A 72,089-nucleotide genomic window follows, 5' to 3' on the forward strand; every position below is an offset into this window, starting at 1 on the left:
GACCTTGCATTGATCTAAGCCACACAGTAGAGTTTGCCAATCAACTGACCTTGACTGAAAATTGTTTTAAGGTAAATTTCTTAAAAATAAATAAAATACACCCCTCTCCTTTTAAGAGAATCTGAATAAACAATTTCCAGTCCTTCTGAATCCAAAAAGGCTCAGAGAAAATTTAATGGTTTGCCCATTCCTTCTAGAATGGGCTCTACCCATTAGTCCTTGTTAGTCCTTGTTTGTATGAACTACACTGGGAACAAAGTAAGATTAACTCTGACCAGAACACTGTACTGTAAGCAGTATCTCCACACCCCAGAAACCACATTTCTATTAAATGTTAAGGGCACATATTTTGATATAATAAAACTGAAGCAAGATTAAACAGATAGCATGCTATTTGGAGGCAACGAACCTGTGTTCCAATCAAGACTCTGATGCATAGCTATATATGACCTTGACAAAAATTTAGCATTCTGAACCGTAATTCACTTTCGACTGAGTAAGGCCACTGTACCTCCCATTGAGGCTGAGGGGTGGGGGTGTGCGGATTGAGAATAAAATAAAATCTGTGAAAAGGGTTTTGAAAATTATGCTCCTATACTTCATTCCTTTAATGCTTGATAACAGCACAGAAATCCTATGTACCCCAAGAGCTTTACAAGCACTCACTTGTTAGCACTCGATTGGCTTAGCTATTTTGTCTCATCAAATCTCATTTTTAAATACTCTTACAACATTATGCTAACAAGTAAACAAGCATTTAATAGGTGAATTCTCAAGAATTTACTTTGACCAACGGCTAATTTTAATTTGCCACACGTGAACTGTCATTCTTACCTCTCCTTTCTCTCTGCATTCTGCCTCCTCCTCCAAAAAACATATCAAAGATGTCCATGGGGGAGCCAAAACCGCCACCTGCTCCACCTTCTTTAATTGCCTGCTCTCCTCCTTTGTCATATAATTCCCTCTTCTTTGCATCAGAGAGCACTTCGTAAGCTTGAGAAATCTGTTTAAACTGTTTCAGAAAAGGGGGGATAAATTTCACTCAAAAAACTCAACTGTTACAAAGCACAGCCACTACATTAGACATACTCAATTTCATGTTGTAATAAAAATACCGTACACCTGGCAAGAACTATTCAGCTACGTTATGAGTGTACTACTTGCCTTCTCTCCTTCATTTGGATTCTTATCAGGGTGGTACTTCAAGGCCAGTTTCCTGTAAGCCTTTTTCAATTCCTCTTGGGTGGCATTGGGTTTGACCCCCAAAACATCATAATAAGTGGTTTCTTTCACCATTTCCTACAGCCTAAAATAAGAAAGTTTAATTTTAGCCGACTTTCAACTGGTAGTTTTAATGAATAAAATTTAGGCATAGAAATCTGTTCTCTGAGAAACCTGATTGTAAAAACGCCGCCTTCCCTAAATTTCACAGAGAAGGTAACAATTCCTTTGGTAATTTAGCCATAAATTCTAAGACTAAATATAAGTTAATAATTATCGGGATAATTCAAAAGCCTCCTATAGCAGCTGGTTCCCACTCTCCCACCTGAAAGCTCCCATACTAACGCGACTATTGTCTGGATTTTTCCTGTTTCCCTTCCCAACCAGCGACAGAGGGCAGTAAAGGAGAGGAGCACTAAGAGGTTCAATCCACTATCATTATTCTTGATAAATCATACACTTCCTAGAAAAGACATCTGGGCACAAGGCGGGGAGGCAGTGTTTTATGAAACTAAGAAACCAGCCCCAGAAAGCAAGCTCCCCTCCCCCTCAATCCTGAGGCTGTTTCTCAATCACAGGACGTATAGCTCCTCTGCTTCGACCGCCGAACCTCTCTCGCCCCCACAAGCCAGCATAGTTTACACGTTGTTAGGTTTTCCCCTGCACTCAATGCCGACCGTTAGGGGTTCCTTCCTTTCCCCTCCCACCCAGGATGAAAGGGGTGGGAAAAGCCCAGCACTCAACAAAGCGAAGGAGGAGAGACCGGAGAAGCGAACGCCGCAGCCTCCGCCCGGCTCCTCCCGCAGCCCCTCGCCCCCTACCTCCTTCTGCGCGTGCGCACAGGGTCGCCCACCACCACCCCCACCCCCACCCCAGCCCGCCCGCCAGCGAGCGCGGGCGGAGGGAAAGACGGAGGCGACAGGTCCTTGGAGACCCCTGGCTAGATAGATAGGGCGTGGAGAAAGCTCCAGAAAGGGTCTCGGGCCCACTCGCTGCGCGCCGGCGAGGGTTGCCGGGGTACTCCCACCAGCCCTCTAGAAGAATCGTGGGTACAGGAATCGACAACCCTCCCGCCCACGCGGAGCCAACCGCCTCCCGACCGCGACTCCATCCGGCTTCCCGGCGCAGCCAACGGCACCGGCCTTGGTACGAGGTGAAGCCCGAAGGCTGAAGCTCACCGGTGAGGGGGCCGATGCCGGTGTGGGGGAGCGGGAAGGAGCGCGTTGCCGTGCGCAGCTCGGGCAGCCGTCGCTCCTCAGCCTTTCCACCGAGCGTTCTGGAAAGTTCCGCCTGAAGCGCCGCAGCCGTCGTCTTTTGTAGCCGAGCGCAGGCGCGTCACCCGCCGGAAGTCCCGCCCTTCCCCCCGCTGTCACCGCCCCGCGGTTGCCTGGGCAACGGCGCGGGGGCGCTCGGGCTGGGAGGGGCTGTGCGCAAGCCTGGGTCTCCGGCGTTTGTGGAACTTTCTGGAGCCCTTTCCTCCACCCAGCGAGTGCGGGAGTGTGGAAGTCTCGAGCGGGAGCGGGGATTACCTAAGAGCGCTGCAGTTTTGGGTCAGCAAGGGATTCCCAAATCTGTGGGGCCGCCGCCGCTTGCGAGAGCGCGGAAGATTCGGGAACTGGGCCCCAGGCAGGGGCTGTGCGCTGAACAGGAACCTCTCAGAACAAAGCCTTTTGCCGCACCTCTTCCCCGCCGGCGCCTCGTTCACCTCTTTCGGCGTCTCTAACCGGCTTAGTTTTTTAGCCTTGAGATTCTGGGAAGCCGCCGAGCACGAAATGCTGAGCAAGACGGGCCGGGGCCCCAGAGCAATCACCCACGCAGTCCAAGGCCTCGTAATTCACCAAACTGCGAAGTTGGAAGAGCTCTTAGTGCAAGTCCAGACCCGTATACACACGTTATTTGCTTTGGGCCTTGCCATACATCGGGCTCAGGCAGCGCTCAATGGGGAAGCGTTTGCATTACCTTGGTGCAAACCGTGGGCCTTGGAGTCTCTCTGGCCAGGCGTTCACCGGGTTTGGCTAGCGGGGGACACAGTAACACCAAGAGTGGCTAACTGGCAAATAGTTTTAATTATTTGACCTAACGTTTAAGTCCTACTAGTCTGTGAATCTGGATCTAGAGTCTGCAGAGTGAGTCCTTCAGGCTTTCAAATGTTGAGTTCGGGACATAATGGAAGATGGGGTCTGTCTTCCTTGTTCAATAACGAAACAAACACAGGAGGACCTAGCACCAAGGAAGATGGAGATGCAAAGCTGAAAAAGTCCGGTTCACTCAGACTTTAGTAGGGAGACAGACAAGTCCAAGAACTGTAGGGGAACCCTGTTAATCTGATGGAACAGGGAAAGCTTCTCTGGGAAAGTGGCAGTTGAGCTGAGTTGTGAAGAAAGAAGAGTATTCCCAGCAAGGACAAAGTGCAAGGGAAGGCTAAGATTAAGGTGTGAAAGAATATGATGTTTTTAGGAAATTGCAGGTACTTGAATATAGCCAGAGCTGAGGGCTGGAGTGATGGAAGGTGAGGCTTCAGAGCTAGTTGGCAAACACCTGTTGGTGTATGTTACTGAACTAAGAATTTTGAACTTTACCCTGGAGGCATCCCCATACTTATCAGTTCAGCCTTATCTCTTTAAATTGTAGCTTTGTGCATTTTCCCAAATGCACTTTTTCACCTGTTTGTGCTTGTGGTACGGCTGAGAAACACCTAACGTTTTTTTTTTTTTTTAATTTTATTTATGTATTTTTGCTGCGTCGGGTCTTCGTTGCTGCACGCAGGCTTTCTCTAGTTGTGGCTAGCAGGGGCTGCTCACTGCGGTGGTTTTTCTTGTTGTGGAGCCCGGGCTCTAGGCGTGCAGGCTTCAGTAGTTGTGGCTTGTGGGCTTCAGTAGTTGTGGCTCGTGGGCTCTAGAGCGCAGGCTTAGTAGTTGTGGTGCATGGGCTTAGTTGATCCGTGGCATGTGGGGTCTTCCCGGACTCGGGGCTCGAAACTGTGTCTCCTGAGTTGGCAGGTGAATTCTTAACCACTGCGCCACTAGGGAAGTCCACACCTAACGTTTCTAATCTTAGATGTTACCTTCTCAATTATCACCTCAGGTATAAAGGGTTTTGTTTTGTTTTCTTAATCTTCAGTCACTAAAACTCCAGTGCTGCCAGGCAGCGAGCTAGGGCTTGATAATATAAAAATCACGTTAAGTCATTTTCCCTGCCCTCAAGGATAAATGTTGACAAAAGAAGAGTATTGGGGTGCCAAGTAGGGGGAACCTTGCACCATCCAGATGAGTATCCCAGGCGGAGAGACCAACAGTTGTGAAAACATGAACAATTAATAGAGAACAGTAAACAAACAGCTAATAAATATCGTCCATGTGTTATGTAGGCTTTGAAGTCCTCAAGTCCCTACTTTAGTGTAACGTGAACTGTGCGTTTGTGAGTCTAACATTGGTTAAGCATATGAAGTAAGCATCAGTATGGTGTATATCAAATCACTTCAACGGAGAGTTTCCAGAATAAATATTACCATGGCTAGTGTTTCTCAAGTATTACCATGTTTAGTGTTTCTTTTTGCCTGAGGAACCCAACTGAAATTCCCACACGTTTTAGAAAGATGAAAGTGTGATACAAACATGATACCGTCTTGAGACTGAAACATTAAGACTATGAAATATGATATTGAAAATACTTTTAAAATCTGCAAGCTCTTTAAGCTTAATTCCTTTTTTCCAGTTATATATATATATTTCAGATTATTTTCGAGTATAGATTATTACAAGTTAATTCTTTATTAAGAATAAAATAAAGGGCATAAAATTTGGTTAAAAAAGAAAACTATGTACTCATTTGCTTGTATGTGCGTAGAATATTTCAGAAAGATACCCCAAAACTAGTAATATGGTTGCCTGTGGAGAGAGCTAGCTGCTGGGGGGAGGCAGATGGGAGGAAGAAATTTCACAATATACCTGTTTGTAATTTTGGAGTATTTAATCCATTTGAATGCAGTACTTATTTAAAAAATTAAACTTAAAAATGTATAAAATTCCCTCCTCCCAATTCAAGCTTTGAACTAGTAACTCATCACTCCAGAAGCAAGTTAGGTGATTTTTAGTTGCCTTAAAAAACATCATTACGTATGTTCTGTTTGACGGTTTTTCCTTCGTAGAAGGTTATGTCAGTGGTGCTGAAAATATGTGCTGCTAAATATCCTGGTTTTTCAGTAATAGAAGTTAACACTTTTAAGAAGCATTATTTACATAAAATACAAAAAGATAAGCAGTAATTTAGAATGTGATCTTTTTTGGTGCAGAAATAAGATCATATTATACATGCTGTTTGCAATTTGCCCTTTTGGCTTAATTTATTGTCATCTTACCATGTTAGGATAAATAGTCTAGCTTGTTATTTTTAACGAATTTATAGTGTATGGCATGCAGGCACGATATTTAACCATTCCCCTATTGAGCATTTTGGTAGTTTCCACTGTTTCATGAACACTGCTGCTGAGATATTCTCAAATAACAGCTTTGGGCACTCATGAAAGTATTTCTGTAAGACAGACATCTGGAACTGAAATTGCTGTGTCAATGTGAATGCAAATTTAAAATTGAATAAATAACTTTCCATATCAGTTTGTACCCCTGTCAGCAGTGTATGAGTGGACCTTGCCAATGTGAGTTCTGTCTTTTTTTTTTGTCTTACCTTAAAGGTTAAAAAGTGATATCTGTTGTTTTAATTTGACTTTCTTGAATTGTGTGGTTAGCATCTTTTAAATGTTTACTGACTCTTCTTCTGTCACCCTGTCTATTCCTCTCATTTGACCATTTTTCTGTGGTGTCCCTCCACTGTTTTAATGCTATATAATAGCACCTTTATCTGTGATAGATAGTAGGTGTTAATGTGTCGTGTGTTGCAGTTATTTTCTCTAGTGTTTTGTAGCTTTTGACTATATATGTGTATATACTTGGACCATATAAAGTTTTAAATTTTTATGTAGATAAGTTTCAACTTTTTCTTTTTGGCTTCTTATTTCTTTTCTTCTCTCTTCTTTTCCCCTCCTACTTCTCCTTCATTTGCTATGTTTAAAAGACTTCGCCAATCCAACATTATAAATATATTCTCCCAGGTGTTCTTCTAGCACTTTCATCGTTTCATTTTTCATATTTAAATCTTTGTTCCACCTAGAAGTTCTTTTGGTGAAAGGACTGAGGGTTATTTGTAATTAACTGAGCTTTATCTTTCTCCAGATGGTGAGCTAGTTTGTCTAAATATTTTAATACTCTTTCTCCTAACTCATGTGAGATGCCACTTTTATTGTGTACTGAATTTACTTAAATTTAATGTCTGGTAGGCCTCTTTCTCCTCATTGCTCCTTCTTTTTACAATTTTCCTGGCATTTTCTAGTATTTTTCTTCTTTTAGATGAGCTTAAGAATGTTTCTGGCAGATTACCCAAAATCCCAACGTGATTTTGATTGTCATTACAGTGCTTTTATATATCAGTTTGGAAAGAACTAGCATGTTTATAATGTTGAATCTTCCTCTCTGTAAACAAGTTATATTGTGCATATAACTGTATATTCATTTTCTTTCTTGTGTTTTATGCTTTTTTTAAAATTGAAGTACAGTTGATTTACAATGCTGTGCCAATTGCTGCTGTACAGCAAAGTGCCTCAGTTATACACATACAGACATTCTTTTTATAATCTTCTTTTCTATTACAGTTTATCGCAGGAGATTGGATATAGTTCCCTGTGCTATACAGTAGGACCTTGTTGTTTACCCGTTCTACACATAATATTTTGCATTTACCAACCCAAATTCGCCGTCCATCACCCTCCCTCCCCCCTCTTGGCAACCACAAGTCTGATCTCTATGTCTGTGAGTCTGTTTCTGTTTTGTAGATAAGTTTGTGTCATATTTTAGATGCCACATATAAGTGATATCATATGCTATTTGTCTTTCTCTTTCTAACTTCACTTAGTATGATAATCTCTAGTTGTGTCCATGTTGCTGCAAATGGCATTATTTTGTTCTTTTTTAAGGCTGATTAGTATTCCATTGTATATTATGTACCACGTCTTCTTTATCCATTCATGTGTTGATGGACATTTAGGTTGTTTCCATGTTTTGGCTATTGTGAATAGTGCTGCTATGAACATAGGGGTGCATGTATCTTTTTTAATTATAGCTTTGTCTGGGTATATGCCCAGGAGTGGGATTGCTGGATCATATGGTAATTCTATTTTGAGTTTTCTAAGGAACCTCCATAATGTTTTCCATAGTGACTGCACCAACTTACATTCCCACCAACAGTGTAAGAGTGTTCCCTTTTCTCCTCACCCTCTCCAGCATTTGTTATTTGTAGACTTTTTAATGATGGCCGTTCTGACCGATGTTGAGCATCTTTTCATGTGCCTACGAGCCATATGTATGTCTTCTTTGGAGAAATGTCTATTAAGGTCTTCTGCCCATTTTTCAATTGGGTTGTTTGTTTTTTGGCTGTTGAGTTGTATGAGCTGTTTGTATATTTTGGAGATTAAGCCCTTGTCTGTCTCATCATTTACAAACAGTTTCTCCCATTCTGTAGGTCGTCTTTTTTTTTTTTTATGGTTTCCTTTGCTGTGCAAAAGCTAGTAAGTTTGATTAGGTCCCATTTGTTTATTTTTGTTTTTATTTCTATTGCCTTGGGAGACTGACCTAAGAAAACGTTTGTAAGATTTATGTCGGAGGATGTTTTACCTATGCTCTCTTCTAGGAGTTTTATGGTGTCATGTCTTATGTTTAAGTCTTTAAGCCATTTTGAGTTTATTTTTTGTGCATGGTGTGAGGGTGCGTTCTAACTTCATTGATTTGCATGCAGCTGTCCAACTTTCCCAGCACCACTTGCTGAAGAGACTTTTTCCCACTTTATATTCTTGCCTCCTTTGTTGAAGATTAATTGACTGTAGGTGTGTGGATTTATTTCTGGGCTCCCTATTCTGTTCCATTGATCCATATGTGTGTTTTTGTACCAATACCACAGTGTTTTGATTACTGTATGTTTTTTGTTTTAAACCAGGTCCTGATCATTTCTTCTTAAAGATGTTATTAGACATTGTCTTCTTGTTTCTATCACGAATGGTCTCTTTTCTTACCATTATATTTTATTTCAGTGGTGTGCTTTGTAACTCTTACCAGATCACAAGTATCCATGGAGATAGCTGGAGATGACTGTAGGCATGGTAGGAGCCAGTTTCTTAAGGGCTTGAGAATTATGCCAGAAGCTTGAATTTTATCTTGAAAGCTCTTGAGAGATCCTGGAAGATTTTAGGGATGGGGTGATATAACCTCTAACAGCTGACTTTTTTTGGGGGAGTGCCTGTCAGGCACTCTCTGTAAATGTTGTCATATTTTAACCATATCAACCTTGTTTTACAGATGATTTGATCATATTTACATTTTAGAACAACCATTTGGGTGCTAATGTGGAGGATGGATTCATAGGAGGCTTTTATGATGAGAGATTAGATTAGAATTGGTAAGGCCAGGACTTCCCTGGCGGTCCAGTGGTTAGGACTCCATGCTTCCATTGCAGGGGGCACAGGTTTGATCCCTGGTCGGGGAACTAGGATCCTGCAAGCCGCACAGCGTGGCCAAAAACACAAAAACAAAAACAGAAACAAAAAAACCCCAAAACAAAACAAAAAAATTGGTAAGGCCTACATAGTAGAAGTGGAGAGGGAGGGAAATATAAATATAGAGGTAGAATCTGAAGGTCGCGTTGACTGGATGCAGAGTTGATGGAGAAGGAGTCATGGCTGACTTCCAGCTTTCTGTCCTGAGCAAGAGGTTGGAGATGCCCTCCCGGAGATGGGGAGACCTGAAAGAAGAGGAAGAGGAAGCTGTGGTGGGGGCAGAGTTGGAGGGGAAGAAAGATGAGTTGAGTTTTGGGTGTGTAGAATTACTGCTATGCTTTTTTTCTTTAAAAAGGAAAGAAAAATTTTATTAGAAAGTACAAAATGGAAAGTAAATTCTAGTTAAAATGCTAGTTTAAATGCTTGTATGAATTAATTTAAATTTCTTGCAACATTTAGTTTTTAATTGACTGTGGGGCCTAGTGGGGCTGGAATTTTTTTTTTTTTTTGAGTGTCAGCAGTTTGTTCTGGTTCTCCTCTTATCTCTGTGACTACACATTGTCTCAGTCTTCTTTATGAGCTATTCTCCCTTTCAACCCCCAACCCTCAGTTATTTTTTATTTTATTTTATTTTTAAAAATTTATTTATTTATTTATTTTTGGCTGCGTTGGGTCTTTGTTGCTGCGTGCGGGCTTTCTCTAGTTGCGGTGAGCAGGGGCTACCCTTCGCTGCGGTGTGCGGGCTTCCCATTGTGGTGGCTTCTTTTCTTGCGGAGCACGGGCTCTAGGTGCCCCCGGGCTTCAGTAGTTGTGGCTTGTGGGCTCAGTAGTTGTGGCTCATGGGCTCTGGAGCACGGGGTCAGTAGTTGTGGTGCACAGGCTTAGTTGCTCCGCGGCATGTGGGATTTTCCTGGACCAGGGCTCGAACCTGTGTCCCCTGCATTGGCAGGTGGATTCTTAACCACTGTGCCACCAGGGAAGCCCTGTTATTTTTTAAATAAACTTTTAATTTTAGAATAGTTTTACATTTATGGAAATGTTGCAAGGATAGTACAGAGAGTTCCTGTATACCTGGCACCCCGTTTTCCCTGTTGTCAGCTTCTTAATTAAAATGGTACAGTTGTCACAACTAGTGAACTAGAATTGTTACATTATTATTAACAAAAGCCCATTCTTTTTTTAAATTGAGTATAGTTGACATATTATATTAGTTTCAGGTGTACAACAGAATGATTTGATATTTGTATACGCTGAAAAATGATCACCACAGTAAATATAGTTACCATTCATCACCATACAAAGTTACAATTTTTTTTCCTTTTTAAAGTCCATTCTTTATTCTGATTTCCTTAGTTTTTACGTAATGTCCCTTTTCTGTTCCAGGACCCCATCCAGAATACCACATTACTTTTAGTCATCATGTCTCTTTAGGCTTCTCTTGACTGTGACAGCTTCTCAGATTTTCCTTATTTTGGATAATCTTGACAGTTTTAAGGAGTACTGGCCAGGTGTTTTGTAGACTGTCCTTCAATATGGGTTTGTCTCATGTTTTTTTCATGGATAGGCTGGGTTTATGGGTTTGGGGGAGAAAGACCGCAGAGGTAAAGTGCTAGTTTCATCATATATCCAAGGTACATACTGTGAACATGACTCATCACCGTTGATGTTGACCTTGATCACCTGGCTGAGGTAGCATTTGCCAGATTTCTCCATATTGTGAAGTTACTCTCCCCCCACCCCCGCCACCTTTTTCCATCCTGTACGCTTCAGAAGGAAGTCGTATTCATCTTGATATCGTCAGCATGAAGGCATGGTCTGGCACAGAGTAGTGTTTGTTGAACTTAATTGGTTCCCTGTTATTTTGTGAGTCTCACTAAAGTCCTGACAGATAATTTTCTCTGTTTTATCAATATGAAATAAAAATGAGTGAATTTGAGTAACTTCCCGAAAGTCACACAGTAAGTGGTCAAATTGGAATTTGAACCCAGTCTTTCTGAATGCAAAGCCTGTGGTCTTTACCATTCTGGCTTCACAGAGACTTGTATTTACTTTGGCCATCTTCCCTAAGTACTTGTAATACAAAAGTGTCTATAGATAATGTGGTTAGATCCTTGGTTATATGGAAATTTCATTCTTCTATAATTCATCTTTTCAATTTAAAGTTGTACTTTAGACTTCTTAGCCTCGAAAAGGGGAGACGTCTGTGCCCTGTATTGCTTGATCCAATTCCAATGGAATGTCTTCTTTTTAATTCCCTACAGAATTGTGGAGGGTGGGTTGCAGCAGGGCCATACTGGGAAAATGGATACCAGTTAAGATGCTATTACAGTAGTATAGGACTGGCTATATAATTTGTAAGACTCAGTGCAAAATGAAAACATAGGGTCCCTTGTCAAAAATTACTGAGATGGGAATTCCCTGGCAGTCCAGTGGTTAGGTCTTGGTGCTCTCACTGCCAGGGCCCGGGTTCAGTCCCTGGTTGGGGAACTAAGATCCTGGAAGCCGTGTGGCACAGCCAAAAAAAAGATTATTGAGAATTTCGAGACAGTGACAGCAGAGCATTAAACCTAGCATGGGGCTCTTCTAAGCATGAGACCCTGTGTGACTGCACATCACACAGCCATGAATCTGGCCTTGCAGTAGAAGCAGTAGGCAAAGAGGGCCAATATTAAAGCTGTGGGAGTAGGATTGGAGAAGAGTGGTAACGCAAGATATTAAAGAGGTAAACCTACAGGGATTGATTGATGATTAGATGTGATAGGTGAGTGGGCGGATAATATATGGAATGTAAAGTTTCTGATGGTTTAATACTATTCACTGACACAGGAAATCAGTGAACCAGGTTAGCTTTGAGGGGAAAATAATGAGTTCAGTTTTAAACATATTAACAACGGAGTGTGGATATTCAGTCAACACTTGGATATACAAGTATTCATAGAAAAAGAGCAGGAGGATACAATCAGAACTGAAAGTACTTACTTATCTCTGATGTTGAGGACCAGGGTGGAGGGTGGCCATTGGGTGGGGACTTTAACCTTTTAAAGAAAGTATCCATGTATTTCTTGTATAATTGAGAAATAATATTTTTATTCATGAAAATCAAGTCACAAAGTATTGTGTTTGTAAGAGAAATGGATTGAATCTGAAAGCAAAAGTTCGCAAAAGTTTATACTAGTAAAAAGAGAGGCATTTATGAAAGAAATAGATTTGCAGCTGCATATTTTCTGTTGCCAGTAATACCATACACATGATTCAAAATAGGCTGTTAGTTTACTATTCTTTAATTTTTTTGTTGAGCACTTACAATCTATTGGTTGCTCTACAGGGTGTATAATTTTAAAAACTTACATAAAATTTTACTCTTAAGTTGTATCTCTGTGTGATCTTGGGAAAATTACCAAGCTTCTCTGAGTATAGTTTCTTTATTGGTAAAGTAGAGACGAAACTAACTTTACTGGGAATGTGAGAATTAAATAGGATTATAAGTGAAAGTTCTTTGTAAACTCTAAATTTTGTAAATTCATACCCTTTAGCTCTGCACCCTTCTTAGTGAGCCTCCCATCTCCTTCCCAGTTTCATCTCCAACAACCTACCTTCTCAACTCGTTTTCTCACCACCTCCTGAACATCCCTTGTACTTTTCTGCTTCCTTAACTTTGGTCTCATTCATTTGTTTAATCAACAAGTGTGTATTGAGCATCTCACCCCCCTCGAGGCTTTGTTTAAATATCACCTTCTCAATGAAGCCTACAATGTCTACCCTATTCAAAATCACAATCTGCTCTTCCTCTTTAGCACTCCCAATCCCCCTTAACTTTTTTATATAACTTCACACTCATGACATAACAAATTACTTACCTATTGTCTCTTCCCGCTATACCGTCTTCCCAATAGAAGTAAAATTTCATTTAGATAGAGATCTTTGTCTATTTTGTTTTATGATGTATCCCAGGCATATAGAACACTGCCTGGTACAGAGTAGGTACTCAATACAAGTTTATGGAATGAATGAATGAATAAATATGCATTGTGCCAGACTTTAAGCCAGGCACCAGGTAGATAGTTGTGAAGAAGCAGAGATGGTTCCTGCCCTCATGGACCATCCAGCCTAGCACTATAGTGGTTTTTCTGCCTGCTTGGGCTGCCCTCCTGCAGGAAATGTCAGTGACTAATTGCTGAGTTCAGAGTAGGCTTTCTGCTCAGCAGTGAGCAGTTTTCAGATAATTTTGCTTTTAAGTTTTAAAAAAAAATTCTGATAGAAAGGAAGAGGGGGGAAAATAGCAATGCATTCTCTCTAGTCATTCTAAGTTAAAAGTCAACAATTTTCCCCAATGCAAGGCAGAACAGTATCCTCTTTAAAGCGCCGGGCCTTATAGATTGTTGAAAGAGGTCATGGAGTATAGCTAGTTTACTTTTTCGTTCTTTCTTTTTAACCTGAAGAAAGATGGTTGTAATTTTTCATGCCATTGACGAATGAAAAGATGTGCAGTAAACATGTTTATTGCTGTCTTTTTGTAAATTGTAAAATGCTTCATCCATGAGATCTTGACCTATTTCTTCAGGTCCTCTATATGCAGTTGGTCAATATGAGTTTTTATATTGCTAGAACTCTTTTTTAAGAAAAGAGGGGAAAAAAGAGCTCAAATTGAGTGTATTTAAAAATTAGCTGCTGACCCAGCACACTTAAAACAATGTGTCAGCAGCTATTCTTTCTCTCACTCTGTTCTCATACAGGCAACCGCACAATCCGTGGACCGTCCAAGGCTGGGGGCCTACCTGCAAGATGGAATAAAGAATTAAGGAAGAACACTGCTGCACAGGTATGCAACTGAACTAAATGATTTTTAATATCCCTTCCAAATGGAGACTATTGATCTTGATAATTTAAACTCCCAAATCCTGTTTGTCCTCATTTATTTGAATAATCCAGTTGATAACATTTTGTGTATATATGTCTTCTAAATAACTATTTTAATTCTTCACCTCACTTTGCTATCAAATATCTTCTAACTTAAGTTTGATATTCCACCTTAATTTCTTTCTCTGCATGTAAATTCTTATGTAAATATGGATTATTTTTGCCCATGATCTTTTTGTCAGAAAAAAATTGATGAAATGAAACTCTTGTGGAAGTAGCCTCAATCTGTTGTAAAAAATTTCTGTGGTGTCCCATGAACCCATGATATGATGTAAAAAAATTTACTCTGCAAGATTTTTATTATTATCTTGCACTAGGTAACAACTTAACTTTGTTTAACAATTGTTGTATTGTGAATAAACTCTACAAGATCCTCAACAAAACAAAGAACAATACAAAATAATAATTCAACTCAAGCAATGACCCCTATGCAAGGTCTCCTCTAATGCTTTTGACTGATTTATAAGCCCTCTTGTGTGCTAACATCACCCTGTAGATACACTTCTATCATAGCATTTATGTAAATGTATATAATGTATTATAAACATTGATGCCAATGTCTTCTTTTAGAAAGTGTTCATAGACATTTCCAAGGATACAAGAAAAATCTCCGAAACAAAAAAATCACACACACATACACACAGGATGCCATAAATTAAAAGTGCAGAGAATGAAGAAATAAAAACATGGCTAGAGACAAAATAGAGCCAGGGACAAAGCTAAAAATGCAGATAGGAATGACCTTCACATTTGCTACAGCTGGACCATGAATTTGTCTGTAAGCTGACAGCCTCATTGGTCCTACAATTCGTGGTGTCCATAGGTAAAAAACAAACCTGTTACTCTGGAGAAGTAGAACTATTCCCAGAATTGAGATCAGATTGGACTGTCTCCCAGAGATGCTCATGAAGAGAACATTGTGTTATATGAGGAGCAGTGTCCTTGACAGCATCCCTGACAGGGTGTCTAGTTCACAAGGATGCCTCTTACAGCCTGATGGCAGCACACCAAAAAGGGATTCAATGGGTTAAAGCACTGTTTCTGAGGTGGAGCACTCTCAGTGATCATGGCTTCACAGCATTTTATTTCTCACACCCACTACAGTTATTGGCATATAGCAGGTGTCAAAAAGTATTTGTTGAGTGAATGTCAAATGGAGAAGACATAGTTCAAAGGCTCCTTCTAAAAGGCCCCACTGATTACCAAGACCTAACATCCTGCTCCCCAACTCTGCACCCCTTTTTAGCTATCAAGCGATACAGTTATGAAATATTTCTTCTACTGTTGGGGTAAATTGCCATTTCAGTTTTAATATTAAACTTATGTCTTCTCCAAATATGGGAGTGAGGCTGGGCCATTTGTGTGTGAGTGTACACACTTGCTGGTGGTGGTAGTGGTAGTTTTGGGTCAAGAAAGTACTCATCAAACTGGGAGGTCAGTTTGCTGGTGACCTTCACAGTGCTACTGGCTTAGATCCAGACTCCCACATCCAGGCTGTTCTTCAGAGCAGAGGCAGAGTTGGTGATGGTGCCACATTGGGCCTTCGTCATTGGTCTGTGTGCTGAGCATAAGGAAGACCCAGTAACAAGTCACAGTGGCACTGGCATTAAAAGAGACTCAGCGCTGAGCTAGCAGCTCCTGACTCAGGGCTCATTATAGTCCTGTAGGGTGACTGGGGTTGAGCTGAGTTCACGGGTTGGGGTTCAGTCATTTTAGCTGGTAGAGTTAGAGGCTTGGGTTAGGGCCTGGTATAAGGGTTTTTCTTCCTGGTGTGTGTCACCATCTCTCATTCCTGTCTGTCATCTTCTTGTTGTCATTGACGTTGTGAAGGTGTTTTAGAGCAGGAACGTGGTCCCTCTGTGCAGCTTTCCACCTGCATAATCACAGGGGTGTCTTCATCATGATGAGGGGACTCTTCATCTTCTGGTGTGAAACCTTTCCTTGTTCTTGCTTCAACAGCAATGGCACTGCCAGGCCTAGAACAGGAAACTGGGGGGGGGGCAGTGTAGTGGCAAAGAATATGGACTCTAGAAGCTGACTCCCTGGGTTTGAATCCTGGCCCCTTGACAAACAAGTTACTTATTCTTTCTGTGCCTCAGTTTCCTCATCTGTAAAAAAGGATAATAATGGTACCAAGCTCATAGGGTTATTGTGAGGACTAAATTTGTTGATGCCTGTAAATTGCTTAGAACAGTATCTACATGTAGTAAACATTATATAATAGTGTTTGCTCATAATAATAATAAAATAACAAGTATTACTGTCCTATTCGAACAGAAGAACTAATATAGCTAGTAAATCAACATAATATTGACTTACTAAAATATTGATTGAGTGCCTACTATGTGCTAGGGTCTTTTCTAGGTCACTGAAACAATGTTGACGATGATAGACATAACCCTCATGGAGCTTACAGATGAATGGGGCCACAGATGTTAAACTAACAATTACACCAGTATAATTGTACACTGGCATCTCTCTTATTAGGGAAGTTGAACCTTGACCCAGGGTTCAGGCATTTTAGTCTTAAGAATTCCAACATATAGTAGAAACAGCACCTCTTTTTTTTTAAAAAAGAGTGTTCTTGTTATCTTATGCTGTATGACAAAATGCCCCCAACATGGGTGGCTTAAAATAACAGTAATTTATTTGCTCAAAATTCTGCAATTAGAGCAAGGTTTATCAGAGATAGCTGATGTTTGTTCTGTGTGGTGACTACTGAGATTGCTCAACTAGGGCTGGAGGGTCCATCCAAGCTGGATCACTCACATACTGTCTGTTGGCTGGGCGCTTATCTGGGACTGTTGACCAGGACCCCAGTACTCCTTCATAGTATCTCTTCATGTGGCTAATTTGGGCTTCTCACAGCCTGGCAGCTGGGTTCTGAAGAGAAGCACCCCGAAAAGATAGGCCACAATGTGCAAGCACTTATCAAGGCTCTGCTCACATCCTACTTCTTAATGTCCCTTTGGCCAAAGCCAGTTCCTTGGCCAAGAACAGAGTCAGTGTGGGAGGGGACTATACAAGGGCAAGAATTCTGAGAGGGGAGAATAAATAGGGTCTAGAAAAGTAATAGACTGCCATAGAGAGAAAGACTAAATCTATATTTTCTAAAAAAATTTTTTGTGCTTTTTTCTCCTTAATCACATATGCCATATCCCCTATTTCTGAGACATCAGGGAGAAGTCACATATGTGGGAAGTGAGGTCTCTTCTGTATCGAAAGTCCTTTGGAGAGTGGTTAAAAACTTCTGTTACAGGCCATATACTTTAGGCCAATATTATTCTATGTTAAGTAGATGTTTTACTCTCATTGAAAGTATGGTGAAGAAAGAAAGAGTAAATTTAATTAAACTGTGATATTTTGATATGCAGAGCTGGATCTTTGCTAGTGAAAAGAGTGACAAAGTAGGAGGGTCCCAGGGTTGTCTGAATAGTGTAAAAGTATAGACATACAAATTTGTTGTCAAGAGGAGCCAAACCATGGTCAGGAAAATGCCTCTGGGCATCCAGTTTGAAGTATAGTGAGAAAGACAAATGGGAGAAATCGCAGGTAGGTCAATATCTGAAGGACACTGACAAGTTCAGGAGAGTAGAAGAGCTCAAAAGTGAGTCTGTGAAAGCTGAGTGTGTGCTGGAACTGAGCTCCCTGCACTGAAAGTTCCTTAAAGGGAGGGGCTGGGTCTTGCTTGTTGCCTTCTCTGTCCTCAACACCTAGCTCACTGCCAAATACAGAGGAGGCACTCCATGCGGTTGTTGAATGGATATAGACATCGAGGTTTGAAGAAACTGCAGGTTGTAAACCATTCCCTCTTTTTAAGATCCTGGTGCCATAAAATAATTAGAATGACTCTTTAAAAAATATGTACCCTTTAAAAAATATGTCACTCTGTGGTGGTTGGAGGTGGCGGGGCTCAGAAAGTCACTCCTCTGATTAAAATCCTTTGATGGCTTCCCTTCCCACTTAGATATCTACATGGCTTCCTTCCTTCTTTTAGGTCTGTACTCAAAAAAAGGCCTTCCACAATAAACAAAATATCCTCATCACTTTCTATCCTGCTTTTTCTTTATAACATTTATCCCCACATGACCCGTATATTTCTTCTTTTTTAAAAAAATTTATTTAATTTATTTATTTTTGGCTGCGTTGGGTCTTCGTTGCTGCACGTGGGCTTTCTCTAGTTGCGGCAAGCGGGGGCTACTCTTCGTTGCGGTGCACGGGCTTCTCATTGCGGTGGCTTCTCTTGTTGCGGAACACAGGCTCTAGGTGTGCGGGCTTCAGTAATTGTGGCACGTGGGCTCAGTAGTTGTGGCTTATGGGTTCTAGAGGGCAGGCTCAGTAGTTGTGCCACATGGGCTTAGTTACTCTGTGCATTTGGGATCTTCCCGGACCAGGGATTGAACCGTGTCCCCTGCATTGGCAGGCGGATTCTTAACTACTGTGCTACCAGGGAAGTCCCTATCCATATATTTCTTTTTTATGGTCTGCCTCTCCCCACTAGATTGTAAGCTCCTTGAAAGCAGGAGCTTTGTTTTGTTCACTGTGGTATAGGCCCTGGCTCCTAAAACAATACCTGACATGTAGAAGCTACTCAAAAATACTTGTTGAATGAATGAATAAATGTACCAAGCAATGGAAAGCTAGAGCTAATCTGATTTCATCTGGCTAGAGGCCAAGACCCTGGAGAATGTGGGATGCAAGTGTCCATGTGGGCTCCTAAATCCATGTCCCTCCTACTTGACCAGAGGGAAGAACTGATCTTGACAATACCAGGAGCCCAGGCCCTCCTGTTCTGGAGTTACTGTTAACTCTCTGTAATTGTGAGGTTGAGGGCCTGGATAGTACAGGATTCATATGGTTTGGGAATGTTACCAAGGGCAGCCTCATCAATCTTTAAGTTAGCTAGAGTACTTTTCCAGCTTCCAACCAGAGAACCTTGACTGAATGGGTTCAAAAAATTGAAAGAAACTCCCTGTGTTGGGTATGTGGATAGGCAAGGAAAAAGTGGTAGATAGGATTATGAGAGATAGATAACATCTCGTTTAAAAGTAAGACTAAAAGTTACTGAGTTTAGTCAGATTTGTGTTTTGAAATATTTTCTCTAGTTGCATGTAAATGGATTGGAGGGGGCTGGAGTGAATTAGGGAGAAAATAAGGAAGAACATTCCAGAGGAAATAGCATGAACATCAAGGAATGCAATAGAGTATTACAGCTGGGCCAGGGCTTAGCAGGGATAGCTCATCTCTCTCTCTAGAGTACTGAGGAGGAGGGGGTGGAGGGGTAAGAAGTTCAGCATTGCTCGTACAAGGCTGGCAATGAAGAGATGGTAGAAGGTAAGCAGGATAAGTTAGAATTAGTATGTTTATAAGAAATTTCAGAAGAGACCACCACAACATCTGCAATTTACACAAATAAGAATTGATGAATTGAAATGGAAGTTCTAACAGGAACCATCAATGGTATGAATGTTAGTACTTGGGATTACAGTGACGATCCCCTAAACTCTTGCAAAGTTAGATTCTTGAGAGAGTTAAGCTATGAAATCAACACATAGTGGGAGAGGTTAACTAGTATTGAAAGTAGGAGTTGAAAACAATGAAGTGTAAATTATAGGTGGAAAATTTTAAAGTAAATTGCAGGGTATAGTTTATGGATACATTAGCATGTTTACTCTGTGATGTATAGAACAGGACTTCTCTACTGGTGTGCCAATTATAGGTGTGACTCTAAGAATTTAAAACGATTATCATTAAAAACTTAATCAGAAATGACATAGCTATTTCACCATGAAACCTAATGTCAAAAAGGTAATATTCACAGAAACATGGTCAAGTTTCTCATGAAAAATTTAAAAATATTTTATTTGGATATTTAGCCAGAATCAATGTTATTTTCTCAAATGGTCTATTTTAAATTTTTATCACATATAATTATAAAGAAAATATAATGATTTTTTTTCACCAAGTTCCTCATAGACCTTAAGGTGACCCCAGTATGATCTGCATATATAATTTTATCTTTGTGCCATGACATCAAAAAGTTGGGAAGCAGTAGGAGTTACTAACTTACCTAAAAAAGAGAAATAAAATATCATTAGAAAATATTCAGGGACTTCCCTGGTGGCACAGTGGTTAAGAATCCACCTGCCAATGCAGGGGACACGGGTTCGAGCCCTGGTCTGGGAAGATTCCACATGCCGCGGAGCAACTAAGCCCGTGCACCACAACTACTGAGCCTGCACTCTAGAGCCTGTGAGTCACAACTACTGAACCCGTGTGCCACAACTACTGAAGCCCGCGCGCCTAGAGCCTGTGCTCCGCAACAAGAGAAGCCACCGCAATGAGAAGCCCACGCACCGCAACAACGAGTAGCCCCTGCTCGCTGCAACTAGAGAAAAGCCCGCACGCAGCAACGAAGACCCAATGTGGCCAAAAATAAATAAATAAATAAATAAATTAATTAATTAAAAAAAAAAAGAAAATATTCAGCAGTAGTGTGTAGGTTGTATTCCCCCAGAAGCATACACAAGGCAAGGATTTGAGTGCAATTAGTTTGTTTAGGAGATGATAGCAGGAAACATCAGTAGGGGAGTGGAGAAGTGAGACAGGGATGGGAGGGAAGCAGTACCGGTGGGTTAATGCACAGGTTACCCCTCTAGACAACTGGGGCTGGAGAGCCTCCGGGAGACAGAGTAGTTTATGCTTCAAAGTTGTTTCACCCCAGGGGTGTGGAAACAAGTTTACCCATCCACTTCTTTACATCATTTTCACTACTGCTCCCAGGAGTGTAAATCCCATCCCTTCTGGCCTGTATGCAGTCAGAGAAGGCTCTTGGGGCCAGAGGAAGCCTTCAGGCAGAGTCGTAGGTACTTGCAGTGAGAAGTTTTTGGATATGTGAAAGATGCAACTACATGTATAGCTCACTAGGTTTTGGTCCTATCCCCACTAAGTGACTTATATTATTTGCCATCTGACCTAGGTTGGCCTACAGAGAAGAATATGTGTTGTCTCATCCAGTTGCTGCTGCCTCCAAAATAGCTCTTAAATCAGTCTACTTCTGTATTCTTGTCCAGGCTGCCAACATCCTTTGTGCTACATCAGTAAACTACTAACTGCTCTCAGTCTTTCTGTTCTCATCCTCCCCTCCAATCCATTCTTCACAGCAGCCACAGTGATCTTCATAAAATGAGAATCAAATAATGTCACTCCCTGGCTAACTCTTTAGGGTTTTTTCATTGACTATAGGATGAGCCTACATACAGTTCCTGAATGGTTTACTATCTGACCCTTGCTCATATATCACCATTTTCCTCTTACAATCTACTCTTGAGCTCCATTGGATTTCTGTCATACCTGAAAGAATATGTTAAAAGCCCTACTGTAGGGCTTTTGTACATGCACTTTCCTCAGTCTAGATCATAGATTCTTCTACCAAGTCTTGTCTGTTTCATTTTCATCTTTCTGGACTCAGTTTAATTGTCCTTTCCTTAGATAGGTCTTTCCTGACACCCCTCCCCAACCCCTCCCACTCTACCCTCTGTCCTGCAACAAACAAACAAACAAAATTTCCTAGTTATATTTTCTCTCAGAACTCTGTATTTTTCCTTTTTTTTTTTTTTTTTTGTATTTTTCCTTTTGAGAAAATCTCTGAACCAGACCACTGCAGCCTCCCCAGGCTGGTCCTCTGGCTCCAACTGCCTTTCCCTTAGACCAGGAGTCTCAAAGTATCAAAGAAAGAAGGGCCTTTAAGGGACGGGACAGGTTACATAAATGAGTGGGTGGAGACAATGGCAACTAGAGAGCACTTGGCAGCCACTCCAATTCCAGCTATTTGTTGCCAGAATTTGCTGGATTTCTTGATTTTTTTCCCAAGAGACCAAGAATCCTGCAAGATTTTCTAAATTCTAACTGTTGTAATTAAAAAAAAAATTACACCCCCTGAGCAAAATAGCCAAAACAATCTTGGAAAAAGGGAAAAAAAACCCAAACAACAAAGTTGGAGGTCTCACACCTCCTGATTTAAAAAGTTATTACAAAGCTACAGTAATCAAAACAGGGTGGTACTGGACCAATGGAATAGAATAGAAAGCCCAGAAATAAACCCTTGCATATGTAGTCAAATGATTTTTAACAAGTATTCCAAGACCATTCAATGGAGAAAAGACAGTGTTTTCAATAAATTGTGTTGGGAAAACTGGATATCCACATGCAAAAAGGATGATGTTGGATGCTTACTTTATACCATATATAAAAAAAAAAAACTCAAAGTGGATCAAAGACCTAAATGTGAGACCTAAAACTGTAACACATAGGGGAAAAGCGTCCAATGATTTCTTGGATATGATACCAAAAGCATAGGCAGCAAGAGTAAAAATAGATAAATTGGACTACATCAAAATTAAAAACTTCTGGGGCTTCCCTGGTGGTGCAGTGGTTAAGAATCCACCTGCCAATGCAGGGGACATGGGTTCGAGCCCTGGTCCGGGAAGATCCCACATGCCGTGGAGCAACTAAGCCTGTGCGCCAGAACTACTGAGCCTGCCCTCTAGAGCCCGTGCTGCACAACAAGAGAAGCCACCGCAATGAGAAGCCTGCACACCACAACGAAGAGTAGCTCCCGCTCACCGCAACTAGAGAAAGCCCATGCGTAACAACAAAGACCCAACGCAGCCAAAAAAAAAAAAAAAAAAAAATTCTGTACAGGGCACAGTTGACAGAGTGGAAAGGCAACCTATGAAATGGGAAAAAATATTTGCAAGTCATATATCTGATAAGGGGTTAATATCCAGAAGATTAAAATAACTTCTACAATGCAACAACAATAAAATAACATGATTAAAAAATGGGTAAAGGACTTGAATAGATACTTCTCTGAAGAAGATATACAAATGGCCAAAAAACATATGGAAAGATGCTCAACATCGCTAATCGTTAGAGAAATGCAAATCAAAGCCACAATGAGATATCACCTTACCTCACACCCATTAGGATGACTGCTATTAAAAGAAAAAAAACCCAAATCAGAAAATAACAAGTGTTGGCAAGAATGTGGAGAAATTGGAACCCTTGTGCACTGCTGGTGGGAATGTAAAATGGTGCAGCCGCTATGGAAAACAGTAGGTGGTCCCTTAAAATATTAAAAACAGAATTATGAATCAGCAATCCCAATTTTGGGTATATATACAAAATAATTGAAGGCAGGATCTCAAAGAGATACTTGTACAACGATGTTCACAGCAGCATTAGTCATAATAGCCAAAAGGTGGAAGCAGAGGAATAGTGTGGTGTATACATGCAATGGAATGTTTTTGTTTTTTTTTTTTAATTATTTATTTATTTTTGGCTGCGTTGGGTCTTCATTGCTAGGCGCGGGCTTTCTCTAGCTGCGGAGTAGGGGCTGCTATTCCTCATTGCGGTGGCTTCTTTTGTTGCGGGAGCATGGGCTCCAGGCGCGCGGGCTTCAGAAGTTTTTGCACCCGGGCTCACAGGCTCTAGAGCACAGGCTCAGTAGTTGTGGCACACAGGCTTAGTTGCTCCGCGGCATGTGGGATCTTCCCGGACCAAGGCTCGAACCCGTGTCCCCTGCATTGCCAGGTGGATTCTTAACCACTGTGCCACCAGGGAAGTCCCAATGGAATGTTTTTTAGCCTTGAAAAGGAGAGAGGTTTTGACACTTACAAGTGAATTAACCTTGAGGACATTATGCTAAGTGAAATAAGCCAGTCACAAAAAGACAAATACTGTATGATTTCACTTACATGAGGTATCTGGAGTGGTTAAACTCACTGTAACTTGAAGTAGAATGGTGACTGCCAGGGGCTGGGGTCGGAGGAAATGGGGAGTTGTTTGAATTTTGGTTTTGCATGATTAAAAAGTTCTGGGGGGCTTTCCTGGTGGTGCAGTGGTTAAGAATCTGCCTGCCAGTGCAGGGGACACGGGTTCGAGCCCTGGTCTGGGAAGATCCCACATGCCGCGGAGCAGCTAAGCCCGTGCGCCACAACTACTGAAGCCTGCGTGCCTAGAGCCCATGCTCCGCAACAAGAGAAGCCACCGCAATGAGAAGCCCGCGCACCGCAACGAAGAGTAGCCCCCACTCGCGGCAACTAGAGAAAGCTCACGCGCAGCAACGAAGACCCAACGCAGCCAAAAAAAAAAAAAAAAAAGGGTTCTGGAGATAGATTTCACTACAGTCTGAATATTCTTAACACTACTGAACGGTACACTTAAAAACAGTTAAGAGGGTAAGTTTTATGTTATTAGTATTTTGCCACAATTAAAAATTGAAAAAAAAAGTTTTTATTTGAAAAAAAGAAAAAACCAAACCAAACAAAAACCCCCAAAACTCTGAGTATACTAACAAAACACATTTATCACGGTGTGTGGTTTGAAGCCTTTGCCTTCCATCAGTGAATTTCAAATCTAAGCATGTACAATATTAGGATAACCTGGTAGGCTTGTTAAACATATTGCTGGGCCCCACCCCCCAGAGTTTCTGAATCAGTAAGCCTGGGGTGAGGACTGAGAATTTGCATTTCTAACAAGTTCCCAAGTGTTCTGAGGCTACTGCTACTGATCCAAGGATTATACTTTGAGGGCTACTGCATTAGATAATACCACAGGCTTATTCTCTATTAATCTCTATGTATGTGTTTGTGATAAATCTTTGGTTTTGGAGTCCTTGAAAATTTTGTGCCTGCCTGAAGCCGTGCATTATGCCATGTGACCCTGCTTCTTGGGCCGGTAGTATGCTATAGAGAAAGGGCTAGACCTAATAGGCTGGGCATTTTTGCACAGTATATGTTGAATAATCCAATTAGAATAATCCAATCTAGTTTTGAATGCAAGACACAACATAGGCAGGTCAGGTTGAAGAAGAGGCTAAGAGAAGCTTAATTCTGAGGGAATAACTGGTCAGGTCACCAGAATAGCCTCTCTTTACCTCGAGCAATGTTAACCACATTCCACTGCCATGAGGCCTGTGTGGCCGCTGAGAAGCTTCCTGTGCTCCTCCACTTAACTGGTGTGACCCTAATATAAACCTGCATCTTCTCTGCTAACAACTGCAAGTCTCCCTTCCTTGTTTCCTGGAAGATCCTCCCACTCTGTTTTGATAGCTCTGATATCGCCATCATACCATTGAGTCTCTGCTTTCCTTTGGAAGGAAACAGTATTCCAAATGAGAGAGGAATTTTTCCATCTGCCAGAATGCCTTCGAATAGTTGCAATATATGACTCTTAGGGAACATCCTGGAATTGCCGTAAAAATCGGTAAACACATCTTATTCCAACATCCTGCTTCTCTCCTCCCTGACTGTCCCTCAGCCAGTTCATTTAGTGAAGACAGCATTAAAAAATCTTAGCAGGTTTCTCCGCTAAGGTTTCTCCCCTCCAGTCCTTTCTCCCCCAGAATAGGAGAAAGTAGATTGTAGCTTTGAAAGGGGGCGGCCACAAGCAGCTACTGTCTACAGCGCAAAAGGTGGCCTTAAAAGTAGTGAGCTTTTCCTTATGAAGGGAATGTCAGAGGCTGGACGGCTGCCTAGAAACGGCCACCGAGAGGAGAGCTGCCTGAAGTCTCTCCCATTTCAGAAACTAAGAGGTGGTGACGGGGTAGCAGCTCTCGCATAGAGAGATGCTGAGAAAGCTCGTCCTCTTTGGGATAACTGCCAAGATCCAAACTTGGACCGTGGCCCAATACGGGTCCAAGTGGAGCTGGCACTTCCCGATCCGGGCATCGGGCGAGACCCTGTCAGCAGGTAATCACTGGTTGCTCTCCAGTCTGTCTCGCGACGTCATCCCACAGCGCCGGAAGTGGAGGAGTAACGTGAGCTTGTCAGCCTCCGCCGTCTCTAGGTAAGGCGGTTATCGGCCTGCCTCTTCTGCCTGCCGGGTTGAGAGCCGTGGGAGTGGGCCTCAGGCCGGGTCTGCTACTGCCTCTGAGTGATGTGCCCTGAATAACGCTCTCACGGCTTCTTTCCTGGCAGGCGTTGCAGCATCCTCGGGCTCTAGGGCTCTAGGGCTCTGGGCTTCCCATTTCCCGCCTGCCGTGTTTTGGCGGCGCCCACGTTGGCCTCCGTCCCACTTCGCGTTCGTTCACCTGTGCCCCTGACACCTGACCTAGCTTGGTCGGAACACAGGCAGAGGAAAGATTAGAGAATGGGCACTGTCCAACCCAAGGAGGCGGCGCAGCCTGTCAGGAAGGACATTGTTTTCTCCAGAAACGCTCCATGAGAGGAACTTGAGGGCACTTGACAGCGTCCTCAGCAGGCCTTACAGGAAGGCCAGAAGAAGCAAGCCTTTTCTCTTGCAGACCAGTGACAGCGGTTCAACAAAGCAAGGATATAATTTCTCTGTGGAATTAATGTGGTTCAGGTTTGGAGCCTTTTGAGAATTTGATTTATATTGGGCGTCATTAGAACACTTGAGACAGGGCTCTTCAGGTGGGGAGACACAACAGATTTGTGCCCTTTCACCTTAGTTGCACAGTCAGTGCTGTCGGATGATCTTTTTACATTTCCTTAGCTCCTGCTTTCATCCTATCTTTACTACTAACAAGAGTGATAGTAGTGTTGAATGCTTGTTTTTTGCCAGATACTGAACTTTTTACTTCTTAATTTAGCCCTTGTGACAACGCTGTGGTGTAGAGCAGTAATTAATATCGTTTTACAGCTGAAGAAATAAAGACTTAGCTTAAATAACTGGCCACAAGTCGCACAGTCTGTAGGTGGTGGAGGCAAGATTTGAACTTGAGCAGTTGGATTTCAGAGGCTTGGATGTTATCCACTATTTTATATTGATTTTCCTCAACTGTTTATCAAGCTCCCAAACATCTTACTCTGTTGTTATCTACTATTTTAGGGAGAAAATTGAGGTCATCAGATGTGCTCTCCCTCAGATTTCTGCCCCTGCCTTCCCTTCATACAGTCATCTAGATTTACACTTATCTTTACCTTTCCTTCAGTATCAGAGGATGAGCTGTCTCCTGATCAAAGCAATTTCCTTTATCTTTGCTTCTGACCTTTCTTTTATACTTTCACCTATGACACCTTGTTTTCATTTGTCTTTTCTGCCCTTGTCTACGTCCCAGTCATGTATAAACAAGGTCAGGTTTCTCATATCCATGTGTGTGCCCCCCCCCCCCGCTCCCAAGCCAGAAAGAAAGAAAAAGTTCCTGGTGATCCATCTTCCTTTGACTCTCATCCAGTAACTCTCTTCCCCTCTCATCCAAACTTTTAAAAGAGTATTCTAAATTCTGTCTCCAACTCCTCACCTCCCGTTCTTTTCTGCAGTCTAGCTTTCAGATCTGTCATTCCCCTGAAATTTTACCCTGTAGTCACTAGTGATTGATTATCAAACCAGATTGACATTCTGCAGTCATTACTGGATTCCTTTGCTGCTTTTGAAACTTGATGATACCTTTCTCTCCCTACTTCTTTGCTTCTCAGGACAATACACTCAGCTGATTTATTCAGCAAACATGTACTGTGATATAGAGATGAACAAGTCAAAGTGCCCCCTTCCTTTAAAGAGCTTACATTCTAGCTGTTTTTCCATGTGCCTCGCTCACCAGTCATTTCTCCTGTGGATAGTCTTCTTCCTCCTCTCCTAAAATGTTGGGTGTTTCCAAGGCTTGTGACTTTGGCCCATTGTTCTTTTCATTCTGTACACACTGCCTAGGTGAGCACATCAACTAGCTTGGTTTTAACTCCCTCCTGCATGCTCCCAAATTGAAGTGTCACCTTAGATCTCCTCTGAGTTTCGTGCCCACCTCTGACTACCCTGCTGGACAGCTCTGCCTGCGAGTCCCACAGACTGTTCAAATTCTATCTTCTCTGAACTTACTCTTAGCACATCCATCACTAAGTCTTGTTGATTTTGCCCCCTAAATATTTCTCAAATCTGTGCTCTTTTTTCCATCTCTATTATTGTCTTACTTTGGACCTCATCTTCTTTGATCTGAAATATGATGGCCTTCTAACTGGTATCCCCTCCTCTAGTCCTATATCCCACGTTATCTGTTCTCCACACTACCTACCCTCCTCCCCCAAATGATCTTTGAAAACAAATCTGACTGAGTCAAAGTCCTGCTAATAATATTTAAGGGGATCTGTCCGTTCATTCATCCAATCTTTTCTCTCATTTATTCAGCAAATATTTATTGTTTACTAAACTGCAAAATCCATTAGAGCTTCTAACGTTTGAGCTTTGCAGCTGGTCACCCAGGGCTCTGCTTCATCTGGACCAGCCTGCATCTCCATCCTCTTTTTTTGCCTCATACTTTAGGTTGCAGCAGCCCTGAACTGCTTCTTCATGTGCACTGTGCTGTTTCTTTGTGCACTGCCCTTGCTGTTCCCTTTGACTGGAATCTTCTCTCTGATTCCTTTTTCCACTTCCTGCTCCTCACCTAATTAGGCTGCCCACTTTCACCTAACTAACCCAGTTAATGTATAGGTCTCATTTTAGGCCCACCTCTTATCGGAAACCTTCCTTGACACCTCCTTTCTCCAAGTCTAGGTTGGATACTCCAGCTTTGTTAAATTTAAAAAAAGCTAAGTAAGAAATTTAGTTCCTCTGTTGCACCAGCTACATTTCAGGTGCTTGATTGTCACATGGTGGCTACGTTAGTGTTTAGAACACTTCTATCATTGCAGAATATTCTTCTGGACAGCGTGTTCCAGGTTACCAGATTTCTGGCCTTGTGCGGACCATCAGATCACTTGGGTCCCTTAAGAAATAATCAGAATTTCTTTCTGACCAGTCCCTACAACTCTGGAATGAAAAGTGTGGGGCTGAAAAATAGAGAATTAGGATTTACCCACATAGATGTGGAGATGGGGTTGCTCAGAGAGAGTAGCAAAGCACCCCACATAAGAGGAGCTAGAGGAGGGGAGAGAGAAGGAAGGGAGGAGAACCTGGATAGGATTATTATCTGGTCATTCACTTGCAAATATTTATTATATTCTTGCTGTATGCTAGGTATTAAGTGCTAGGGGTATAGTGGAAGGAAAAATGGCCTTGACTTCTGCTGTCATAGAGCTTGCAGTTGATGGAGTTTTACTGGATGAGTTATATTGAAGATCCAGGAACATCCATCCTTTTGTGCTCCCCATATTCTAAAATGCTTCATTCCTAGAAGTTGGAATTGGAGGCTGAAATGGGCGAAGATATTGCTTAAGTTTAGTTACATAAGCATCGTGTAGTCACTGCTTCAGTTTCTCAAGGTGTAGTAAATAAGAACATTATAACTTCAGAACTTTAGAGGGAATGAAGCACGTGAATGTGTGTTTGTGTGGGGCGGGAGGGGTAGGTGCTGTTATCCTGCAAAAGTCAGCCATGCTCCCAGCTGTCCACTGGATTCCCTCCTGTCCCTGCTATCCAGCTGTCCTCTCTTCAGGCTTCTTTTATTATTACTGTGAGTAGTCAGTCACCAGATGACTTATTTCCCAATGCTTAATGAAGACATACTTCACTTCTCAGTCCATTACCTGCTCATTCATCAGTTTCCAGCAAGAGCAAACAGATGCCCCTCTGAACACGTAGCATTTAGAAGTGGGACTTGCCTGTAGCACCATCATCATTTGAGGCTCTGGGTTTAGGATTTTAGATTTACAGCTGACTCTTCATGCTCTTGCATCAGCTCCCTCACAAAGGAGCTGCCTTTTAGACCTAACTCTGGCCCACATTTAAGTTATTAAATGACTCATCTCTGACTCTAGATTTCTCCACTCCAGCCTGCCTACACACAGCGTCATTTCACCTCACTCTGCAGCTCAGGCCCTGGCAGTTGTCTCCTATGGATTGTTAAATCTCAACTTTTCGGCCTAGTGTTCTTTCAACACCTTTGCCTTCTTTGGGTGACTCTCTGGGGCAGCTCCTCTGGGTTGGCCAACTAAAGTCTGCTTCTCACCCCTCACCCATGGCTTGTCATTGCTGAAATCTGTACCATCACTTGTGCTTTTTGAAGTGGAATGTCCACTCCCACTCCTTTTCTTTCTTATCAGTCCCCTTGGCTCTTGGCTTTTTCTACTGGGCAGTTTCCAAAGCCTTTCCTGACTGATCCTATTTCTGTGACTGCACGTCTTCAGCACTCATTTGCTCACTCTGCTTTGCATTATTCTGTCTTTGCAGATGGTAGTGAAACTCTGATTTTGAAAAATCTGGTTTCTTTTCTCTTGCCTTTGGATACAAAGCTTGTGCAGAGCGGCTGATTGAGTGTTGCCTTGCCTGCAAGGGGCGTTTCTCAAAGAGAGGGTATTAGAGGCTTGAGCATTAGTAGGCTTCTGGAGTCTAGGGAGGTGTCCCAAAGATCTAGTCTGTCCCTCCCACAGTTCCCTGTTCTGCCCCTAGGTGATCTCATCCTCTCTTTTTACCCTGACTTCTATGACATGTTGATGCCTCTCATATATATACATTCAGTTAAGGACAAATATTTCCTTTTTGTGTCAGAGCTGGTCATAATTCTTACAACTTTAACAACCTTGTGGCATTTACCTTTATAAGCCCCTGATTCTTTCTCTTCCCTGAAACACTTTCAGTTTTACTCGAAACTGTGTCTTCTGAATTGCAATTCCCAAGACTCCAAATAAAGCACTTTATAGTCTCAAAAAATACACACACACACACACACACACACACATACATATATATATACACACCTTCAGTCCCTTCCCCTCCCTGAGCTTCATACCCGTATATCCTAGTGTGACTCTAGGATCTTCTGCAGGCAACTTAATCTAATTGTGTTTCAATCTGAAATCATCCCTTCTTCACTTATCATTTATCCCTAAATTATGTCTCCAGTGTATTCCTCATTTTGGGTAATGAGTATTTCCAAATTAGAAATCTTGGTTGGTGTCTCCCTTCACTCCCTTGTCATTCCCCAAATGCAGTCAGCAATAAGTCTACCTTCGCAATTTCTCCTGGCTCTTTTTCCTCTCCATCCTCTTTGTTCAGGCCTTATCCCTCTCCCGAATTTCTGCTCTTTCTCTTCTACTGATATCCTACATGACCATAAAAGTTGTTTTACAAAAGAATATCAGACCCTCCAGTAGTGTTGTGCAGGTTGTGTATTGCACAAAGGTGCTGCATTCACGCTTTAGAAATTGTAGGTTTGTGTATTTATTATGACTATCTTCTGGCAGATGGCAGTAAAATATATTGTTCTAACATCAGTATGTTTTGACAGTTAAGGAATGGAAACCTTGATGCCTATGGAGAACATCCTCTGTTCTTATGTCCTTAGTTCTTTGCCAGGCAAGCTTCTCACCCTTTAAAACTGAGCATGAATATCCCTTCCTCGTGAAGCCTTTTATGATGCTCCCTACAAGAGTCAGTCATTCCTTTCCCTGGGCTAAGGCCATATTTGGCTACTCCCTTCTTATAGTAGATATTACATTATGTTGTAATAATTGGTATATGAATCTGCCCCATTGTACTCCAGACCCCTGAAGGCTAGGGACAATGTTTCATCATTCTTTGATCCTCAGCAGGTAGCTTAATGTCCAGCACATAGAGTGTATCAATAAACATAACAAATATTTGATTGCATAGCATGACTGAGGCACAGAAGTAAATACTTTACCCATATTGTTTTATTTAATCCTCACAACACCTTCATGAGTCCTGTCATTATCACATTTTACAGGTGAGGAAATTGAGACTAGGGAGGTGAAGTCACTTGCCTCAAGATGAACAGCTGGTAAATGGCATGTGTGGTGGTGCTGGGGTGTGGCCCTGGAGGACCTGTGCTAGTTTTTCCAGCGATTCTCTTGTGTTTTGTCTCTCAGAGTAATGATGCGGGTGTGCTGGTTGGTGAGACAGGACAATCAGCACCAGCGAATTAAACTTCCACATTTGGAAGCAGTCATGGTTGGGCGCAGCCCCGAGACCAAGATCACTGACAAGAAATGTTCTCGACAGCAAGGTAACTGGTCATAGGATTGTGGAGATTACCATGTTTGGTTCCCTCAGATAGTGATAATCAAAGATGTACATTTCCTGGATGTTACTGATGGAAAACCTTTTGTGTGCCATAAACAAAACTCAGGAACTGAGCTCTTCTAGCCAGTGCTAGGGCCCCATGCACTCCTGACTCCACCCTCTGAAAGTGGTTAATATTCAGTGTTGGGAGCAGGCAGGTTCTATCCTGTACTGTGGGGTGGTGGAACTGAGTTCTGCACTCTGCTTTGCCCAGGGAGATTCCTCTTTGGGCAGTGAGACAATTGAATTCTGGGATTTCCAGGTTGCAACCATGTCTGAGAAGTGATGGGATGGTTTCATCCTTTACATTTTGCCACACACAGAGGGTGTTATCTTTAAAAGACTATGACATCTAGCTCTTGAAATGTCTTTTGTGGGATTTAATGAAATGAAAGTCCTTAGGAAAAATCTTTACCATGTACCTCATTTTTTACGTGTAAACTCCAGACATGTTCACTGCTACCAGGCCTCCCCCTGCAATGTGTTTGCCATAGTAGGGGTTCCTAAGGCTTGGAGTCTGCAGCACTGATTATGATTTTTCCCACATGAGTTAATCTAAATGGGAAAAAGAAAAAAGCCATGCTTGAGCTGGCTAAGCCAAACATACAGAAGTAGACACTGCTTCTTGTTCTCTGTCTGCCTTGTCACAGCAGCAGCTGTAGGGATGTGTATGTCAGCCTGTCCAGAAGCTTTTTGTTCACGTATCTGAACACAAGTATTTAGTGTTACTTCTTCCCACACATGCTCAGACTGTTCTGTCCCTGCAATCCTTTTTCTAGAATATTCTTTCTACTCCTCCTACCCAAGGCCAGCTGAACTTCAGTTTTCTAGGAACGTATCTTTTACCTTTTTCTTTGTTGAAGGCATCTGATGGTTTCATACAATAGTGGAAGTCTTGATTTAATCCTGAGATATAAGAGCTTGTGAGAGAAATGAGTCCCCTTTCCTGACTGCAGAGTCTGTGATCCTGAGTGGGCCAAGGGCTCTGGAATAGGGAGACTTGTGGGGATTCAGTGAAGCTGCCTTATAAAGATATTAGCAGTGGCTAAAGGAGTATGTACACTGTTGGGCATTTTATGGAAGGACCTGGAGCCCTAGCCACCTGAATAATGGATGATTTTGCTCTTGGGCCTTTGAGGAAACCCTTGTCACATTGCCTCCTGGAGTGAGGCTTCACTGTCTTGTAGGGAGAACAGGAGCAAGTGCCTGGTTCTTCATGGCATTTGGGTTTAACTTTTTTCAATCTCTTTCAGTACAGTTGAAAGCAGAGTGTAACAAAGGATATGTCAAGGTAAAGCAGGTATGTCTATTTGTAACTTGGATTTCCATGTTATACTTGATGATTTTCTTACACTGTTGACTTTAGAGTGTCTGTGCCAGCCAATAAAGGCTTCTCTGTCACGTGTGGAAGTGGCAGAGTAACAGAAGTGAATATTAAGCACAGTGCCTGGCACATAGTAAGTGGTGAACATAGGAGTAGCTGTATTGCTAATGGTGTTATTGCTATTATTGTAATTATTTTCTGATTATTCCATAGGTAGGGGTCAATCCCACCAGCATTGACTCACTCATAATTGGGAAAGACCAAGAGGTGAAGCTGCAGCCTGGCCAGGTCCTCCACCTGGTGAATGAACTTTATCCATATATCATAGAGTTTGAGGAAGAGACAAAGAACCCTGGCCTGGAAACACACAGAAAGAGAAAGAGGTCAGGCAACAGTGATTCTGTAGAAAGCGATGCTGCCCAGGAAGCTGAGCCCAGTACAGGACTAGAACCTGGGAGCAACCCTAGCCAGTGCTCTGTGCCTCCAAAGAAGGAGAAAGATGCATGCACCAAAAAGGTGAGGGTAGTGTGCTTGATAGATGATGTGGAGATTAAATGAGGTGTAATGACTACTTAATTGTTTTGTACGCAGTAAAGCCCAGACATGCCTAAGGGGTTATTAACCATGATGAAAAAGTCACTTGTTTGTGTCACCAGTCAGTTGGGTGAATATCCCTTCACGTACTTTTCTCTTGAATTCCTGAGGTAAGCCCCTTGAAGGTAGGGTGATAATGGCAGTGTGCTTAACACTGAGCTGCTAAAATGGGTCAGTGTATATCTATAGAAGGTTAAGATTGGAACATTCTTCATAGATCATGTGATTCACATCCTGATGTCAAAGTGGAAACTTAGGCTGTAGATGGAGTGGGAGAGGGCAAAGAAGATGCAATTCACACTCTGGTGTTTCCAACCTCTGTCTAGACATGCAGCTCTGAATATGGGAAGAAAATGGGAATGGCTTATGGTTTATAAAGGAAAAGATTGAGGTAAAGAGATATAGTTTAATTCTTAAAGACTGACCTTATTTCCAAGTTTGGTTGGACTTTGCTGATGTCCAGTATTAACTACTGCCAAATATAACTATCGCATTTGCGATTTACATTGCCCCTTTTTGCTCTAGGAATCATTGGGCCACTGGAGTCAAGGCTTGAAGATTTCAATGGAGGACCCCAAAATGCAGGTCAGAATAAAATTTTGGCATTGAAATACATTTCACGTTTTAAATGATCACTCCACAGAGTTCATAACTACAAATGAAATCAAAGGAGATCAGTCCTTCTGAGTGAGATTCATTTTATTGGACTATTTTGTGAGATCAAGTGGCTTTTCTCATTGTCAGTAAGTTAGCAACTGGAATTCTTTGGAGCGAAGCCAAGTTTTTCAAATGAATATCCCTTCTGCTTTGTTCCTCCTAAACTTCTGGGTACTATTATAAGGGAAGTTGTGTTAACCTTAGTGTGGTCTCTTTCAACAGAGTGTCGGATAATGTATAGTGACTGTAATTACTGGGCTACCCTGGGATTAATAGTCAGGCATCATCCGGGGAGGAGTCTTTGTTCTTAAATTACATCCTGGGGTGACAAGGAGCAAGATCTGATAGGGCTTCTTGGAGCGCACTTGCGTGTGTCATGTGGTCTGCTGTGTTAGAGTGAGAAGGGTGCATTTGAATTCATGCCTGCAGGGGTTTTACATCAGATCCTCAGGAACTATTTTGTACTGTGCCTCTTCTGTGTGTTCTGTGTAGTGTGGTGACTGAAAACACAGACTGGAGTCAACCAGATCTGTGTTGGAATCCTAGACTTCCCACTTAGTACTGATAACTATGTGACCTGGTGCAAAACACTCAATTTATCTGAGTCTCTGTGCTTTCATCGGTCAAAATTGGGATACTAAGACCTTCTGCACAAGATTGTGGTGGGAATTAAGTGAGTTAATGAATGTGACAGTATCTGGCCCACACAAGATGAGCTGTAGATGTCCGTTTCCTTCTCTTGTGCCCCTCTGCTAGGTTTACAAAGATGAGCAGGTGGTGGTGATTAAGGATAAATACCCCAAGGCTCGTCACCACTGGCTGGTCTTACCATGGGCCTCCATTTCCAGTCTGAAGGCTGTGACCGGAGAACACCTTGAGCTCCTCAGACACATGCACACTGTGGGGGAAAAAGTGATTGCAGACTTTGCTGGGTCTAGCAAACTCCGCTTCCGATTGGGCTACCATGCCATTCCCAGCATGAGGTAAGCCTTGTGGGGAGTGCTGGTGCGTCCTGGTTCTATCTAGGTGGACAGATGGATTCAGCCTGGGTCTGCTGACTGTGCTCATAGCCCTGAGGTCCAGGGGAGTAGGGTGGGGTGTTTCCAAGGCAGGTGGGCTGAAACTTCAACCCTCCTGCCTGACTTGCTTGTAAGCCTTGAGTTCCTACTTCTGCTTATAATTCGATAACATACAGTTCTCTGTTCTTCTCAAAGTGTAAACTCTGAGAGCCTAACTTATGAACTAGATGAAGCAGCTTCATTGCCATCGGGTGAAGAGCTGTGGTCAGTGGCTTTTATCAGATTTTTCGGAAACATCTATAACCCCTAAATGATTAGGGACCATTGCTTTGAAGGAGGCAAGCATCACTGAATTCTTTCATGACAGCCTAGTAGATCTAAGATTTAAAATAAAATGAGAAAAAAGTGTAGAGCCTGTTTTCCTTTGGCTCATACCCAGAAGGATTCAGAAAGGAATGATTGATTCTTTTCAAGGAATGCAAGCAAAGCAGATCTCCAATTCTTTTGAGCTAAGCAACAAGATAAGCAGAGTGATTGGGTTTCTGAGTCTTTATCTTAGGCTGGTTTTTTTTTTTGGGTGGTAAAATATACATAACATAAAATTTACTGTTTTAACTATTTTCAAGTGTACAGTTCAATGGCATTAAGTATATTCACATTGTTGTGCAGCCATCACCACCATCTATTTCTAGAACTTTTTTCATCTTCCTGAACTACCTCTCATTCCTTCCTCCCCCCAGCCCTTGGCAACCACCATTCTACTTTTTGTTTCTATGAATTTGACTTCCCTAGGTACCTCATATAAGTGGAATTATACAGTAGCTGTTGTTTTGTGGCTGGATTATTTCATTTAGGATAATGTCTTCGAGGTTCATCCATATTGTAGCATGTGTCAGAATTTCTTTTGGTTATTTTATTTAATCACCTAACAGTCTTCACATTTTATTAGGTGGGTAATTATGACCTAGATTACTGGTCACTTTAACAAGTAAAATTTTTGTGCCACATTTTTTCCCCATCAATACTCTTTATTTTAAATTGAGGCATGACTTACATACAATAAAATGCACAATAAGATCTATAGTTTGATCAGTCTTGATGTATATGCCATGTAACTATCACTGTGATCAAGATACAGGACGTTTCTATCATATCCCAGGAAGTTCCCTTGTGCTCCTTTCTTGCAATCCTCCCCTCAATCCCCAAGTGTTGTTCTGCTTTCTTTCAGCATAGATTAGTTTTGTCTGTTCTAGAACTTCATATAAATGGAATCATACAATGTATACTCTTTTTCTGTCTTTTTTTGGTCAGCATAATGGATTTTGAGATTCATGCATGTTGTTGTGTATATCAGATATACTTCATTTTTTTGCTCTTGTATAAATACCCAGAAGTGGAATTGCTAGGTCACCGGGTGGAAGTTATGTTGTATCTCATTAAAAAAATATTTTTTAATTGTTAAAACCTTATTCAAAAATTTAGGACAAAAAGTCACCCATAATCCTATTTCCCTAATGCTGCAGAGCTCATGACTAACAGCCCTTGATCACAAAGCCCTTTTCACGTAGTAATCATGGTGTACATACCTTTTTTTTTTTTTAATTTTTAATTGAGGTATAGTTGCTTTACAATGCTGTGTCAGTTTCCGCTGTACAACGAAGTGAATTGATTATATGTATACATATATCCCCTCCCTCTTGGACCTCCCTTCCCCCACCCCCATCCCACCCACTGAGGTCACCACAGAGCACCGAGCTAAGCTCCCTGTGCTATACAGCAGGTTCCCACTAGTTATCTATTTTACACATGGTAGTGTATATATGTCAATCCTAATCTCCCAATTCATCCCACCCCCTGCTTCCCACCCTGTTCCCACATCTGCTGTTGTGCTAAGGAGAATGCTAAAGGCAAGAGCTGTGACTGGTGTGGGTGGGAAGCAAAATGACCAGTAAGTAAAGTTTCTTGTTACATATCCTTTTATGATCACTCTTTATGATGTCATTTTGAATAAATTAAAGATAGGAAGGAAAAGGTAATAAATTAAATATTTTTTCTATTGTAAAAGTAATATATTTTCTATTTAGAAAATATAAAACTGGAAGTATGAAGTAGAACAAAGATCTTCCATAATATCACCACTAATTAAACTCTAGACCTTATTCGAATTTCAGCCATTTTTCTTTCCACTTTTTTCTGCTCCAGGATCCCACATTGCATTTATTTGTTGTCTCTCCTTAGTCTCCCTGGTCTGTGACAGTTCCTCCTCCTTTTCTGGTTTTCATGACCTTGACACTTTTGATGAGTACTGACTAGTTGTTTTACGGGATGTCTCTCAATTTGAGTTTGTCTGATGTTTTTTCATGACTAGATTGAGGTTATGCTTTTTTTTTTTTTTTTTGGCAATATACCACAGATATGATGTGTGTCCTTCTCAGTGCATCATATCAAGGAGTGTATGATGTCGAGATGGTTTGTTGCTCATGATATTCACCTTGATCACTCTGTTGAGGTGGTGTCTGCCCGGTTTCTCTACTCAAAGTTACTATTTTTCCCTTGTAATTGATGAATATCTTGGGGGGAGATGTTTAAGACTATGCTACTATATATTTTCTCCTCGAACTTTTGCCCAGTGATTTTAGCATCTATTGGTGGATCTTGCCTGCAACAGTTATTATTATGGTGTTTACCTAATGGTAATTTTGTTTCCCTCATTCCTTCTAATTTATTAATTGGAATTCCTCCGTGTGGAAGAGCTGTCCCTTCTCCCCCATTATGTATTTATTCAATACACGTATGGACTCATGGATATTTATTTTAGTCTATAGGATTTAATTTAATCTATCTCTGTTTATTGCTCAAATTGTTCCAGCTTTGGTCATTGGAAATTCCTTTAGATTGGCTCCTGTATCACTTTGACATGCCCCAAACATTTTTTGAGCTCTTCCTTATTTTCTGGCTCCTTATTTTTTGGAACAAGATGTTCCAGGCTTATCTTATATTTTTCCTGTTCTAGCCCTGGAATGAACCACTTTTCCAAAGAACCCTAGTTCCTTTTAGTGGATAATGACATTTATAAGCCAAGACCAGGGCACGAGGTTTCTGCAGAGAGAAGTGGTTGGTTCCAGAGTGTCTTTGCTTCTAGGTCCTCTTAGCAGATGGAGCCAGGAAATACATGCATGAATCCTAACCCACACAGATACATACACCTCTCTGTTTACCTGCCTGTACATGTATATGGAAAGCCATGAGCTCACGCTGATGCTTCTGATTCCAGTCTTTGTATAACGTTCTTTTTATCTTTACAGAATCCAGTCAAAATACTGTTTTCCAAACTTAATTAGGTAGTTATTTTCTTCCTGACCCCCTTCAGTGTGGTTCCCTTTTCATTTGTAATACAGTTAGGTTTATTTGTTACTGCTTATATTCCATTTTAAATTCCCACACAGCACTGGTTGGTTTTGATGATTTATTGGGGGAATGTGAAATATTACTGATTCTAAGAGTCAAAGCTATACAAAAAGTCATCCTACTTGGTTTAACAAGTCCAAAAGCAAACTCTTGGTTTTCTTCCTCAAACCTGCTTTTCCTGAAGCTTCTTCATCTCAGCAAGTGGCACCTCCCCAAACCCACATCCAATCCATTAGTTGGTCCTGTTGGTTCTATTCCGGAATATATTCAGAATTGGATTGCTTCTTGTCATCTCGACTGCTATAGCTCCTGTCTAAAACATGATTATTTCTGGCCTGGACTGCTGCAGCAGCCTCCTAACTAGTCTCTCTGTATCCATCCTTACCCTTTCTACAGTCCTTTCTCCACACAGTAGCCAGAGTGATCTTTTAAAGTGTCAATCAGATAACAGGACTCCCCTGCTTAAAATCCTTCAGTGGTTCCCCAGTGTAATCAGAATAAAATGCAAACCCTCTGCCAACCTATAAGACCCTTTATGATCTGGCTCCTACCTAGTCCCTGCTCCTTGTTTCCAGCCATTCCAGTCATATTTCCTTTCTGCTCCTTGGTTGCACCAAGCCCTTTTTCAGGGCCTTCACACTTGGTCTCCCCACTCCCTGAAATGCTCTTTCAGATCTTTGCTTTCATGACTGCTTTCTCAGCTCAAATCACTGCCTGGGAGAGGCCTTCCCTGGACACCCTAGCTACTTAAAGAGGCAGCCTCTACCCTCCGGCACTCTCTATCCCATTTCCCTGTTTTATTTTTTTCTTAGCAATGTTAACATTTTGAATTTTCCTTGTTTATCTGTTTACTTATTTATTATTTCTCTCCCCTCATTAGAATATAATTTCTGTGAGGGCATAGGCCTTTCCCATTTTGTTCACTGCTAAATTCCCAGTGCTAGTACAGTGCTTGGCCCGAGTAGGTACTTAATGAGCAGTAAATAGTCTTTTTTTTTTTTTTAATTAGGGTATAGTTGCTTCACAATGTTGTGCTAGTTTCTGCTGTACAGTGAAGTGAATCAGCCATATGTATACACATATCCCCTCCCTTCTGGTTTTCCCTCCCCTCTAGGTCACCTCAGAGCATCGAGTAGAGTTCCCTGCGCTATACAGCAGGCTCTCACTGGTTATCTATTCCATACATAGCAGTGTATACATGTCAATCCCAATCTCCCAATTCATCCCATCCCCTTTCCCCTCTCGGTGTCCATGCGTTTGTTCTCTATGTCTGTGTCTCTATTTCTGCTTTGCAAATAAGATCAGCTATACCAGTTTTTTAGATTCCTCATATATGCATTAATATATATTGGTTCTTCTCCTTCTGACTTACTTCACTCTGTATGACAGTCTCTAGGTCCATCCATGTCTCTACAAATGACCCCATTTCGTTCCTTTTAATGGCTGAGTAATATTCCATTGTGTATATGTACCACATCTTCTTTATCCATTCATCTGTCGATGGACATTTAGGTTGCTTTAAATAGTCTTAAGTGAATGAATGAATGAGTGGAGTTAAATGGAAACACTATCAATATTTTACATACCCATACTTTTTGTCATTTTGATTAAGCTGGGTTTAATGGTCAATCTTTGTTTCCTCTCAACTAGCCATGTACACCTTCATGTGATCAGCCAGGATTTTGATTCTCCTTGCCTTAAAAACAAAAAACACTGGAATTCTTTCAATACCGAATACTTCCTCGAATCACAAGGTAAACAGTGTTCTTTGGTTTTTACATTTGTTTCATTTTCTCAGTTGTTCTTTTTTTTTTTGAATTAATTAATTAATTTATTTTTGGCTGCATTGGGTCTTTGTTGCTGTGCACGGGCTTTCTCTAGTTGGGGCGAGAGGGGACTACTCTTCGTTGCAGTGTGCAGGCTTCTCATTGCGGTGGCTTCTCTTGTTGCAGAGCACTGGCTCTAGGTGCGCGGGCTTCCGTAGTTGTGGCACGCGGGCTCAGTAGTTGTGGCTTGCAGGCTCTAGAGTGCAGGCTCTGTAGTTGTGGTGCACGGGCTTAGTTGCTCGGCGGCATGTGGGATCTTCCCAGATCAGGGATCGAACCCATGACCCCTGCATTGGCAGGTGGATTCTTAACCACTGCCCTACCAGGGCCCGTCTCAGTTGTTCTTATACTTGATTCATTTGTTTCCCAAAATAACTTGGCTTCAAAAACCCATGTACAACTTTGTGTTGCCTGTACAGAGAGCCCCATTAAAAGAAACTGGGTTATTTGGATTGTAGTAGGATTGCCACTTTGCTGTGAGCAGCCTTCTTGGGGGACTTAGAATGCTGTTATATCAGGGTCTAAAAAAGATTGTTTATTTTAACAATGGGGGACTTCAGAGGTTGTCCTGAGAATTATTGGAGTTCATGGATCTGAAAGCTGTAAACAGTTATTTCTTCCTTCTGCCAGCAGCTAGGAGGAACTTGGGGGCTGCCTTCTGTCAAGAGTGGTTACTTAACAGGGGAAGGCTGTGTATACAGAAGGAAGCATTTCCCAGTGTGTATACCATGGAACTTCATCATGCTGGGATGTTAATGATGACAGCTACCATTGACCAAGGGCTAACTAGGGGTAAAGCCCTGTGATAATAAGCCTTTGACATAGTAACATGGATTGCTTAGAGTGTATCCTGAAGGAATGTAATCATCTCAGAAATAAGTTGCTCAGATTTAGAACCTGACTGAGCCCATTTTCCCAATAGTGAATGTAACCTCAAGTTTACTAGCTTTAAGGATACCTGGCATATTTGGGAGTCAGATTTTCTTCCTTCCTTCCTCCCTTCCTTCCTTCCTTCCTTCCTCCCTCCCTCCCTCCCCCCTCCTCTCTCTTTCTTCCTTTCTTTCTTTCTTTCTTTCTTTCTCTCTCTCTTTCTTCCTTCCTTCCTTCCTTCCTCTTTCTTTCTTTCTTTCTTTCTTTCTCTCTCTCTCTCTCTTTCTTTCTTTCTTTCTTTCTTTCTTTCTTTCTTTCTTTCTTTCTTTCTCCTTCTTCCTTCCCTCCTTCCTTCCTTTCTTCCTTCCTTTCTTTCTTTCTTTCTTTTTTTGTATCTGGGCTCTAAACTCTATTTCCTTGCTTGCAGCTGTGATTGAGATGGTACAAGAGGCTGGCAGAGTGTCTGTCCAAGATGGGATGTGTGAGCTCTTGAAGCTGCCCCTCCGTTGTCATGAGTGCCAGCAGCTGCTGCCTTCCATTCCTCAACTGAAAGTGCATCTCAGGAAGCACTGGCCAAAGTGATTCTGTGGAGCCTGAACTTCTGCAGCAGGTGTGGCTGATTGTTTAGAGCAAATTCCTGACACCTGTTCTGGATTGTGTGTGAACTTTTATTTCTTGAATTAAAACATGCAATTATTTTTTTTTTTCAAAGCTTGTTCTATTCCTGAGTGGCCACAATATGGGGCGACTTGAATAGTTCAGGAATTAGGGTTTGTCATGGATGTGTTCTCTGGTGAGGGTGGTTGGGATAGGCCTGGCCCACCATCTCCAGGAGCCACATCAGATCTGACTAATGGGAGCAAAGCCATGTTCAAACTGATCAAACACAGGATATAGAGGCAGAGGGCTGCTTATATATTTCTGTTTCTTACATTTATCCTCCCTCCTCAGAGGCAGGTGGTACCCTTTCATCAGAGCAGCCAGAATGATCTCTTATTTATCTCGAAGGCACTGATTGGTCTTGTTCTCTGATGTTAATCTGGTCTGTAATATTCTCTCTCTTTCCCTCCTTCATAGGGAGACTTAGTTTCTTCTGTTCCCTTCATTGCTTTCTATCCCAAACCACCCAAATGCTCCTTTCCCCAGGAAGTCTGTCTCATCAGTTCTCCTTCACTCTGAGCAAACAGGCTAGGTGAGCGGGTAGAAGGATGGAGTTTTCTTCTAATATCAGGAGTTCCTGGATGGTATGGAAATACTCAGCCATATGTTCATCACAGTTCAGCTGTCAAGTCTTCTTGGTGTCTTGCTTAGATCTGTTGTCTGAAAATAAAGTTCATTTGTTTGGGGTATCTCTCTTAGGTAATTGAAAACTATCAGGAGTTCAGCTAATAGTCACAGAGTCAGCTCTGATGCACAAAAAGATAGTTGTTGAATGAAAAGTTGCACAGAACCCCATTGCTTCACTTTTCCCTCAGAACAAATTTGGATGGAACAGTTGGATTAAGTTACTTTTTGGATAACATCAAAACTAAAGGTGAAGGGAAGTCTGAAACATTATTTTTGATCAGTTGTTGATCTATTTGACGGTGTGACATTTTTTGCTCTTGTTTGTAAAAAAAAAAAAAAAAGAACATCTTAACAATAACTTCTCTCTGAGGAGAGAAAAACCTCAATCCACAGAGACCATATTTGACCTGTGTCTTTCACAAATAAACAAGATGCCACAGTGGTTTTTTGGTGAGCATGGGTATAGTCATAATTAGTAGTAATTAGTGATTATAGCAGCTAACACTTGTCCAGCTCCTTTGTTTCTGGTATTATGTTAAGTACTCTATCCAAATGATCTCTTTTACTTCTTACTGTATGTAATTCTGGGGTAAGTACTATTTTTTTTTTTGATTTTATTTATTTATTTATTTATTTATTTATTTATTTATTTATTTATGGCCGTGTTGGGTCTTAGTTTCTGTGTGAGGGCTTTCTCCAGTTGCGGCAAGCGGGGGCCACTCTTCATCGCGGTGCACGGGCCTCTATTGTTGCGGAGCACAAGCTCCAGACGCGCAGACTCAGTAGTTGTGGCTCACGGGCCTAGTTGCTCCGCGGCATGTGGGATCTTCCCAGACCAGGGCTCGAACCCGTGTCCCCTGCATTGGCAGGCAGACTCTCAACCACTGCGCCACCAGGGAAGCCCCATGGGGTAAGTGCTATTGTTATGCCCCTTTAAAGGATGAAGATCTAAGAATCTGTAAAAGATCCTGGGCTCCAAAGTTGATCTTGGTTCTGGTGCATTGAACTCATTATTTTCCCTCTCAGCTGAACAGTAAAATGCAGTACTAACCAGCAGAGGTCATAGACCCGCAGGGGCCTTGGGCCCGTGCTGACCAAAAGTTTCCATGGCTTTCGTTGATTTCTCTGAGGCTGGTCATTTCCTTTAAAGCCCTTTTGTCCAACATTTTTCGTCTCTGTCCTCTGTTCCTTCTGCATTCCAGGAATGTAGTCCTTATCTTATCAGCCCAGCTTATCCATAAATAGTTCCTTATCCAATAAATAGTTCCTTCTGTCTGGTTCAACTCTGGATCTTTGAGCCTGCCCAGTTGTCTGCTTCCTCTCCTGCAGTGGTTGCCTCCTTACCCTGTGGCCCATGGCCTTCTCCCTCGACCCTGTAGAAGGGATGTGGCTTCATAGCTTTTCCTTTGATGTCAGGATGTCAGACTCTGGATTCAGATCTGGGTTCCAATCCTGGCTCAGGTACTCAGAGCTGAGGGATCTTAGGCAAATTACTTATTTTCCCTGAACTTCAGGGTTATAAGCATTAAATAGAATAATCCATGTAAAAGATTTAGCATAGTATCTGGCACAGAGAAGGGCTCGATAAATGGTAACTGGAAGCCTCTGCTTTTATTTTGGTGGGGGCAATGGTGGGGATTGGGAAAGAGGGTTCACTTGATCTATCCCCTTCCCCACATCTGATGCCTTAGAACCCAGAGAAACTCTGTTTCTAAAGGTATACTCCATGGACTCCTGAGACCAGAATTACTAGTTTCCTTTTAAAAAATATAAATACCTGGGTTCTACCCCAGAACTATTGAATCACAATCCCCTGGGTCTAGGAATCAGCACTATATAACAAACATTCAGGATGATCTTTATTCATACTAAATTTTGAGAACCAGAGTATAAATCAGCCCTTGGCTTCAAAACAGCTTGCATTTCTGAAGCTTCCAGATTAGGCTGTGTCCTGCCAGGGCACATACTGTATTTTCTGGTTGGCTTTCTGGGCCAGTTATGGGTCTTCCTTCCCTCTGCAGGGTCAATGTTATTTCAGGATCCAGGAAGACCTTGGGCATTAGATGAGGGAGAGTGACTGGCTGTAGCCACCAGCCCTTCCTTTCTGCAGGGGTTGGAGGGAGCCCCTCTGGCCCCAGGCTCTTAGGAGCCAAGTTGAGCTGATGACTTCTCCTCTTCAGTGGCTCCCATTCCCCTCTTCCTGCCCAGGTCAGTTTCAGAGGCTTGGCTTGGGACCCTGATGAATGTAGCTAGCCGTACACTCAGAGCATATATGTTTTTTCCTCTCCTGGGTTTGTCTCTTTGATATCCAGGGATGAATAGTCCCTTCAGGGACCAGGCCATACTTGGGATGGTCATTAAGAGTCTCTGCAGGTTCAGTGACATTTCCTGGAGTTTCATCACATACATTGGATATGGCTAGATATCAGAGATTCAGGGCTCGTCTGACAGAATTGGCCTAACTGCCTCTCTCTGTCCCAGTAATGCCAACTTGGAGACTTCCACAGAGCTCTTCCATGGACTAGATTAAAAAAAAATATATGATAGGGAAGTCCTTGGTGGTCCAGTGGTTAGGACTTGGTGCTTTCACAGTGGTGGCCCGGGTTCAATCCCTGGTCGGGGAACTAAGATCTTGCAACCTGTGCGGTGCGGCTGAAAAAAAAAAAATGATGAAAGCCATCAAGCCTACTCCCCAGGATAATGTATATATACACATTTTATATACATTAGTAGGGAGTTTATAAAGTCCCTGAAGTGCTTCCATAGACTCCCTAGTGGTCTGTGGACCTCAACTTATGAACCTCTGCTCTGGTGAAAAGGTTCATCATGTGTCTGGGATTTCAGGAGGTGTCTGCGATCACTGTGGAAGACAAGGGGCCAGATCCCATCTCCAGGATGTTTCTGGGATGCTCTCCTTTGGTCTCAGTGCTCCTTCCTCAGCCCTTTAGTAAATACACATCCTGGGGGCCTCTGGCTGGAGTTGGAATCTGGACCCTGGAACTGCTGGCTGCAGTTTAGCCACCACACTCAGGCAGGAGTCTTGGGAAACAGGGAAATCCTCAGTGGGTCTGAGGGCTTTGGGGACCTTGGCTGACACTCATCATAAGCTATCTAAAAGACATTGAATTGGGACTTCCCTGCTGGTCCAGTGGTTAAGATTCCACACTTCCAATGCAGGGGGTGCGGGTTCGATCCCTGGTTGGGGAACTAAGATCCCACATGCAGCACGGCTAAATGAATGAATGAATGAATAAATGGCATTGAATCTACTTTACCAAAATGAATGTCTAGGGGAAAACTGTACCGATCATCTGCACAAATAGATCAGCTGCACCATGATTGTATCTCAGGACTGAAGACCCAGTACAGCTTGTAGCAGCTTGTACTGTTAAACTAAGGCAGAGATTTTACTGAGGCCCCAGCCAGTGTACTTGAGAATTACAGAACATTTAACTAAATTTCAGGTAAAGTGCCCAGTGAACTTTAAGAAATAGATATTGCAGAAGGATTCAATTTAATTTTCCACCTAATCAATAATGTTATATAGTTTAGCATATCAATATTAAAATCAAGATGAGAATATTTGATAAACTGCAACCAAGGAGAGACTGTATCACAGACAGTATAATATGTGAGAGATAATGAAGGAAAATTTGGAAATGAGGTGGCCACCTCTAAATTCTTTGTTCAGCCAGGCTACTCAGTGAGCTTGAATAATAGCTCTTTTAGAAGAACAAATGTAAATAATGACTTGGAGGGGCCAGAAAAAGGATGCAAAATATTGAGGTGTATAGGCCCCATGTCATTCCCTCCCCCAGGTGGGCTATTGTTGACATTATCACTAGAAAAAATTACCTTTCTTTGCCTGTTTAACCCAGATTTATCACTGCATTGCAATTGGGTGGAGTCTTCTCAAGGTACAGGGCATACTGGCATGTAAAAATAGACCAAAAGCATGTAAATCACATTTGTGATGCCAGGTCATAGTATTTTCTCCATTAGGACTATCCTCTTTTATCTTGGCCCTATCATAGCCAGGCAAGACAGTAGTTTTATTAAAATAAAGCAGTTGAATATGGATGGATACTTTAAACTCTAGTCAAGAAGGCACATTTACAATTGAGTTCTTCTCTTACTGAAAGAGAAGGTAGGTAAGATGTGACAGAGCCTAAGTGGAACCTGAAACTGATCAAGTGAATGTCTTACATGGTAGCATGAGGAATAGGCTTTGAACAAATCATAAGTTGGAGCTGGAGGAAAGGGCTCTCAAAGTCCATTAGCTTCTCTGAAATGGAGTAATCTATTATTTATATCTTAATCTGTTAACTTTTTTTTTTTTTTTTAGCAAACAAGCTACCACCAAGGAATGAGCTTTGGGTCTTAGAGTCTCCTAATGAGTAGGGTTCTGATGCTTCCGACTCAGGGAGGGGCTGGTACGTGAGCGGTATGTAAGCAATTGTCAAATGACTCATCAAATCAGTGACATCCTCAAATGCCTGAGAGTTCCTCTCTTGGCAGTTGCTCTCTACCCGGACCTTGGGGAAGGAAACAGCCTGGGCATGGGGCAGTGGGAAAGGAGTTCTAGGATTCTGGGCCACTCACTACTCAATTCCTTTTACCTGTTCCATTTTGCAAATTTATTTTGAGACCATCTATTTCAACTTTGTCATTTTTTAGAAGGCTACTGGGACTTGGAGGTTTAAAGGGTTCATTTAGCAATTTAAACCAGATCTTGGCCTGTACTGGAAGTCTTCTTGACTCTTCCCAGATGCGCTCAGGGTACTGACATCTTATTTAAGAATAAGGAATGGCGTCAGTGCTAAATCCCACTTGTTTCTTGTCTTGCATATTTTCTTTATCTAAAGGTAGAGTAGGAATAAAAGGACTTAGGCCTTGCGCTCTAGAGCCCGCAAGCCACAACTAATGAAGCCTGTGTGCCTGGAGCCCGTGCTCCACAACAAGAGAAGCCACCGCAATGAGAAGCCCGTGCACTGCAACGAAGTGAAGTTCCCGCTCGCCGCAACTAGAGAAAGCCCGCCCACAGCAATGAAGACCCAACGCAGCCAAAAATAAATAAAAAAATAAAAATAAAAAAAAAAGGCTTAGGCTTGTATTTGAAGCTCAGCTCTGTCACATGTTAGCTGTGTGACACTGGAGTAGTCATTTAACCTCTCTGGCCTCAATTTTATCATCTGTGAAATTGAGCTAAAATGTGTAATCCCTGATTGACTGTGAGGATTAAACAAGTGTGAACGTGAAAGGCCCAGGTACAGCACTCATCAATCCTAGTCTCCTCTGCTAAACTAACCCCATCTGACCTGTGAGGCCACAGTGAGTATTCTCTCCAGCAAGTTCTTTTTCCCTTCCAGTCTTGGTTTCTCATATTTAAAACCAGGGCTTTGGACTAGATAATACTTAAAGTCCCTCCCAGTAGTAAGAGGGACTTATAACTTGCTTCAGGCTCCAGCTGGTTAGCTTCTATTGCTGTGTCCCTAAGGTCTCCTTTTATTCTAAGATCAAAATTGGCAGATGAGCTTTCTAAAATACAGAGATTCTTTACATCCATGCCCTTAACTGTTAAGTAAGTTTTAAAAGAAGTCTTCATCTGCCCCAGTTTATGCTGATTCTGGACCCATGGTGGGGAGCAAAGGGCATGGCTGAATCTAGGGGTTTAAGTGACATCATTAGAACTTTCCCTTTCCATCTCTTACTTCTGCTTTCCTGTGTTGACTCTCTCCAGGGGGCAACAAAAATAGCCATGGGCCTCAGAGAGAGAGAGGACAGTCCTTTTCCTTGACATTCCTGCCCAAGTATAGAAAGGACCCTGAGTCTTCTGCTTAGGTCACATACTCATCTCTGGACTAATCACTGTATCTCTTAGGAGGAGACGTACCCTGGCCATTTTGAGGAACAGGACCGTCTTGAGGTGAGAGGGGTGGAGGGCCACAGGACTGATGGCCCCGCTAGAATTACACAGAACAGGGGAGAGCAGTTTGCAAAACAACAGATATTTACCACTCACATGGACTGCACACATCATTCCAAAATGCTGGTAGCTCCCTTAGCCCTATGCCATTGACATGGGATCTAAGACTAAAATGGAGGCAGACAATCCTGGGCTTCTGGTAGCTACAGGTTGAAAGTTGACACAACCCACTGCCCCGACCCCCAGCCTGTACTGTTTGCCTTCATTGGAGGAAAAACTATCTATTCAAATTGAATAGTTTCTCGCTAAGGACCTTTTGCAGAAACTTCTCCAGAAGCTGTAGGATGCACTCTTACAACACTGGCTAGAGTTGCCAGGGTCCTGAGGCACCTCCATGTCCTGGCTCACTAGTAGACCACCAGCTCTGCTGCTCTTTCATTGGCTGCTCTTTCATTGGCTGCTCTTCCGGGGGTAGGAGGCCAGGGCCAGGGCAGAGGAAGGGGCTTTGGGAGTTGCCTGAAAAGCCAGTTGAGCAGGTGGATTCTTTTTTGTGTGTGTGTGTGTTGATTCCTTCCTTCTTTTCTCCCTTCCTTCCTTCCTTCCTTCCTTCCTTCCTTCCTTCCTTCCTTCCTTATTTTAACATCTTTATTGGAGTATAATTGCTTTACACTGTTGTGTTAGTTTCTGCTGTATAACAAAGTGAATCAGCCATAAAATGTTCCTGACAGAGCAAGGGGAGGAAATAGGTAAAATACTAAAATGTGATCCCTCCAGCTTGTCAGGCATTAGGGAAGAGACCCAAGATTTTGGAGAAAGGCCCCAATAGGCACCCCTATCTGAATACCCCACCTGAGAAGCTGTTAGTGTATGTCTCATGTGAATGAGAAAAAGGCACCCTCTGCAGGTGGAAGCTTTTAGCCCACACTCACCCCTGAGTCTGGGGCTCATGTAGGTCATAAATGTGCAACCTTACAGGGTGGGGACCCTGTTTCTCACCAGACCATGAGGTTCTCTAGAACAGATGCTATTTCTTTGGTTCTCTGACATGTACCCAATAAAATTCAGTGTACCTGGAACATAATAGGATCCCAATAAAATTTTGTTGAATGAGAAACCTTGTGTCATACTTTGAAAGCATATAGGAAACAACTCTTTCTGTTGCAGCTGGATTTAACTGTCAAGCCTGTGGTCTGTGGAGGCTGCATCTGGCTTTTGGAAACATTCTGATAAATATCCTGCTGCCATTGTCTATGAGCATAGTCTCTCTTTTTTTTTTTTTAAACATCTTAATTGGAGTATAATCGCTTTACAATGTTGTGTTAGTTTCTGCTGTATAACAAAGTGAATCAGCTATACGTATACTTATATCCCCACATCCCCTCCCTCTTGCATCTCCCTCCCACCCTCCCTATCCCACCCCTCTAGGTGGTCACAAAGCACGAGCTGATCTCCCTGTGCTATGCGGCTGCTTCCCATTAGCTATCTATTTTACATTTGGTAGTGTATATATGTCCATGCCACTCTCTCACTTCGTCCCAGCTTACCCTTCCCCCTCCCCATGTCCTCAAGTCCATTCTCTATGTCTGCGTCTTTATTCCTGTCCTACCCCTATGTTCATCAGAACCATTTATTTTTTTTAGGTTCCATATATATGTGTTAGCATTCGATATTTGTTTTTCTCTTTCTGACTTACTTCAGTCTGTATGACAGACTCTAGGTCCATCCACCTCACTACAAATAACTCAATTTTGTTTCTTTTTATGGCTGAGTAATATTCCATTGTATATATGTACCACATCTTCTTTATCCATTCATCTGTCGATGGACACTGAGGTTGCTTCCATGTCCTGGCTATTGTAAATAGTGCTGCAGTGAACATTGGGGTGCATGTGTCTTTTTGGATTACGGTTTTCTCAGGGTATATGCCCAGTAGTGGGATTGCTGGGTCATATGGTAGTTCTATTTTTAGTTTTTTAAGGAACCTCCATAATGTTCTCCATAGTGGCTGTATCAATTTACATTCCCACCAACAGTGCAAGAGGGTTCCCTTTTCTCCACACCCTCTCCAGCATTTATTGTTTGTAGATTTTTTGATGATGGCCATTCTGACTGGTGTGAGGTGATACCTCATTGTAGTTTTGATTTGCATTTCTATGAGCATAGTATCTGTTATGGATCGGAATTAGTGGAACATAAAAATGTTCATGTCTTCCCACATAACGTTCCAGATTATCAATCTTTGCTAACAAACCAGGTGATAAAGGCTATTGGGGTTTTCCATACCTTTTCTATGAAGGATCTATTTTTAGGGGGAGTATTATCTTTGGCCACCAGATGGCAGCGTTTGAACAATAAAGTCTTAATTTGTCCTTTTTTTTTTTGCAGGGGGGAAAAAGTTTTATGTAACTTTTATATTTTAGAATCAGTGTTTTAAAATAAAATATAGAGGGGTTTTAAAAATAAGGTTTATGTGTGTTTAACTGATCTCCTAATTAAGATAGAAGTTTGACAGAAAACGAGGGTGTAGGTAAGAATATAAAACATACATGATTGATAGAGGAGGCCATTTGGCTTGGAGGTTAAATAGACTCTAAAATTGGCTAGAGCCATGGTTGAGGTCTGATTCTGGCACTTAACAGTGGAGGGTCTTGGACATGTCAAGTGCATGGTAGGCATTGAAAAATATGCTATCTCATTTCCTCCCATTTCTTAAGTTGACCCCAAGGTTAGTAACTCTTGTTCTCATCACAAGTATACCTGGAAGCAGCACTGGGAACAGACATTTCTGCTGGGCATAGCTTTGAAAAGTGGCATCATTTTTACATTGACTTAATTCTCTGATGGTTCGATATCAGAGGAAGCACTGTCAAAGTGAGATGGTGATCCACAGAGAAGGTAAAGGGCTGTGTGTACATTTTTCATGGGCCAGTTTCCCCCAAAGCCTCTTTCTGATAAAAGAACCTAGCTTCACCTCTGTCCTCCAGCTCTTTCAATGCTTCTCTCTTCTAAACAGGCAGAATAAGTGCCCCAATCTCAGATAGTACCAGAATATTAGAGCTGGAAAGAACTTTACAAACCAGGGCTCCTGACATTTTGAAGGAGTCACAGGTTCTGAGAGGTGAAAGCTATGGAGTCTCTCACCATACATACATTTTCATACAAATCAATTATCTATCGATTTCGTAGGGCAGAGGTTCTCAGCTGGTGTGTGTGTGTGTGTGTATGTGTATGTACATCCCTTTGACCCTGATTATTTTGAACCGTCTGGTAGGGCATTTTTCCAAACCACATACAGAAATTCACCCTGCTACCAATGGGAGAACATCTAATACTGTGTTTTGCGGGCAGACAAATGTTTAAACTCTTGCCTCAAGAGTCTGTTAAAATTCTTTAGTCTAGTAGCCTCTGATATCCCATTGAGTCATTTGGGACACAGAAGTGATTGTTTTAACACCAGTGACAAACTTAAGTCTTTATTAAACACCAAGAACGCTTATATTCCCAAACTCATGGTGGGAGAATATATACTAAAATGTTAATTAGTGGTCTTTTCTGGATGGTGAGAATGTGGGTAACATAAATTTCATTATGTTGTGAATATTTCTAATTAGCTACAGTGAATATGTTTCTGGGAATGTGAGAAAAACCAAGTTTTATTTAAAAAAAGTAATAGTTCACAAGGGAATGCAATCAACATTCAGTTAATTTATATTAATAACTGGTAAAGCCGAAAATGACTAATAATTTTAACAAGTCATATCACTTCTCCAGTCCTCTATAGATGGAAAGACATCCTGCAAGGCCAAATTCCAAGCCTTTAACAGGTTCAGTTGGGCCTGAGAATGACACAGATGAAGGTAATTCATGTTCTGGATCTGATTTCCCTATCACTAGATTTAGAAGACTAGATTTTCTCTGTTTGCCCACAACCTCAATCTCTGTTTCTTTCACAGAGATATCAACTACATTTTGTTCAAAATTGTTATACACAGCAACTTCCTATTTGTATTTACAAATGTCTTTCAGCAGCCATTGAAGTCCCATGATTTCCCTTGTGTTATGTTGATGTGGCATGTTATATTAGGTTTCCAAATATTGAACCATCCTTGAGTTCTGGGAATGAACCCTCTTGGTTCCTGAGGGCTACTTTTTCAGTGTTGACTTGGACTCCAGGAAACATTTTTGATGGGGTGGGAATGGGAGATAATGTTTATAGGTTAGTTCATGTGTGAGTGCTTTGTGGCCTGGAAGCCAGACTTCAGACATAAAGATCAGGATAAGTGGAGGAGCAAATAGGACCTGAAAATCAGGAGGAGAATGGTCAGGACTTTGGCTTCAGATATCCTTTGTGGTAGAGAATTCAAGTAATGAGAGAAGTGGAGAGGCAACAAAAAGAAGTCAGAGAAGCTAAACCAAACTACATAATGAAAAGGGAGGAAGAGAAAGAAGATACAGAAGGTGAACATTTGGAGAAGACCTTGAGTCATTTGGGAAGTGGGAGCTTTTTTGAGTGGTCGGGAGAACTAGGGAAGGGAGGAGGAGATTTTGGAGAAGGGTTACTCTCCCTGATGTGACCTGGATCCCCTTTAATAATTTTTGAGAGTTGAAAGCAAAGATTATATACGTCATCTTTTTGGGGGGGGGAAATTTTGATTTCTGTTGTTTTCTTTCCATTGCTCGTATCTTGCATTTTGTGTTTCTTCCTTTTTTCTTGAATGCATTTGCTGAATGTTTGCTTATATTATAAAGTGATATTTTTCAGAAAAGTAGTTCTTGCATTTGTTAGTTACTTTCATGATTGAACTTTTTAAATAATGAAAATATTTACTGCTATGAATTGATTGCTGGATTGGATCTGAGACTTACGGAGACTGCCTTGGCTGTTGATAACAAGGAAATATTTAATCTAATTTTAAGACCTGAACCATCAGATTTCCTTGTGTCCATTGAGAAGGCATATGTTCAAGATGCTAAAGTGGAAGTGGTATGTTTATCCCTAGAATAAGACTTTGTTCCTTGTACATGTCACATGTATTTTTTCTTTGTATTTTCTTATAAATGAGTAGTTGTATTCAGGTGCTCTCACTTTCTCCTTACCTGTATCACAGCAACAAAACAATATGACCTAGGCAAGGATCTGCCATTAGTCTTTTATACTTTACTGTGATTTTAAACCCCAGTATTCTCTCCTTCAGATAGGAATTTGCATTTCAATTCTATTTGTACAACAAAAAATTTTGTCCCCAGTTAAAGGATTTTTAATTTTAATGAAGTGCAACTTATTATTCATTCCCCCCCCACTCCCCCTGCCCCAAGTCATGTTGTAAAGTCATCACCAAACCCATTGTCACCTAGATTTTCTCCCATGTTATCTTCCTGGAGTTTTAGTTTTGTTTCTTATATTTAGGTCTATGATCCAGTTTGATTTAATTTTTGTGACAGGTGTAAGGTCTGTGTCTAGATTCATTTTTTTTTTTTTTTTTTTTGGTGAATGTCTTGTTACAAGATTTTTTAAAAATTAATTAATTTATTATTTATTTTTTGGCTGCATTGGGTCTTTGTTGCTGCGTGCAGCTTTCTCTAGTTGCAGTGAGCGGGGGCTACTCTTCGTGGCGGTGCGTGGGCTTCTCATTGTGATGGCTTCTCTTGTTGTGGAGCTCGGGCTCTAGGCGTGTGGGCTTCAGTAGTTGTGGCATGCAGGCTCAGTAGTTGTGGCACGTGGGCTCAGTAGTTGTGGCTTGCGGGCTCTAGAGTGCAGGATCAGTAGTTGTGGTGCACGGGCTTAGTTGCTTCGTGGCATGTGGGATCTTCCCGGACCAGGGCTCGAACCCGTGTCCCCTGCATTGGCAGGCGGATTCTTAACCACTGTGCCACCAGGGAAGCCCCTGTTACAAGGTTTAAAGCATTATCTGATGGGGAAATTTTTTGATATGAAGTAAGCATCTCTTTTCTCCCCTCCCAATGTCCCACTTCTCTGATAATGAGAATCTATGATTAGAGAGAAGAAATTTCAAGGGAAAAGAATACAGCTGCTAGCAGCAAGCCATTTAAATTAGGGAGACTAGAGTGAGAGACCTCCACTCCCCCTCCAGCTGTTTGTTTTTCTTCCTCTGACAGTTGGCGGGGGTGGGGTTTGGAAGCCACTGCCTTCCTGGGCTCAATGTGCACAAACATTTCTAACTCTGGCATAGCCGTCAGCAGAGGCCCCTCACCACTTGCCTGTGCCTGGCTGCCAGTTCACAGGTGCCACAGAACAGAAGCAGTGTTCAGAAAACCACGCATTTGCCTCCGTATTGCTGTCCCAAGCTCACTTCAAGATTCTGGGGAAAATGAGCAAGGGCAGCTACCACCCATGTTAAGTGTAAAAAGTCAGTCCTTTGTAGAAGGCATGATTGAATTGTCACAGTTTGGAAAGAACTTGTCACAGTGTGTGATCTGCCCAGAGGCACTCTCCAAAACACCGCAAAATCCTCCAGGAACCCTTTCATCTTTTTGAAACCCCAGTTTGCCAGGCTGACCTGCCGAGCATACTGTTCTGTAAAGGCAGAGCTTGTCTTCCAGTTGCTGGTGGCGGGAGGAGTACCAGAGGGGAGCCTGCTTTTTGAGAAAGAGATGACCACTCATTTGTGAAAGGGAGATGGGCATAGGGAGCGTTAGGCTGCCCAGGTGTGTGGGAGAGCAGTGAGGACAGGCATGTCTTTGGGGACAAAAGGAATTCTCAAGCTGGGTTTGCCCTGAGAAATAGAAACTGGTCTCTTCAAGATAAGATTTTTCCCCTCCTCTGGGGCCTGGAAATATGGTCTGCTGGGTATAGAGGGAGACACTAAATAAACAGCACTGAGGCTCCCTTTGTGACAGTCACCAACCTTGGCAGCAATGCCATAAGGTAGGTGGGTTCAGTTTCACTTTGCTTGAGGAATTTAGTTTCAATTTGCTTGAGTGGTTCTGGGAATTCCCTGGCGGTCCAGTGGTTAGGACTCTGTGCTTTCACTGCCGTAGCTTGCATTTAATCTCTGGTCGGGAGGAACTAAGATCTCGCAAGCTGTGCAGCGCAGCCAAAAAACAAAACAAAAAAACAAAACCAAAACTCAGAGTGGTTCTGTTCCAGACCAAGGTAGTGGGTGGAGAATAGGGAATTAGAAGCTAGAACTCTTCTCTTATGTCCAGGTGCCTCCTCACATATTCGCACAGAACATCTCCCTTAAACCGGTTACTGAGCCTTAACTTTCAGTCAAAGTATGTTAGAAGGCAAGTTGAGAATGACCAAGCCTGGCTGAGCTGAAGGCAATGAGTCTGAAGGCTGGGGCATCTTATTTGAACAACCTGACTTCTTCCCTCAGTCCCCTTCATAAAAGCATGTGCTTCCCATCTCCATCCTTCCCTTCTAACCATGTGAACAGAGAAAGGTGAAAGTATAGCTGAAAAATGACTTACTCCAGTAAAACCTCTGCTGCTACTGAGCAAGGGGAGGTGGAAAGGGCAGAGTAGAGAGACCCAGCATGTTTGGCTGTTTGGATCCTCCCTGCTCTGGCTGGCTTTTCGGAGTCTCAGTTTCCTTTATGGTAAAATCAGGTGTTAAAACAGTGAGAAGTAAGTGAAATAAAGTATCTAAAGTGTCCAGTACAGGGCCTGGCCCCCTGGATTTAAATTTCCTTTTCTTCCCCCCCAGCGACGAGGTGGAATGGACGGGCCTGCCCGGAAGTAGGTACCAGGCAGGTGTGGAGTAAGCCCCCCAGGAGGGGGCAGAGGAGAGTGGGCGGGGTAAGGGCCTGGGGCTGCGCCTCAGCCCATGTGAAGCTCTTGCCCACTTCCTCCCTCCCCTCTCCTCCCATGGAGATGGGCTGAGATAGCAGAGCCACGTCTCTGCATTGAGTGGGGGGAAGGAGCCAAGCCAGGATCCTCACCGTGAGAACGCCCCTGGGGCTCTGAGGCATCCTTGGCTTGTTGGTGTAGGCCAGAGGCTGCCCATAGGGGCTCAAACCAGAGGAGGTGGGGAACAGAGGAGACCGTGACCAGGAGGGAGTCCTGGGTCCCAGAAGGCTGGGGTTAGAGGAGGGTAAGCCCCAAGCCCTCCCCCAGGCTCCTGCTGGAGACTTTGAGGCCCTCGCTCCCTCACCAGGGTTTTGTGTTGGGGACTACCTGGGGCAGGAGTTGCTGGGGTGGTGGTAGTGGTGGTGGTGTGGGGACCTCCCTGGGGTTTGGAGTCATGGAGGGCTCCGAGAGGCCTTCTCAGAGAGCAGGAGCTGCTCACTCATCGCAGGGACCCGGGCTTTGCAAGATCTGGACAACGAAGACTACACCTGCTGGCTGCTGCTCGGCCTGGATGGACCAGGGCATCATGCTGGACTGCGGGGGGTGAGTGCAGCTTGCTGGGCAACTCACCAGGGCTGGACTTGGATGACCAGACGCTGGGCAGTGAGGAAGGGGCCCCATAATATCCTCGGAGCTCCAGGGCCACCAGTCTAAAAGTGATTTTAACATCACCTCTTGGCAAAATACCTGTGCCTTTTCTATCCTCAATCACCAGTACTGATTTTTCTTAGTCTCTCATGTTAACCAAAACAACCCACATCCTAGTCGCTGGGTTCAAATGCCAGATCTACCACTTAGCAGCTGTGTGACACTGGCAAGTTGTATAACTTCTCTAATCCTCAGATTTCTCACCTGTAAAACAGAGACAAAGTAGGTCTACCTTGTAGGATTGCTGTAAAGTAATGACAGTTAAACACTTGGTATATGGTCACTAAATAACTATGATGATTATGGCAAATAGTTGTCTTCTAAGGAAACTTTCTTGTAGATTTGGTCTAATCTATTCATTGGAATTCTTGGTTTCTTTTCTGATGTAAGGAACTGTACAACATGCAGGTTCTCTCTGCTCTCCTGCCCTTTCCACCTCCCTTGCTCAGTGGCAGCCGGCTTAGGTGAGCAGGTTAAGAAAAGATTCATTTTGGTAGATGCCAAATATATCTTAGGACCAAATAAAACATTCTTGACAAAAGAAGTCACTTTTAATTCAAAAGAATTTTGAGAAAGGAAATAATTTAGCCCCTCCTCCAAAGATAGGAGCTAGCAGGGTAGTTTCTATATTAATTAATAAACTGTTATGTTTTTAAAGTGGAATAATAATCTGGCAGGTGACAATTTTAGGTGAATTCACTTCACAATTGTTTGGAGCAAGAGTCAACTTCAAGATTAAACCTTCAGTCACTTGGCCAGGTACGGATTAACACTCCAAGTCATTTGTGGTGACTAAGGAAAGTAAACATTTTGTATAATTGTAAACACCTATCATTATCATGGTATCCACCTTCTGGGTCCTTTCCTCCTGTTTTCCGTGTATTCTATCCCTACAAAACCTGTGAGGTTTTAAACCAATGTGACTAATAGCAAGGACAGTCAACAGGGCATCCTCTCTCCTTCTGTGGCTCATTTTTTCCTGGATGGGACTACTCTATACACATAATATAATTGTGTTTTATATTTCACCTTATCTACTCCTTTAAAATCTGAGGAGGAGTTATCAAAACGAAAAGCAAAAGACCTTTGAAGATGAATGATGCAGGCAGATACTTTGGACTTTGTACTGTAATTAAAATTGTTTCTGAATTGCTTTTTAGTTTCTCATCACTGTATTCATATGGCTTCTGTTTCTTGAGAGAAAAACCTAATTTTTGTCTTTTTAACAGAATTACCTAATTGCACAGTCATTTTCAACTGTACAAAAGCCCACATTAACAGTGAGCCAAGGGAAATAATTATGACTCACAGACTGGGAAGAGGTAAATGATCTGATATGTAGTTCTTGTGCTTGAGGAATTTAATTTGACATCAACAGAAAGAGCATTTTTCTGAAGAAAAAGATCTTGTAACTTAATTCACAGTGTGCTTAGCTATAGACAATTCTATTGACAGAATTCGTTTAATGTTTTTCTGATTCATTTGGTGCTTAACAAAGGACTTTAGCTCTTGCCTCTCAATTCATTGTTGTATGGTTGTTTAATCTTAATTTTTATTGACTGGTGAGATATATAAATAATTATAGTGAGAGATTTTAGTATGTATATATCAAAATTGAACATCTCCAGGAGACAAAGAATAAGTAAGGACATAAAGGAATTGAATACTACAATAAGTAAGCGTGTGTGTGTGTGTGCGTGCATGTACACGTGAGCACCCAGGTGTGCACTCATGTATAGAGGAGAAAGACTCACATCCTTTGAATAGAGAAGATATACTCCCCCCATATGTTCATGGAACATTTAAAATAGTTGATCCCATATTTGACAACAAAGAAAATTTTGATACCTCTTTGTGTTGTTTCACTTTGTGCAACAATCGTGTATTACATTTATGATGCAAAAAAATACCAAAATAAAAACAAAATTAAAAAAATGTGTTTCTTCTATTTCTAATGTCTAGAACAATGTTTGGCACATATTAGGTACTCAATAAATGTTGGCTGCATAAATAAGCAAATGGCTTTTAACATTCGTTGAATACCTACTATGTACTAGGCACTGGACATCAGGCATTGCCTTTTGGCTGTGTGGCCTAAAGCCATTTGAGTTAAAAGGATTTGGGTATATCACAGAGCAAACCGTGTGCACTCAAACATAACTAACAGATCACAAGTCTGCAGTTATTCCTTTAGCCCATACCAGGGGCTATATCTGTTCTCCAACTGCATCTGCTGAGGTGGTTTACTTCATATCTTTGATATACAGGTATACGTTTCGCACACTTCACGTAATAATTTACAGAGTGAGGGAGGTGTGATAAGGGCATATGGAGTAGGGAAAGCTCTCTGATACTGAAGATGCTGACTGCATTAGGTAACTCTGACATCCTCTCCAGCTTTACCAAGAATAGTTCTTCCATCTCCAGTCACACTGGCTCTGTTATCTGTTTACTTATGATCATTTTTTACTTGTTATCTGGAAATAGGTTCTTTTTTCTTTCATTTAAAAATGCTTCTTTTCAAAATATTGGCTTAGTTGAAGGGGCTTAGTTGAAGGGGCTGAGTTTCTGCTGTAATTGCTGACTTAATTAATTGTAATAGGCACACCCTACTGAAGTACTGCTCACCGTAACAAGCACTTATTTTTAAAGACGTTTTCAATCAAGGAAAATGAAGAGCCCATAACTGGATTAGGCTATTCACTGTTTTTTTATTAGACATTTGCTTACAGTTTGGAAATGTTTGCTGCCCATAGGCAAAATTAGCATCAGTATTAAAGGTAGTACATTTTTCTACCCAATAATGTGTTGTGCATCTTCTTTAATAGTAGGCAGAATAGTAGGGTATCTGTGTGTTTTTTCTCTTTTTTGCTTTTTTAAAAATGATCAGTTATTGAGAGCTTGGTATGTGTTGGGCCCTGAACAAAGCTCTTTAAGTAAATTATTTTAATCCTCACAACAATCTTATTAATTAGGTGTGATGAAGAAACCAAGGCAAAGTGAAGATAAATAATAAAACTAATAAGAGAAATTCTCTCTGGCTTCAAAGCCCATGCTTTTAACCACTGTGCTATACTTCTCCTATCTATTGCATGGTCATATTCTGGAACTTGCCTTCTTCTAGAACACCTCCATTTTAGAAGACTCAAGTAAAACTCAAGTATCCTGATCCCAGCCCTCAGTTTTTTCATAGTTTCATTTCTACTATCTCTGTTTTTCAGCATCAAGATTTCCAGTCCCTTGCTCTTTCCACTTCCTCCCAGTTTATCGGTCCCATCTTGGGCTTTCTTTCTTCTCCATGAACCCTCATGTTTGATCACCTAAAATATTCTCCCACAAATACCCCTTTTATTTTTATCCTACTGCTCATCCCACTCTACTGTATCCCAACCCTGGATCAGTGCCACAATTTGCTTCCTTTACTCTTATCTTCAGATTAGTTAATCAATGTTAGAAAAAAATATCAGTAGATCTTGCAATAAACCTTGCAGATTGGCACCCCCCCCCCCACATCTATGGCCTTGAACCCTTGTTGGGCTCTCAGCACTCTCCTTTCATTCTGTTGATTGGCTGTTGTCAGGTTCCTCCTTCATTGTCTTCAATAAATATTCGATGTCACTACCACTGTCCTTAAGTTCTCACTTACCTTACTCTTAGCTGACTATGTTTTCTCCTACTTGATCAAAAAACTGAGGCCAGTAAGAACTATCTTGCTCACTTTCCATCCCCCTCACTGCCGCTCGTCTACATGCATACAATTCCTGACTTCCTTCCACAGGATAAGGGGGTCCCTCTTCCTGTTCAAATCCAACTCCTCACCTTGACCTCAGGTCTAAGATGGAAGCATCTGCACTCTGGGCAGTAGGATGTAGAGTCAAGGACCCACACATACTGTTTCTTAAGAAAATTCCTGGACCCTCCTTCATGACCCTTCTCTATAACTCCATGGCCAGCATTCATTCACATGCCACAGGTGACTAAGCTCTAAGGGAGGTTGTGAAATATAATCTTTATTTTGTGTAACTACACGCCCAATTAAATAATAAAATTTTATTATTATAGAAGCAGCACAGAATGAGAATTGGAGATACTGAACAGTCTCTGTCAATGTTCCTTGCACATGAAAAAAATTGGGTTACCTCTCTTTTTGTTCTTGACATATTTGTTACTTATTTTGCAAATACTTAACAAATTTAGACCTTTTAACTTTGTTTATGGTGTCTCTCATCATACAGAGGTTTAAAATTATGTAGCCAAATCAGGCATTCTTTCTTTTTTCTTCATTGTTTCTAAATTTTATATTTTGCTTAAGTAGGCCTTCCTCATCCATATGTTCTCATATTTTCTTTTGGTACTTTTATACTTTTGTCTTTGACTTTAGGTCCTTATTACATTGGCATTTATTTTGTGGTACAGTGTGGGTAGGGATCCGTGTTTATTTTTTCAGTTTTTAGCTAAATACTCCAACTCATTTATTAAACAAGCCTTCATTTCTTATTCACTTGAAATGCCACACTTTTGGTGAGCTAAGTTTTAATGCATACGTGAGTCTATTATGGACTCCCTATTCCACTACTATTGAGCTGTTTGTTACTAAACTTATACCACAATTTTCATTAATATTATTTTGTAGAATTTCTTTATTCTTCCTTCTTTTTCTTCTCCTTTTCCTCCCCACTTCTCCTCCGTTCTCTTCCCTACTACCATTTCATCTAGCCAAGCTTGTATGAGGCTTCTGTGAAGCTGAGGCAAACCGACACAGTATCCAGCTTTATTTCCTTAACCATGGAATCCTTGTCCCTTCCCTACTCATCACTCCCCCATTCTTTGTTGCCCATCATTACCCCTTCTAGGTCTTGCTGAGGTTGGAAGGATTGTGGCTTGTAGTTAAGGCTTGTTCTTTGCACTTCCTCGTTCTGATCCTTTGGACCCAGTGTCTGTGTAGAATCTATTTCTCTTTACTGCTGGATTTAAAAACTTTCTCTAAGTTCTCTGAAGATGTGAAAACATCACTGACCCCAGTATATGTGGATTCACCTCTTCCTTTATTTCCTCTTTTATTTATTTTCTTTGACTGAAGCTCTTCTCTGAATTAGTGAGACGTTGAATCTCAGAGTCATGTAGCACATGAATGAGTTACATGATGCTCAGTGGTCCCATATGGCCATACAGCCTTGAACACAGTTTGGTGCTCAAAGTTTGTCTGAACTTGTTCTGGGTGCAGATAATATGGAAGTGCTGGTGTTTGTCTCAGAGTGATGAGAAATAGGCATGCCTCTCCCTAGGGCTCTCCCTCCTGGGGTTCTATGCACTACTTTGCTGCCACCTACCTTGACTTTCTCTATGGTCATGGCTTGTTTGATCAGTGTTCTTCTTCTTCAACGTTTTATTGACTCTTTAAAAAAACCCAAAAAACCCCAAAACAAGACAAAACAAACCCCAAAAACAAAAGGGACTCCCCTGGAGGTCCAGTTGTTAAGACTCCATACTTCCAATGCAGGGGGCGCAAGTTCAATCCCTGGTTGGGGAACTAAGATCCCACGTGCTGGGTGGCACAGCCAAAAATACCCAACATTTTATTGGCTCTTATACAGTTACTATTCCAGATGAACTTTCTCTCCAACTAGTCAGATTTTATTAAAAAATCTCATTAGGCTTTTGACTTTGATGGTTTTTAATTTATCATTTAATGGGAGGCATATTAACCATGTTAACCATACTGGATCATCAGAACAGATTCTGATGACAGGAGCTGGGGCTCCAGTGGATATTATGAGTGTGTGTGTATGTTTATAGAATGATGGTGGTGGTGGGAGATAAAACATGGAAGGCTTTCCTTTATAGTGTGATTTCAATAGGAATTTTAGAGGAAAAAGTAAATTTACTCTGTTAGTCAGCTCTGATGAATTTTATGAGATAAAACAATCTATATGTAAAAAGGAGTCAAGGCCGAATAAGCCAATACAGTTTGATTTACATCTAAGTGCTAATATATTATAAAATCACTGAATGCACATTGAAGAGTTGCCATAGTAATAGTGATTTTCATGAAATGATTTTGGATACTAGATTCTTGAGTGATGGCATTCCTTGTTATTTGCTTCAAGGCATCTTTAGCTCTCTGTCCTTCTCTCTCTTGTCTCCTTGGAGGATAAACACAGGAAAGGGACCAGTACCTGGTACAATTCTTTGATTTCAATTATTTGATTTAAAATTTGAAATCAATTTAAAACTCATCTAAGCAAAAAATATATTTATTGATAGGATTAAAGGACGGTTCACAGAGTTGAAGGAAATGTGGAAGAGGGGACCTTCAGAGGGGTCAGGAATATGGAGCAACTCTAAGAACCTGGGAAGCAGTAATCATGACATAGCCTCCTCAGGGCAACCAGAATGATGAGTGAGCTCGTACTGTTTTCAGTCTTGTATCCTTATATTCAAGGCTCAAATTCTAGGAAGTTTCTGATCTGCTTTGTTTAAAAAAACCTGTACATCTTGCCACTTAGAGATTGGTTCAAGATGGCAGGGTAGATGGACATGCGCTCACTCCCCCTTGTGAGAGCACTGGAATCACAGCTAACTGCTGAACAGTCATCAACAGGAAGACACTGGAACTCACCAAAAAAGATACCCCACATCCAAAGACAAAGGAGAAGCCGCAATGAGATGGTAAGAGGGGCGCAATCACAATAAAATCAAATCCCATAACCACTGGGTGGGTGACTCACAAACTGGAGAACAATTATACCACAGAAGTCTACCCTCTGGAGTGAAGGTTCTGAGCCCCACATCAGGCTTCCCAACCTGGGGGTCTGGCAACGGGAGGAGGAATTCCCAGAGAATCAGACTTTGAAGGCTAGTGGGATTTGATTGCAGGACTTCGACAGGACTGGGGGAAATAGAGACTCCACTCTTGGAGGGCACACACAAAGTAGTGTGTTCAGTCTCCCATAGGAGAGTGAACCAGACCTACCTGCTAGTGTTGGAGGGTCTCTTGCAGAGGCGGGGCATGGCTGTGGCTCACTGTGGGGAGAAGGACACCAGCAGCAGAAGTTCTGGAAAGTACTCCTTGGCGTGAGCCCTCCTGGAGTCTGCCATTAGCCCCACCAAAGAGCCTGTAGCCTCCAATGCTGGGTCGCCTCAGGCCAAACAACGAACAGGGAGGAAATTCAGCCCCACCCATCAGCAGACAAGCGGCTTAAAGTTTTACTGATCGCTGCCAAACAGAGCAACACCCAGCTCTACCCACCACCAGTCCCTCCCATCAGGAAGCTTGCACTAGCCTCTTAGATAGCCTCATCCACTAGAGGGCAGAAAGCAGAAGCAAGAATAACTACAATCCTGCAGCCTGTGGAATGAAAATCACATTCACAGAAAAATGACAAAATGAAAAGGCAGAAGACTATGTACCAGGTCAAGGAACAAGATAAACCCCAGAGAAACAATTAAATGAAGTGGAGATAGGCAACCTTCCAGAAAAAGAATTCCGAATAATGATAGTGAAGATGATCCAGGGCCTTGGAAAAAGAATGGAGGCAAAGATCGAGAAGATGCAAGAAATGTTTAACAAAGACCTAGAAGAATTAAAGAACAAACACCTAGAAGAATTAAAGAACAAACAGAGATGAACAATACAATAACTGAAATGAAAACTACACTAGAAGGAATCAATAGCAGAATAACTGAGGCAGAAGAACGGATAAGTGACCTGGAAGACAGAATGGTGGAATTCACTGCTGCGGAACAGACTAAAGAAAAAAGAATGAAAAGAAATGAAAACAGCCAAAGAGACCTCTGGGACAAAATTAAACGCACCATCATTCGCATTATAGGAGTCCCAGAAGGAGAAGAGAGAGAGAGAAAGGACCCGAGAAAATATTTGAAGAGATTATAGTCGAAAATTTCCCTAACATGGGAAAGGAAATAGCCACCCAAGTCTAGGAAGTGCAGAGAGTCCCAGGCAGGATAAACCCAAGGAGAAACATGCGGAGACACATAGTAATCAAATTAACAAAAATTAAAGGCAAAAATTACTAAGAGCAACAAGGGAAAAATGGCAAATAACATACAAGGGAACTCCAATAATGTTAACAGCTGATTTCAGCAGAAACTCTACAAGCCAGAAGGGAGTGGCATGATATATTTAAAGTGATGAAAAGGAAGAACCTACAACCAAGATACTCTATCCAGCAAGGATCTCATTCAGATTCGATGGAGAAATCAAAAGCTTTACAAACAAGCAAAAGCTAAGAGAATTCAACACCACCAAACCAGCTCTACAACAAATGCTAAAGGAACGTTTCTAAGTGGGAAACACAAGAGAAGAAAACGACCTACAAAAACAAACCCAAAACAGTTAAGAAAATGGTAATAAGAACATACATATCGATTATTACCTTAAATGTGAATGGATTAAATGCTCCCACCAAAAGACACAGACTGGCTGAATGGATGCAAAAACAAGACCCATATATATGCTGTCTACAAGAGACCCACTTCAGACGTAGGGACACATACAGACTGAAAGTGAGGGGATGGAAAAAGATATTCCATGCAAATGGAAATCAAAAGTAAGCTGGAGTAGCAATACTCATATCAGATAAAATAGACTTTAAAATAAAGACTGTTAAAAGAGACAAGGAAGGACACTACGTAATGATGAGGAAGAAGATATAACAATTGTAAATATATATGCACCCAACATAGGAGCACTTCAATACATAAGGCAAATGCTAACACCTATAAAAGAGGAAATTGACAGTAACACAATAATGGTGGGGGGTTTTAACACCTCCCTTACACCAATGGACAGATCATCCAGGCAGAAAATTAATAAGGAAACACAAGCTTTAAATGACACAATAGACCAGATAGATTTAATTGATATTTATAGGACATTCCATCTGAAAACAGCAGATTACAGTTTCTTCTCAAGTGCACACGGAACATTTCTCCAGGATAGATCACATCTTGGGTCACAAATCAAGCCTCCGTAAATTTAAGAAAATTGAAATCATATCAAACATCTTCTCCGACAACAGTGCTGTAGGATTAAAAATCAATTACAGGGAAAAAAATGTAAAAACCACAAACACATGGAGGCTAAACAATACGTTACTAAACAACCAAGAGATCACTGAAGAAATCAAAGAGGAAATCAAAAAATACCTAGAGACAAATGACAACAAAAACACTACGATCCAAAACCTATGGGATACAGCAAAAGCAGTTCAAGAGGGAAGTGTATAGCAAAGCAATCCTACCTCAAGAAACAAGAAAAATCTCAAATAAAGAATCTAACTTTACATTTAAAGGAACTACAGAAAGAAGAGCAAATAAAACCCGAAGTTAGTAGAAGGAAAGAAATCATAAAGAACAGAGCAGAAATAAATGAAATAGAAACAAAGAAAACAATAGCAAAGATCAATACAATGAAAAGCTGGTTCTTTGAGAAGATAAACAAAATTGATAAACCTTTAGCCAGACTCATCAAGAAAAAGAGGGAGAGGACTCAAATCAATAAAATTAGAAATGAAAAAGAAGTTACAATGGACACTGCAGAAATACAAAGCATCATGAGAGACTACTACAAGCAACTCTATGCCAATAAAATGGACAACCTGGAAGAAATGGACAAATTCTTAGAATGGTATAATCTTCCAAGACTGAAGCAGGAAGAAATAGAAAATATGAACAGACCAATCACAAGTAATGAAATTGAAACGCTGATTAAAAATCTTCCAACAAACTAAAGTCCAGGACCAGATGGCTTCACAGGGGAATTCTATCAAACATTTAGAGAAGAGCTAACAACCATCCTTCTCAAACTCTTCCAAAAAATTGCAGACAAAGGAACACTCCCAAACTCATTCTACGAGGCCACCATCACTCTGATACAAAATCCAGACAAACATACTACAAAAAAAGAAAATTACAGACCAATATCACTGATGAATATAGATGCAAAAATCCTCAACAAAGTACTAGCAAACAGAATCCAACAACACATTAAAAGGATCATACACCATGATCAAGTGGGATTTATCCAAGGGATGCAAGGATTCTTCAGTATATGCAAATCAATCATTGTGATACACCATATTAACAAACTGAAGAATAAAAACCATATGATCATCTCGATAGCTGCAGAAAAATCTTTTGACAAAATTCAACACGCATTTATGATAAAAACTTTCCAGAAAGTGGGCATAGAGGGAACCTACATCAACATAATAAAGGTCATATTTGACAAGCCCACAACAAACATCACTCTCAATGGTGAAAAACTGAAAGCATTTCCTCTAAACTCAGAAACAAGACAAGGATGTCCACCCTTGCCACTATTATTCAACATAGTTTTGGAAGTCCTAGCCATGGCAATCAGAGAAGAAAAAGAAATAAAAGGAATACAAATTGGAAAAGAAAAAGTAAAACAGTCACTGTTTGCAGATGACATAGTACTATACATAGATAATCCTAAAGATGCCACCAGAAAACTACCAGAGCTCATCAATGTATTTGGTAAAGTTGCAGGATACAAAATGAATGCACAGAAATCTCTTGCATTCCTATACACTAATGATGAAAAATCTGAAAGAGAAATTAAGGAAACACTCCCATTTACCATTGCAACAAAAAGAATAAAATACCTAGGAATAAACCTACCTAAGGAGGTAAAAGACCTGTACTCAGAAAACTATAAGACACTGATGAAAGAAATCAAAGATGACAGAAACAGATGTAGAGATATACCATGTTCTTGGATTGGAAGAATCAATATTGTGATAATGACTATACTACACAAAGCAATCTACAGTTTCAATGCAATCCCTATCAAATTACCAATGGCATTTTTTACAGAACTAGAACAAAAAATCTTAAAATTTGTATGGAGACACAAAAGACCCCGAATAGCCAAAGCAATCTTGAGAACGAAAAACGGAGCTGGAGGAATCAGACTTCCTGACTTCAGACTATACTACAAAGCTACAGTAATCAAAACAATATGGTACTGGCACAAAAACAGAAATATAGATCAATGGAACAGGATAGAAAGCCCAGAGATAAACCCACGCACCTATGGTCAACTAATCTATGACAAAGGAGGCAAGGATATACACTGGAGAAAAGAGAGTCTCTTCAATAAGTGGTGCTGGGAAAACTGGACAGCTACATGTAAAAGAATGAAATTAGAACACTCCCTAACAGCATACACAAAAATATACTCAAAATGGATTAAAGACCTAAATGTATGGCCAGACACTATAAAACCCTTAGAGGAAAACATAGGCAGAACACTCTATGACATAAATCACAGCAAGGTCGTTTTTGACCCACCTCCTAGAGGAATGGAAATAAAAACAAAAATAAACAAATGGGACCTAATGAAACTTAAAAGCGTTTGCACAGCAAAGGAAAACGTAAACAAGACAAAAAGACAACCCTCAGAATGGGAGAAAATATTTGCAAATGAAGCAACTGACAAAGGATTTATCTCCAAAATTTACAAGCAGCTCATGCAGCTCAATATCAAGAAAACAAACAACCCAATCCAAAAATGGGCAGAAGACGTAAAACAGACATTTCTCTAAAGAAGATATACAGATTGCCAACAAACACATGAAAGGATGCTCAACATCACTAATCATTAGAGAAATGCAAATCAAAACTACAATGAGGTATCACCTCACAGCAGTCAGCATGGCCATCAACAAAAAATCTACAAACAATAAATGCTGGAGAGGGTGTGGAGAAAAGGGAACCCTCTTGCACTGTTGGTGGGAATGTAAACTGATAGAGCCACTATGGAGAACATTATGGAGGTTCCTTAAAAACTAAAAATAGAACTACCATAAAAACCCAGCAATCCCACTACTGGGCATATACCCTGAGAAAACCATAATTCAAAAAGAGTCATGTACCAAAATGTTCATTGCAGCTCTATTTACAATAGCCAGGACATGGAAGCAACCTAAGTGTCCATCGACAGATGAATGGATAAAGATGTGGCACATATATACAATGGAACATTACTCAGCCATAAAAAGAAACGAAATTGAGTTATTTGTAGTGAGGTGGATGGACCTAGAGTCAGTCATACAGAGTGAAGTAACTTAGAAAGAGAAAAACAAACACCGTATGCTAACACATGTATAAAAAAAAAAATTGGTTCTGAAGAACCTAGGGGCAGGACAGGAATAAAGATGCAGACATAGAGAATGGACTTGAGGACACGGGGAGCAGGAAGGGTAAGCTGGGACGAAGTGAGAGAGTGGCATGGCCTTATATATACTACCAATGTAAAATAGGTAGCTAGTGGGAAACAGCTGCATAGCACAGGGAGATCAGCTCGGTGCTTTGTGACCATCTAGAGGGGTGGGATAGGGAGGATGGGAGGGAGATGCAAGAGGGAGGAAATATGGGGTTATATGTATATGTATAGCTGATTCACTTTATTATAAAGCAGAAACTAACACACCATTGTAAAGCAGTTATACTCCAATAAAGATGTTAAAAAAAGATTAATCTCCAAAATATATAAACAGCTCATGCAGCTCAATATTAAAAAAACAAGCAACTCAATGAAAAAATGGGCAGAAGACCTAAATAGACATTTCTGCAAAGAAGACATACAGATGGCCAAGAGGCACATGAAAAGCTGCTCAACATCACTAATTATTAGAGAAATGCAAATCAAAACTACAATCAAAACTCACACCAGTTAGAATGGGCATCATCAGAAAACTACAAACAACAAATGCTTTAGAGGGTGTGGAGAAAAGGGAACCCTCTTGCACTGTTGGTGGGAATGTAAATTGATACAGCCAATATGGAGAACAATATGGAGGTTCCTTAAAAAACTAAAAATAGAATTACCATATCACCCAGCAATCCCACTACTAGGCATATACCCAGAGAAACCCATAATTCAAAAAGACACATGCACCCCAATGTTCATAGCACTATTTACAATAGCCAGGTCATGGAAGCAAACTAAATGCCCATCAACAGACGAATGGATAAAGATGTGTTACATATATACAGTGGAATATTAGTCATAAAAAGGAATGAAATTGGGTCATTTGTAGAGACGTGGATGGACCTAGAGACTGTCATACAGAGTGAAGTAAGTCAGAAAGAGAAAAACAAATATCGTATATTAACGCATGTATGTGGAATCTAGAAAAATGGTACAGATGAACCCATTTGCAAGGGAGAAATAGAGACACAGATGTAGAGAACAAACATATGGACACTGATGTGGTAAGCGGGGGTGTGGTGGTGTTGGTGGGATGAATTGGGAGATTGGGATTGACATGTATACACTAATATGTATAAAATAGATAACTAATGAGAACCTGTTGTATAAAAAATAATAAAATTATATTAAAAAAAACCTGTACACACACACACATACACACACACTCGCACACTTGTTTTTCTTGTAGAAAGGTTTCTTGCAGAGAGATTCTCATAGCGGTTTGCAACCTCTTTCAGATTATGAATCAGGGATGGCCATACAAGTAATGCTAGTTTCAAATGGAGAAACACACTGTGCTTGAACAGTTTTACTTCTATGTACAGATTTCTTAAAACTTGTCTTTCTCTGTGATTTTCTTTTACACTCATGTATCTATGTCTTCCTGCTGTCTTATCTTGTTTTTCTTCATTTCTGAATTTTCATCAGTGAATTTCATTCATGAGGGTGTTCTGTTTTATTATGTTCTCTTCCAGAAACCTCTCCTGTGGCACCTCCCTCAGCCTTTCCTCCCTCAAAGGCAATGTCCAGAGTGCTACATATTTTTAGACCCCATTTCCCCCCTTCCTCCTGTCCTATTTCCTTAATGTCCTCCTTTTAAGACTGGCTAAGTATGAAAACTATTCCCAGAAGAATCATGGCATGTGGAGCATAGCTGCCCCAACCAACACGCACACCCACGGCATGCGGCTGAGCTGTCCCATCACACCTGAAGATTTATGAACACGAGAATAAATGCTTCTTGGTGCATGCCCCTTGGTTCGGGGTCAATCTGTTAAGCAGCATTTTTGGGGCAATAGCTTACTGATACATTACTTTCCTAGCAAATGTATTTTCATTTAAACTGGAGTATTCTGGAGTTCATGCCTTAATTCTTGTGCATGTCTTATAGAGTAATCCCACTACTTATAATCTGTATGGAGAGAAAAGAGGGTAGAGAGAAAATGCTGGGCAGAAGGTGTCTTGTGGGATCCCCTCAGTATACACCAAGAGGCAAAAGCCTACTATGTGCATGTTGGTTTCACGCACTAAATGATCAATGTTTTGTGAAGTAGATTCTGGAAAACCTTTATAACACAGTATAGTTATCCAGAGTTTTTTTCCCAGCTGAGTACATTTGCATCATGATTCTAGTATAGGTTAGAGTGTGGCTCTGGTTAGCATAAGCTCCTTTGATGGGCTCTTGAAACTGCTTAATATGGTCTCCAGCAGGTTTCCAGGCAGAAGTATTCCAAGGGGAATGTCATCAGCACTTTCCTGGAACTTGCCTGGTCTATAAGATCGACTCTGAGCTCAAGACTCTAGTTTGTATTTTTAGTCTATAAAGATCAGTGTTTATATTAGTGTTTATTAAGAATTCCCTTATTTGTGGCAGTAGGCAGTATATAGAGGAGTGCTCATCTGTCATCCATGTCTTCCAGGAGCTTATACTCTGAGAAGACAGTGTGAATTTTATTTTAACATCTTTACTGTTTTTTATGCTTACAAAAAATCTGCTTCTTATAAAATAGTCAAACACATAAATAAATGGCATTGTAAGTTAAAATTTGTCAGCAATCCTACACCTTAGAGAAAATGACTCCCAATTCCTTAAGGTTTTTCTATGCATGTACAAAAATATGCTTTTGTTTTTTTTTTTTTTTACAAAAATGGGGTTACACTATAAATGCTGTTTTGCAGCTTGGTTTTTTTTTCTACCTCACAATATATTGCAGACCTCTTTCCTTGTTAGTTATTATTCTAGTTTTG

The 72,089-nt window shown here is 41.4% G+C and overlaps 2 protein-coding genes across 6 annotated transcripts in view; one reads left to right on the top strand and one right to left on the bottom strand.

The window, feature by feature from the left end:
- Window positions 1-2,546, bottom strand: part of DNAJA1 (DnaJ heat shock protein family (Hsp40) member A1) — an 11,350-nt gene extending 8,804 nt beyond the window's left edge. Inside the window, exons 1-3 of the mRNA XM_059924608.1 lie at window positions 2,400-2,546; window positions 1,165-1,306; window positions 835-1,012 (exon numbers count right to left, since the gene is read on the bottom strand). Coding sequence (XP_059780591.1) covers window positions 835-1,012; window positions 1,165-1,296 — 310 coding nt within the window. The 5' untranslated portion in view covers window positions 1,297-1,306; window positions 2,400-2,546. The remainder of the gene's footprint in view (window positions 1-834; window positions 1,013-1,164; window positions 1,307-2,399) is intronic.
- Window positions 2,547-13,593: 11,047 nt separating this feature from the next.
- On the top strand, window positions 13,594-52,471 carry APTX (aprataxin). Of its 5 annotated transcripts, none has more exons than XM_059924610.1 (9): window positions 26,022-26,104; window positions 31,519-31,655; window positions 32,965-33,011; window positions 33,249-33,551; window positions 34,155-34,214; window positions 35,043-35,269; window positions 40,364-40,467; window positions 41,837-42,019; window positions 52,394-52,471. In XM_059924610.1, exons 1-8 carry the CDS (start codon window positions 26,094-26,096, stop codon window positions 41,989-41,991), a joined length of 1,044 nt encoding a protein of 347 aa, XP_059780593.1. In that variant the 5' UTR covers window positions 26,022-26,093; the 3' UTR covers window positions 41,992-42,019; window positions 52,394-52,471. The 5 variants fall into 5 exon arrangements, with proteins under 5 accessions (XP_059780595.1, XP_059780594.1, XP_059780596.1 ...); XM_059924609.1 differs by lacking the exon at window positions 52,394-52,471 and adding an exon at window positions 47,042-48,628; XM_059924612.1 differs by lacking the exons at window positions 26,022-26,104; window positions 52,394-52,471 and adding an exon at window positions 13,594-13,637 and having other exon boundaries at window positions 41,837-42,107.
- The last annotated feature ends 19,618 nt before the right edge of the window (window positions 52,472-72,089 follow it).

The sequence above is a fragment of the Balaenoptera ricei genome, chromosome 6, assembly GCF_028023285.1.
Source record: "Balaenoptera ricei isolate mBalRic1 chromosome 6, mBalRic1.hap2, whole genome shotgun sequence".
In the NCBI taxonomy this organism is placed as follows: Eukaryota; Metazoa; Chordata; class Mammalia; order Artiodactyla; family Balaenopteridae; genus Balaenoptera; species Balaenoptera ricei.

Coding starts and splice junctions, on each gene's coding strand:
- APTX (XM_059924613.1), top strand. Junction 33,012..33,248: donor GATATGTCAAGGTAAAGCAG/GTATGTCTATTT, acceptor ATTATTCCATAG/GTAGGGGTCAATCCCACCAG. Junction 33,552..34,154: donor AAGATGCATGCACCAAAAAG/GTGAGGGTAGTG, acceptor TTTTTGCTCTAG/GAATCATTGGGCCACTGGAG.